Source organism: Pipistrellus hanaki (assembly GCF_964339955.1).
Source record: "Pipistrellus hanaki genome assembly, chromosome: 5".
Taxonomy (NCBI): Eukaryota; Metazoa; Chordata; class Mammalia; order Chiroptera; family Vespertilionidae; genus Pipistrellus; species Pipistrellus hanaki.
Window position 1 is genome coordinate 15,512,568 of NC_140507.1, and position 72,089 is coordinate 15,584,656.

The following is a 72,089-nucleotide window of genomic DNA, read 5'->3' on the forward strand; positions in this document are numbered from 1 at the left end:
AATAAATAGCTCCCAATGGATCCAGTTGGTCCATAAACCTATCCAGGACATTTTCCTAGTCCCTAACTGTATAAATGGCACAGGCATACTTGGTGGTTTGAAGAACCTCCACATTGGTTCCCTGTCCTGTCACAGTGGGAAAAGTCAAGTGGAAGCTTCTGAAACTGGCCAAAACTCTATCATGTGTTATACCAAAGATTGTACCAGATTTAAGACCTAAGTATGCAGAGATAGTGTACTGATTATTTATTTACCCCATTTAAGGCAGAAGTTCAAGTTTGGCCCCTACAAAAACCACATGATTCCTAGAGAATGATAGTGGATCAAATATATACTCCAAAAAACATTAGTCCCAGTAGCAACTGCTGTGCCCAACACGGCAACCTTGATAGTATAGATTAAGACAGGCTCAGATACATGCTACAGATCCAGTGGTCTGGTGGATGCATTCTGTCCCATTCCTATTAGGAAGGAGTATCAGCAGAATGTCATATTTAGGAAGGAAGGATAATAGTATAAATGTATGGTCTTGCTTCAGAGCTATGTTAAATTTTCTGCCCACTGTTGAATCTAAACCATTTGGAAATTTTGTAGACTATTTCATGGTCCACTACATGGATGACATCATATTAATTGGACAAGATAAGCAATAAGTGGTAAGTATATTTGGGAACTTGATAAGATATATACCTGACACAGGGTAGAATATTAAATCCTACAAAGATACAGGGTCCCACCACATCAGTGAAAAATTTAGGGGCCCAATTACTGGGGCATCCCAGGATATCCCTACAAAGTAAGGGAGCAATTCTTTACTCTTGAACCTTCTACTAATGAAGAGGAAACACAGATTCTGAAGGCATATCTAAACCAGGTATATCAGTTAGGGAACATTCGGGTAAGTTTAATATAAAGACTTAGTAACAGGAGATTGGCTAAAGAGAACTTGGAAGAATATAGGAATCACAGATACAGAAGCAGCCATTACTCAGCTAGAGCTGAGGCAAGTACCCAAGGCTTGGGAGAGGGCTCATCCAAGGCTGTGATTCTAAACTCATTGGAGAGTAAACCACTGGGTAGCAAAGAAATTAATCTGTGATCTGCTGCAGGCTGAGACTGGCCAATAAAATGGTCTAGGCCAGTGTTTCCCAAAGTGTGGTACACGTTACCCACAGGGGTATGGGAAGAGTTTAGTTGGGGTACGCATTGCACCAGAGTTTGGTGGGGATATGCACTGCACCGTGCTTAGCTGCACCTAATTCTACTACATTCTCATGAGTACGAGGGGTACTCAGCATTATGAAAATTATAGAAGGGGTACACATATGTCAAAAGTTTGGGAAACACTATTAGGCTATCAAGGAAACTTTCTGAGAAGCTGCCAGTAGGGGATACTGTTGAATTCACGAAGAAATCAGCTGGAACCTGGGGAATTCAGCAGAAATTTCTTAAGATTTGGCTGAAACTTGCTGGGCATGAACTCCACTAAGTGCCCAGAACACCAAAAGCAGTGACCTAGAAACTAGGAACAAGTACACCAGAAAGAAGCCCCTTTCCCTTGCAGTGACCTTCCAGTGCCCTCTACTGGCAACGTTTAACATCATACTCTTTGCTGGCAAAGGATCAATGGCTGCATCATCCAAGCAGGGCAAGGATGAGTAGATTCGGAGCTGAAAGGCAATAACTTGATATCAGGCACAGTCCACCCCTTTGAATATTCCATTTCTCTATGCATCTTCCTGAACATTTCTGAACTTCCATACAATGCACCAAATATGTTTTGCCTTCCAAGTTATAGCTATCTTTTGTACAAGTGAAGATCTTTCACCCTTCCCTAAGGGAAGAAACACAAAGTCCCACAATCTTTGTATCCATATGAGACTATATTAATTAGCCCTCAGGTTGTGAGGCCTGATGAACATCCTGCTACCTAAAGACTAAACTGTAAAGTTTACCCCAAAAACTTGGATGAACAATAGTAATGGGGGCGGGGGAGGGGGGAGAGAAGAAAAACAGTTAGCATATATACAAATAAACACATACATTTTTCTGTAAGTAGTCACGAGGCTAGATTTGACACCTGTGACTTCCTTATTCATTTGGTAATGCTCTGTCCCTCAGGTAGAACTGCAGCAGGTCTGAGTTTTACCTGATGGAGTGAATAAATCTTTATTCCTGAAGGATTTGAATCCTATATAATCCTGCCTTTGTTTGGTTCTCTAGTTTTTCATTAACCTTTGAGTTGGGCAGGGAAATATTAAGAGGCAGCCCTAGAAAATCCATACAAGGAGATTTTGTTGCCCCCACTTCACAGCAGCCCAAGTACTCCTTGGTGGTCAGAATCAAGCATGCCAGGTCATGGGGTAATCCCTTTTTCTGCCATTGGTTCAATAGTATAAGGAGCCCCAAAGGCCAGGTGGCAATCTCATCTTCCAATTCAATTTAGCTTCAAAAAGGAAGTACTTTTTGCAATACCCTACAGCATTGATGAATCCTTGGGGACATTGTGTTAAGTAAAGTAAGCCAGTCACAAAAAAGACAAATGTTTCCACTTATGTGAGGCACTTTCAGTAGTCAAAATTACAGAGACTTTCTAGTAGAGTGGTGGTGTCCATGGGCTCAGGGGAGGAGGGATTGAAACATTATTGTTTGATGCAGTGGTTCTCAACCTTTTTAATGCCGAGACCCTTTAATACAGTGCCTCATGTTGTGGTGACCCCCGACCATAAAATTATTTTTGTTGCTACTTCATAACTAATTTTGCTACTGTTAATGAATCATAATGTAAATATCTGTGTTTTCTAATGATCTTAGGCTCTACAGCAGCAGTTCTCAACCTGTGAGTTATGACCTACAGGTTGAGAACCATTAGCAGGGTCACCTAAGATCATCGAAAAACACATATTTACATTATGATTCCTAACAGTACCAAAATTATAGTTATGAAGTAGCAATGAAAATAATTTTATGGTTGGGGGTCACCACAACATGAGGCACTGTATTAAAGGGTCTTGGCATTAAAAAGGTTGAGAGCCACTAGTTTAATGGGTATGTTTTACAAGATGAAAAGAGCACTGGAGATGAATGGTGGTGATAACTGCACAGCATTGTGAAAGCATTTAATATCACTGAATAAGACACTTAAAATGGTTAACCTGGTAAATTTTTTTATGTATATTTGACCACAATAAAAAATAATCTGCAGGTGGGTTACTGGATATCATAATGATAGGAGCCACTCCCACTTCCACACCTTGATTCAGGAACCCATGTATTCTCGCTATGGGAAAGAACACACACATAATGAAATCTGATTTAAAGCATGTACTAATCCTCTAAGACAGAACCCCATTTTTCATGGTATTACCTCCTAACTATTGCCATAACTAAGTGTTTAGTGAGCTTACTTTTTATAAAGGCCAGTCCCTTCCAGATTATGAACCGTGTCGTGAGATTGATTAATTCCACGGGCATAAGCTCATTTATTCAATCTCTTTGCTGTAAATTTAGTTTCTTTATCACAATAATACTCTTTGCTATGCCATAATGATGGATAAGGCATTCTGTATGTCCATCGTGGTGATTATGGTGGAAACATGGATGAGGAAGGCAAATGGGCAAATTCATATCACAAATATGTATATATTCACTGAGCACAATTCTATGCCCTTTCCATATGGAAAAGACCCAATCATCAAGCTGCCACCTGGTGTCGGGATGATCACTCCAAAAAACAGTTTCATATCAGGATTTCAATGCTGATATCTACTGTTGTCAGGCACTCAGCAGTAGTGTTATTCAGGTCAGCCTGCTAAGAGGAAGTTCATGCAGCTGAGCCAATATGTAGCTTCATCTCTGCCTCTATGTTCATGGGTTCAATGAGCAATCACTTGAGTATCTGGGAAAAAAAGGCTGACTGACACCCAGAGAGAGCATGTTACTTTGTTTGTCTGTTATTCTGAGCCTTCTCTGCAGTGAATACGCTTTGTGTGGCATTCATAGGAAACACAAATATCTTCACTGTCCTTGTCCATTCTGAAAGGTTTATCTACATATTTCTTTCCCAGTCTACCTTGTGAACAATAGAATGCTGTTTCTTTTAAGACCTAACCACGCAGCCAAACTGTTCACAGCTCCCTACAAATCATTGTCAATCACCCCATACTTCTCATCCAACTCTCACTCCTAACAAAGTAGACAACTGAATGAACCTCTTGATGTTGCACCCAATAGGAGAATTTTCCTTCTTCACTGTCCTTCAGCACCAACCTTCTATGGGTCTGTATTGCTATAATAGCATATCACAATGGTGTTTTTTTTTTTTTTAATTCTTTGTCAACTGGTCATAAAGAACTTCCCAAAAGGCCATCGACATGGATTGTGGGAGAGGCAGCAATAATTATTGCAGGAGCAAGAGCCTTCCGTTCATTACTTAGTAGTATCTTGTTCACCTGCCTGAACTCAGTCTTTATAAGCCATTCTACCAATTATAGATTGATGGTGTGCATGCCCAATCTGATGGCTGAGTGTGTCAGGTACACCCAGTTTATGATGAGAAGCTCAGGCCACATAGTCACCTGAAGTACCATAATTGGCATGTCATCTCCATCAAGCCCAGCAGCAAACCAGCAGAGGAACTGTTTCTCAAAATGATAATAATTATCAGCACAAGAGATTTGCTTCAACATCCTACAAGTCTGTGCTGTGATCTATGGGTGAGTTTCAGAGGCTCAATACAGCATTCCTAGTAGCCATGGAGACGTCAAATATCATTGAATTTGCAGGATCATAAGGCCCAAGTGATGGAGCAGTTTGTAATGTAGTCTGGAATTGCTCCAGAGCCTTTTTTCTTCCTGTTCCCCAATTGAAATTGGCAACCTTACAAGATGACTTTGTAGATAGGTCAAAGCAGTACACTTAAATGGTATATATTGACTCCTAAGCCCAAAAAGCTTTACTGAGCACTGTGCCTCCTTTTTCATGATGTGTGGCACAGGGTTCAACAACTTGTACTGCACCTTGGAGGGGCTATCTGGACATGCTCCATAAGTGAACCCCTAGAAATATCACCAAAGTGGTGAGCCCCTAAAATTGTATGTGCTCTATTCCCCCACCCTCTAGTTCATATATTTTTCCAAGGCATCAAAATACTTGCTACTTTCTGCTCATCAGATAAAAATTGCATGGCATCATCAATGTAGTAGAATAGTGTGATATTTAGAAGAAGGTCAGATTGATCAAGATCACTGCAGACTATAATAGGGCAGAGAGTAGAACTGGTATAGCCCTGAGGCAAGATATAAAGGTGTACAGTTGTCTCTGCCAGATAGAAACATACCACTCCTGGTAGTCCTTTAACACTGCTATGGAGAAAACATTACCCAGGTATGCATTACCATATGTCAAGGGCCATGTCAATTTGCTGTAGAAAGTAAGCCTGTATCTGGTAGCTGATGCCTGGTTAAATGTATGATAATCCACAGTCTTCCTTCAAGATCCACTAGACTTTTACATAGGTCAAACTGTGGATTAAAAAGACATATTATATGTATCACATCCCCATACCTTTCAAATTTTTGATGGTGTCACAAATCTATGAAAATTCCCACAGGGATACACTATTGCTTCTGCCTAACTATCTTAGCAGTGAAGTTTCTGGTGCTTCTACTCAGCCTTTCCTATCATAACAGCCGTCACTCAATGTATGAAAGAGACATGTGGACATTCCACCTATTCTCCAGTGTGTCTTTTCAAATTATTCATTGAGGGATTGGAGCATTTAAACCATGGAATTAGTCTGGGGTGAACTGCACCTACTATGATTAAGACTTCATCTATTACTTGATTGCAGTAAGCCTCTTACTTTGAGTGTGTCCCCGGGAATTAGCTTCAATTCAAATCCACTGTCTAGTAATCTCTGAAAGGTCTATGTATTTCCTTTTCTTCCAATGGAGTCACTCCAGTATTGCTGCAGATTTATAGTTTGCATTTGAATTGATGTTACAGGGTCCTTCCTCAAGGGGACCCAGACTTCCATGACAGGGACCAGGGGACTGTGACTTGACATTGTTCCAAAAATGAGGCTGTAACTCACCACTATGCTGATGCAAGTCAGGCTGAAAATGGTGAGCAGAGACTCAGACTAGTCAAAATGGGTCTTAGTCACTCACTGGGTGAACACTTGAGCAGAAGATGTACTACCTGAGAGTGAAGGGCTTTGAGACCAGCTACAGAATCAGGGGCTGTAATCTACTATAATAATCTTATTCTTATAAGTTTGTCCAGGAAAAGGAGCAAAGAATCCTGCAGAAACTGGTGCCAAACTTGATGAAATTATCTGAAACCAAGTAGGTCTGAACAGTGAATGCAATGAACTGTAGTGGATACTGTGGTGTAACAATCATAATCATTCTTTAATATCAGGTCAGCCATTACCATCAGCCTCCAGGTATTGCCTTTGGATGTCTCTTCCCAGGTTGTATAACCTGGCTCAAGTTTCTGACCTCCAACTTGGGCACAGCCTGGTAGATGCAAGAGTGTGAGTTTATCCCAGTTTGGAATTATCTCTGAAGGGTTATCCTATTGTATGAGCTCCTTGCTCCTTTGTAGCAGATCTCTCTCTAATGTAAGTTATCCTACCATTTGTACTAAGGTGATAAAAAAATCAAAGAAGGTATACAAAAGTATGAAAACTGAAAAGAAAAAAACAACAACAAAATAATTGCTACTTGAAGATAACATTGTCTCTAGTGAAAACCCCAAATAATCTACAGATGAACTATTTTAATTAATTGGAGAGTAACATATTTTATTCAAATCTTATCATGGCAGGCCAACTCTCCAGTCCACCAGCTCAGAAAAGAAGCCTGGACACTAAGAATTCCATTTGGATAATTCACCCAAAGATGCCCACGTAGTGTTGATGGTTGGTAAGAGTCTCCTTACCCTTATCCATTCTGAAGGCAAATCATTCTAGGGTAGGAAGGAGTATTCTCAGAGCCCTGAAACTGTAACTTTGATTACAATGGAAATCTAACTCCATCGTTCATTAAAGTCATGAGGTGGGGCAAGGTGAAGCCAAGAACGCCAGGCTTCTGTAAGTGGGATGGAAGCTCGTGCATCTAAACTCAGGAATTTGTTCTTTCCCTCTTTGGTGCCCGTGGAGCTCCGTGTGCATGGTCTTTGTAGAGCAGAATATAGGAGAAAATGATTCCTTTGGAATAGCTATGATTTTAGGATTATGCAGGAGCCACGGAGGTCATAGAAAAATAAAACTGTGCTAAAATAATGTCAAGGTTCTGCTATAACCCTACTAAACTCAGAGATTTCCCAGTGCTTAACAGCTTTATGTGTAAATAACTATCCATTTAACTTGGTGTAAATTCTCCTGCAAAGAGAGTCTATAGTGTTTGCAGGCATCTGTGATTTATCATTTTCTCCCAGGGGTAAAAACAGACTATCTGCAACTTAAGAAAACAAGCTGAAAGGAGAAAAAAGAGACATAATTTAGCGTGTGTGTGTGTGTGTGTGTGTGTGTGTTGTATGTGTATGTATCCTTATGTCATTTATGTAATTTTAAAACAGCCTTTTAGTTAACACTCCTACAGAATCTTAGATCTTAAAAGATGAATGAATACTTAAGCAGTCCAACTTGGAACATTCAATCCAATCTCTCTCTTCTACAGGTGAGAAAACTGATCACATAGTGGATAACCTAAATGAGCAAATGGGCAGGTGAACTCCGTGGCAACCTGGAAGTCTCTGCCTCTACCAATGGAAGCAGTGGCAACCCAGCTACTGCAGATGGTTAGTAAGGAATTGTGGATCTGTGGCGCCACGTCTGATCTTTTCATTATAAGCCAGAAACCATATTTTTATATGAAACTAGAGGTCTGGTACACAAAATCCATGAATTGGGAATGGGGGGGGGGGGTGGTCCCTCAGCTCATCCTGCCCCTTCTCACAGTCTGGGAGCCCTCAGGGGATGTCCTACTAACAGCTTAGGCCCACTCCCTCTGCAGTCTGGCCTCCCTCTGCCAGAGGCAATTGACTGATCAGGGAAAGGCACTGCCCCCATCACCTCCTCGCTGCTGCTGCCTTTGACCTCTTTCTGCAGGAAGCAATCCGGTGATCAGGGAAAGGTGACACCCCCATCACACCTCTGCTGCTGCCACTGCCAGCTGCGAGGCTGCCTGAGCTTTGGCCTTCACAGCCACTGCAGCTTGCCTGAGCCTCACCTGGACCTCATTGCCTGAGGCTCAGGTCCTCGCAGCTGCAGCAGCCATCTTCAGCTTGCCTAAGCTCCGGGCTGGCCCTGGGCAAATGGCAGCCACCATCGAGTCCCCAATGCTGCAAGTCCCTGTCCATTCATGCCTGCTGCGCACAGAGCCTGCTGATGGGTTGTTATTATGATAGCATCCCAACCAATTTGCATATTACCCTCTACTTAGATAGATACTTTGATTTTTAAATGCTGACTGACTTTCCCTACCTCCACACATGAATACTGCACAGATTATAATGAGGACATCTGCCATTTATCTGTTAGACTTGGTGTATAACCTGCCATTTTATGGCTTTGAGATAAATGATGGGCCCAGTTAGGAGCAGGACTAAATAAAGAATCCAGTCTCTCCAATGGCCAACAGAATCATGAAAAGATAGCTCAGCATCACTAATCATCAGAGAAATGCAAATCAACATCATAACGAGATTACCTCCACACACTTGTTAGAATGGCTACTATAAAAAAGATAAGAAATAGCAAGTATTGGATGTGGAGAAAAGGGAACTTTGTGCACTGTTGGTGGGAATGTAAATTGGTGCTGTCTCTACGTTAAAATGGTATGGATGTTCCTCAAGCAATTAAAAATAGAACTACCATATGATGCAGCAATTCCACTTCTGGGTATTTATCAGAAGGAAACAAAACCATTAATTTGAAAAGTTATCTACACACCCTATATTCATTAAAGCATAATTGACAGTAGGCAAGACATGTACCAAGTGTTCATTGATGGATGAATGGCTAAAACAATTGAATATATATATGTATGTATGTATGTATGTATATGTAATGTTATTCAGCCATTTAAAGAAAGAAAAAAATCCTACCATTTGTGAGAATATGGATGGACCCTTAGGGCATTATGTTAAGAGAGATAAGTTAGAGAGAGAAAGACAAATACTGTATAATCTCATATTTATATGTAAAATCACAAAACAAAACAAAATCATAGATAGAAAAAATGTGGTGGTTGCCAGAGATAGGTGGTGACTGGGTGGCTGAAATGGGTGAAGATGGTCAAAAGAAACAAACTTCCAGTAATAAGATAAATCAGTCCTGGGGATGGAACGTACCGCATGGTGACTAAATACTGTATTGTATATTTGAAAGTTGCTAAGAGAGCAGATCTTAAAAGTTCTCATCACAAGAAAATAAAATTTCTAATGTGAGATGATAGAGTTTTACTAGGCTATGGAAGTAATTTCACAATATGCATACATATGTCAAGTTGTTATGTTGTACACCTAAAACTAATAAAATGTTGTATGTCAATCACATCTCAATTAAACACACACACACACACACAGTCTGCCAGATTCCAGGTTCTAGGCCAGGACTCTCTTTGCCCCAGATTGCTTCTGGAACACACCTTATTTTAAATTCATCATCAGTTAGTCTATGTCCTAAGTGAGATATGCCTTGCTGAACCACATATACATTAAAATAAAAAACCTATAGCTGGACAAGAAAGGGAAAAAATATTGAAGCAAAGGAAGGAAATAATACTGCATTGAATTACAATTATCAAAGAAGTGTCTGGCTTAATTTTCCATGCATTTAGAAATACAGAGCATACATTTCCAGAGAATGTTTTGTATTTACAGCATGTCTATTTAGTTATATGGCTGCAATATAATTGTTTTCCTGCTGAGAATTATGGCTGTGAAGTTACTCTGGGTCCTATTACAGCTAATTATAGTCTTGCTCCGGAATTTAAGAGCTCCCTTGCAAAGCTCCCTCCTCTCCAGTTACACACAATGGGCCTGGAGAGCATTCTGATTCTACATGTGATTGTCGTTCTCCGGTTCCCCCTAGAAATATGACATTTGGATGTTTGGGGGTGTGAATTACCAGAAATGAGCTCGAGCTGATTGGAATAATTCTGAGTCTAAATTACAGGAAAGTTGAACACCATTGTGCAAGAGGAAAATATGTCTCTCATATTCATATATATAAAGTTAAACTGGCTCCAGAGAACTTAGATAGACACACATTCTCCCTGCACTGAGCTCTAGAAAGAATGAAAAGGTTTGAGCTGGGTATTAAGGCTTCTATGGGCTCTTCATAATTTGAACTGAAGTATGGGGAAATTTACCACAACAAAAGGTGAAGATATCTCTTTTTAATGGATAAACTCTGGGCTCAGAGTCCAAAGACTGGGGCCCAGTCACCTGGTATGTTAACAAATCATTCCACTTAGTAAAGCTTCATTTTTTTTTCGTGTCTGTCAACTGGAGAGACTAATGCCCACCCTGCATTCATTCATTGCAAAATCGCTGTGAGGATCAGATGAGATAGGGAGATGTAATTAGGTGAAGGGAGCGTGCCTCTGTAGGCCACCGCTGCCATAGGAACTGGGAGGCCACTGAGCATTGTGAAGAGTAAGGGATGAGGAATTAGACACCACTAAGCCTTGCGAAATCCCGAAATGATGAAGGCTGCACCCACGTCTGGGGTTGTTGCAAGGGTTAAGTGAGAGGCTGCATGGAAAGTGCTTGGCTCAGTGTCTGCTGCACTGAAAACCTTAGCGGCCTTTCCCTTTTGCATTCATATTTCATTGGATTACCGAATCTTTCTTTATTGTGTTACCAGAGGATTATCTGCATACAAAGACATGTCTAAGGTCAGCACTTCCATTTTTATGGTTGTGATCATTGATTTTTACTAAAAACTGAAAGATTTTTGTTAAAATAAAATCAAGCAGTGCACAAAAGTTTTTGTGGGTTTTAGAAACAAAGAAAAGGAACCAAATTCAGAACTTTTGATCTTGAAAGTGTCTGTTTTACATTCAGAAGATGAATGAAAGGGACGAGGAAGTTGAAAAATTTTACCCCCCGCCCCCAAAATCCTTTGTGGCAGGAAGGGATATTTCTCTCCTCATAGGCTAATCCATCCCTTTTATAAAATGCATAGTTTTCATTCTTATCAAAGTAGTTTTCAAAATGGCTCAGAAAGTAAAGAATGCCACCAGGCTTACACAGGAATGAGCTGCCTCCTGCCCCACCCCTGCCCTCCTCCAATTCCAGCTCTCCACATGCAGCCACTTTCCAATCTCCTGGCTATTTCTTCTGTTATTTACCTTCCATATTTCTAAATAGCATGCTTAGTATGCCATTCTTAATTGATTTCCACTTCTACTATGATTTACTAATTTCCTTCTAGGGAAGATGGTGATTTCACTCTTCAAACCCTTTCTTTTCACACCAATTTCCCCTTATATCATCCTCCCAGTAATGCCATACAATACTTTTTTAGGCTAAGGAGCAATAGCATTCACATCATTATGCCTGGCTATTTCTGAATAGTATTTTAGCTATAATTCTGATACAAAATTTGTGTTTCTAGGAGTTAATAATTATTTGATTTTTTTGCTTAGCTTTTCTCACAAGTATTTACAACTTTACCCCCAAGTTTCTGATCTTCAATAGGGTCAAACACATCAGTAAATCTATCCAATTCCTCCACCTTTCCCCCCCTCCCCTCAGAGACATCCCTCTTGAAACCCTCCATCTCCCAGTTCTGGTTACTTTCCAATCCTGCTGCACAGATGTTGCCCTAAGATTTTTCTTCTTCATCATCTGGGAATTCCTCACCCCTCTGCTGGATTCCCTCTGCCAGTCCCCTCCTTTGTTTCTTTCTCTTGATTTACTCTCTCATTTGAGGGTGCATGCCCTCCTATAGCCTCCTGACAAAGAATGCTTGGGAGGTAAATTTTTTGAGACCTTGCTTCACTAAAAATAATTAGTTTACATTTTCACTTATAGTCTCATTGGGTATATAATTCTAGGTTGTCAACTATATATAATACTTCTGGTATTACATTTAAAAGTATGAACCCATTGTCATCTAACTTCCAATGATGTCAGTGGGTAGCTTTAAGTCTGTCAGTCTCAATTTCTTCTGGAAATTGTGAAATCTCTTTATCCCCATACTCTAAAGTTTTAACATAAGGTTGCATTGTTATGCTTGGCACCCAAGGGAACTTTCAATATAAAATGCCATACATGCTTCTTTTCTGGGACATCTTCCTATATGTCTTTTCTAGTTCCCCCTCCTCAATTTATCTGTCCTCCTATTCTGAGTATATTGATGTCATATGTTGATCCTCTTACACAAATTCTCCAATTTGGAAATCTTTTGTCATATTTTCTATCTATGTCTTTTTGTTCTATTTTAAGGAAAAATACTATAGCTTTATCTCCAAACCCTGTTCAGAAATAGTAATTTCTACTATTATATTCTAAATTTACCAGAGGTTTTCATCTTCCTTGAATGTTCTTTTTTAAAATTATTTCTCATGACTGCAATTCCTTATCTTATCTAAAAATTGTAGTAATGAGTAGATTTATCTAAGTTTTGTTTTGTTCTCTGTCACATCTCTGTTGTCTTATTACATTCTTTTTCTCTGCTTTTTTGTTTCATTTTATGCCTGGTTAACCTTGGTGGTTCAGCTGTACTTAAGAAACAGGTTTATTAAGTAAAGGGGACCAAATATATTGGGTAGTGAATGGAAACTATACTTTTGGTGGTGAGCATGACAATATATCAAGAAATCAAATTATAATGTTATACACTGAAAATTAATTTAAACAAATAAAATGTGTGGAGAACTATTATCACACAAAGAAGCTAAAAATACTCATGATTTTTTAATACATGAGACTGTCCATTTCAACAGCAACATGTATTACTGCAATCAGTAAAAAAATAACTCTACTGTCTCCTATTGGTACACACTACAGGAAACCAGGCATTTTAATGTTTATCTCAATTTTTATATGCTAAAACACAACTGTGTTTATTCTACCAACATATTGTCCTAGTTTTTAAAAAGTTATGAAGCATACAGCACCAGGTGTAAGTCAATTTATTATATAGAAGTTGCATGGTTATATAATTTTCTTTAAAATGCCAGCTAATGTTCAGTAGGAAAAGGAGGTGCTTGCTCTATGAAACTTTCAGAAGTTTTAAACTTCATTTCTGTGTCTCCTTCTGCCTCATCTCTGCCGACTTGGGAGAAATATCCCATCATTCTGTCAGCCTCTGCTAGGATGAAGCACATCTGTTACCAAGATGCTAGCTTCAACCCAGAGCAGGACAAACACAGTGTTGCTTGTGGTAGAGACTTATCTCAAACAGGAAAAATCACTGTCCACATTATGCCATACTTGATAGCAATATACATTACATACCCATTCATATGTAAAGAGCTTAAATTTTGGAATCACACTGCCTGGGTACAAAGTATAGTTCTTACTTGAACAAGAACTCAAGCTTCTCTGTGCCTCAGTTTCCTCCCCTGTAAAATGGGGCTGAAAACTTTATCTTCTTCATTGAGTTTTGAGGACAGCAAATGGAACAATCCACATAATGGGCTTAGTGCAGTGTCTGGCACACAGGTGCATTCGATTCACATTAGCTGTGACTGTTACTACTGATCTTGCTATTTAAGCCTCAAACCAGCCATGCACATATGGTGAGAACCCCTCTGCCCCCATTTTTCAAGAAAGAAAATAGACTCTGAATGGCTCAACAGCCTGCCCGTGGTTTCACCACCAGCATTTGGCAGAAATTATACTCAAGACCAGATCTTTTTGAGCTAGATTTGCCCTCTTCCCACTCAAAAGTGCCACTTCTTCACAAAGAAGCAAAGTGAAAAACGATAAAGATGAAAGGGAATCAAATTTGGGGCTACCAACCTGTTCCATCACCATTTCCTCCACTTAGTTACTTAATTTGGGCCTCAATTTGACTCAACAAATCCACTAGAAATGTGTTGTAAGTAGGACAAGTCAAGGTGTTGCACTCATGGGGCACAGGCCCCAATCATGGCAAATTCAGAGAGGGATCTGCGTTGTGGAGAATATGAATCAGTGAGCTCAGACTTAACCCTCAGGATAGAGAGGCAGCATGTTGTCAGAGCTGAGAGCATGGGCTTAGGAACCAGACTGTCTGGGTCCAGGTCCTGGCTTTTTTACTTACTAACTGTGTGACAGTGGGCAAGTGACTTGACTTTTCTGTGCCTGGGTTCCTCCAACGATTCTGAGGAGTAAATGAGTTAATATATGTAAAGGGCTTAGGACACACAGTAAGTGTCTGACACATGGTAAGTGCTCTATTAATGACTGCCAAATAAAAGGAGGCCAAATGGGAATATCTGGAGGGAGGGCAGTCTAGGTACAAGGAATAGCAAGTGCCAAGGCTGGTAGCTAGGCCAAGCTCGGGATATTTGAGAAAGAGCAGAAAGGCCAGTGTATTGAAGAGGAGTAAGCAATGAAGAGAGTGGTGGTTGATGAGGTCTATAAAACATCCATTAGAGAATGTTAATAGCAGCTCACTTATCTAAAGTTAAGGGCAAATCGTGACGTATAGTCCCTTTAGCTATAACATAGTTCAACTACCAAAGGAAGTATGAAGGCTCAGATTCAGCTGTCTCCAGTGAGCAAGGGTCAGCATGTACCAACCACCTTTCATACCTCCCCTGTGACCAATTTGGAATTGGCTAGAGGGGGCCAAGAGCTGAGTCTCTGATCCTGAGCACCACGCTCCTCGGGGTGTTAGAGGTTTAGCCTTGGGGGAATCATATGACTGACCTGGGCAACCTGCCCAGGATCTATTGTAATTAGCTCCTCCCCATGCACTAGTATATAACAGCAGGGTCCACACACAGCTGATTATGCAGGGAACTAACTCATGGATCCCCCTATCCTGGATACGGTCAGAACAGGATCTGGTGGGTCTAATCTAGGCTCGGCATGAACCAGCTAGATGATCACTGACCTACTATGTCAAATGAAGCTAAGTAACAGTATGTCTCTCAGAGGTCATGGTGAGGATTGCCCAATGCTAGTGATCATTATTAGAGAGATAAGCAAATCTTGCTCCAAGCAAAGCCTAATCCAGAAATAAAGATCAGAAAACTGATTCAGATTATTGATCATTGAGTGATAACATGTTCTCCTGTGCTTAGCATAAGGATGGAATCTGGGGAGTACTAGGCCCAATAGAATACAGTATTATAGTCAATACCTCATGCACCAGGGTGGGCCCTCAGGAAAGATGGACCAATGAGGGTAAGTATTGTTAAGGAAAGACCACGAGCTCTGGTTTTATTCACATAGAGATTCAAACCCAAGATTTTTCTAGTTATTTGTTTTTATCTACAACTTTTGGAATTAAAAATTGAATAAGCCATAGTAGCTGGTACATAGTGAGTAAGCAAGAAATGGTAACTCTTCTGGTTATGATTCTGTGGATCAGAAACTTGAGTAGGGCTCAACTGGGTGATTCTTATGCCCCATGTGGCATCTACTGGGTTACTCGGGGATATTCAGCTGGCAGCTGGACTGATGTAGATAAGAAGACCCATGAGAGCTTCAGTTACACACCCGACCACTTGGTGACCACTCTTCATGTAGTCACAGCATGTGTGCCCTTGGACTCTCTGGCAGCATAGTTGAAATTCTTATGTGGTGGGCCAGGACTCCTGGAGACCATGGCTGCTAATCCTCTCAAAGACTAGGCTTGCCTTAACATCCCTTCCATCCTACTCCATTAGTCAAAGTAGTCATAGGCCAGGCCAGGTTCAAGGGAAGGGAAAACAGGTTTCACTTGCTCAAGGAATTTGTGGCCATCTTTAGTCTGTCCCAGTGGCAAACACTAGGAATAATAAGAAATTTGAAATATATTTGATTGCACTGAAAAGCTGTTATCTCCAGGGAATGGCCATTCTCCAGCCTTTATTTCTTCTTCCCTCCATTGACAGCAAGCCCTCAATTAAGCTCACCCAATATGCAGGTGTAAGCCATCTTATAACTGACATGCAAAATAATAATACTTTGCACAGCACTTTGATTGCACCATTCATCCAAGAATATCCAAGTCCTCTGCAAGCAATAATTAAGCTTCTGCTCCCCCACAGCACTCCATTATCTTCTCTTTATTGATGGGGAAGCACTAAACCCAGGAAAGTGAATTTTCCAAGGTCACAGGAGTTGGTGACAGAGCTGAGAAGGAAATCACAGCATCAGCAGCTCAGTCAGCATCAACATTTTCCACTGCCAATGATGCCAGACCCAGGAATCCATGGGAAGCCCTGCCTGCCCATTTTCCTGATGGCTCATTCTCACCTTGCCCCTTCATATCACTCCTGTCCTTGCTGACAACAGTATCTCTGGATCCAAGACTCTCTGAAGACAGATGGAGATCATCAAGAGAGCTGGAGAATCTGCACATCCCTGGCTTCACAACCAATGTCTTCTCCAATTACTCAGGAAGTCATGCACGATTAAAGAGAGGCAGTGAGCAAAGCAAGGTACAGGAGTTGTGCTTTCATTCTTCACCAGGCACAGCTCATTTGTTTTGCTGTCAAAAGCAAGAAATGTCAGGAAAAAGGGGGAGGTAAAAAAAAATACTAGTGTGAGAAAGAGTGACTGTAAAAGATATGCCACATTCAGAATGTATCATGTAGCTTTGGGCAAACTCCTGCCTGATGGTTGTCAAGTCTTGTGCAGCAAGGACTATGCCAGCTGCTAAAGCTTGCTGGAGACATTGAACATGTTGGGTAAACTGAACAAAAACAGACATGTCATTTTTTTTTAATATATTTTATTGATTTTGTACAGAGAGGAAGGGAGAGAGATAGAGAGTTAGAAACATCGATGAGAGAGAGTCATTGATCAGCTGCCTCTTGCACACCCCCTACTGGGGATATGCCCACAACCAAGGTACATGCCTTTGACCAGAATCGAACCCGGGACCTTTCAGTCTCCAAGCCGACGCTCTATCCATTGAGCCAAACCGGTTTCGGCGACATGTCCTCTTTTATCACTGATCTCCTCCTTTATGCTGGCCCTGTCCCCTGGCCCTGATATCCCCCAAACTAAATCACTGGAATCATTTCTAAACTGATCTTTCTAGCTCCAACTCCAACCTTGGCCACTCTCTCCAACTAGTGCCAGTTTCCTATTAGAATGGCAAACTTTTACAAAATAGGACTTAGAAGGGATCTCAGAAGGTTAACACCTTCCTCGGACAGTAGGGAAACTGAGGCCTCACTACCACCTGGTGCTTTGAGTACTGTGTACACTTAGACCAAATTTTTAACTGCTCTGGGTCTTACCCTTCTCATCTACAAGACGTAGATAATAAAGAGTACTCCTCTCCTCTGGGGTTGCAGTTGAGACTACCTAGAATCATGCACATAAAAGCTTTGCAGCTGAGACCCATTTTACAGAAGAAAACATTTGCTCAAGGCCACCCAGAAAGTCAAGGACAGAAGTAAGCCTAACACTCAAGACTTTTAACTTCTACTTTATTGAGCCATTCAGTGAAGAAGTATTGTGAGACTACCATGTTCCAGGCACTGTTGCGGGCACAGAACACTGAATGATGAACAAGCCTGTCGTGGTCACTGCTCTTGCTGCTGTTTATGATGTAGGAGGAAATGGGCCATTGTGTTCTGAAGGAGAAGGGAGGGTGCTATGGAAGTAACTGGAAGAAAACAACCGGGGAAGGGCAGTAAGGGAACCTTGCCCCAAGGAAGAGACGTTTAAATTGCCTGGAGGGTGAGTGGGGTGGGGCCAGGAGGCGGGTAGAAGAGCAAGTGTGGGAATCCAAGGCTGGAAGAAGAGAGAGATATTCTTAGAACTGGGAAAAAGCCCTGTAGGTTGTTGGCCTTTGACTGTCTCCAGAATCTCCCCCTTCCCCCACAACTCCCTCCGGGCTCAGTATCTGCGCATGAGATCCAGTGATGCCGCTGAAGTCCTGTGTAATGGGGTGAGGAAGGCGAGAGCCACAGTTCTCTGCTTCTGTCTGGAGCTCTGAAAGCATCTCTCACATGAAGCAAGCTTCGCAACTAAACATCTCGACTTTGTTAAAATATAAATTAGGGGGCAGTGAAGTAATGAGTATTTGCTGCATAAATATGTTAACCTCTGTTTGGCTTGTTTTACTGCTCTGATCTCTAGAGTGCAAGTTGGAAAATCAGCAAATTACTTAGGAGGAGAGATGGGAGAGAAGAGACACATATTCAGCCAAGAGCCCACTGAACTCGTACACGTAGACTGTTTTTAAAAGGTGGGGGAAGTACAAAATTGTACCCTCTAGCCCAACAGCTCTCGCTCTATGTTCAGCCGTTTATCAGTTCTCTTCCCTGCTTCCTCCGCCCATGCCTCACACAGTCCTGCTTCTTATCAGGCTCAGCCTGTGCTTAACTTTATATTCTGACCATTTCGCTTTCTCTTTCTTATCTGAACACAGAAAAGAGCTCCGCAGTAGCTCAGGTGCAGCCCTGGTGATGGATTTGTCCTGGACCGAGAATCCGAGTGGGGTCAGCTGGCAGAGCTGGCCCCTGGACCTAAGTGAGCAGTCTGTTTCCTCAAAGGGAGTGGCCCTTGCCCTGGGCCCCCGGTTTTGGAGCCCAATGTTTGGAAAGGCGCTGAAGACTTACTCTTCTTTACCTTCACCAAGAAAATTCTGGTAAACTATTCTCATTCATCTGGCCCTGGACATGCAAGGTGGTAGGAGGTGTATAACTATAAGATACTACATCACTGGCCTCAAGGGTCATGCAAACCAGTTAAGGAAAATAAGTAATGGTGATCGTGATAACATCTAATATTTATTATGCCCTACACCAGGCACTGTGCTAAGGGATTTACACGCGCTAACTCATTTAATCCTCTCAACATTGTACATTTCCTCTTCCGCAGATAAGGAAAAGTCCATCGGAAAAGTTAAATGATGTACCTAAGATCACACAGGGTGATAGGACTGAGAATGAAATCCATGCTGTGTAATTCCAAAACTTGTGCACGGATTCATGTCAGAATAAATTTAATGATAAAGACGATATAGAAGGACCACACAATTCAGAGAGAGAATCCTGTAGGGAGGGGGAGGAGCCTAGGAAAGCCTCACAGAAGACTCTGAAGGACAGGAGGAGGAGGCATCTCTTGGCCTTGGCACTGCTAACATGTAGGGGCAAATAACCCTTCACTGTGGGGGCTGAACTGTGCCCTGCAGGATGGTTAGCAGGCTTTCTGGCCAATAACACTCCCCAGTTATGAGATCCAGAGAAGTCTGGGGACATCACCAAATACACGTGGGGGACAAAATTACTCACGGTGGAGAACCACTGCCTGGGAGCAGCGATGGTCAAAGGATGTGCCGCAAGAAATTTTCACACATTTCATCAGGTGCACTGACCTCTTTTCCCTTAGGATGTCAAATAAGAGAATGACAATGGCCAATACAATTTAGATACCCAGACATTAATAGATATAGGGTTATAGTACAGAACATCTTGAGATTTCACATGAATATCCTCATGCCTATCAAATTAAAAATAGTCATTGGTGTGAATAAATCAAAATTATACCTACTTTTTTTTTTTATCAGATCGGCAATATAACATTTCTTGGTGTGCTGCAGAATTTTAGTAATTCATTTATGTGTGCCACGAGATGAAAAAGACTGAAAATCACAGGGAGCTGGAGAGCAGGGGAGGCCTGAATGTAGGGAGGCCATGCAAAGCCAGGGAGGTCTTCTGTGTGAGAGAGAATGATTGAGACACAACTGAAGTGGAGATTGAAAGGAGACGAATGCCAAGTTAAGGAAGAATTTTATTTTTTCTAGAAGGATGCATGTACCCCTTACTAATCATGCATCAGCCTCCTGGCCTGCATGCTGTTCTCCGAATATGCCAACCACACTCTGGCCTCAGAACTCCTGCTTTTGTTATTCCCTATCCTCAAAATGATGTTCCCTCGGTTATCTGCAGAGCCTCTCTCACTTCCTCTGCGTCTCTGATCAAATACAACTTTAGGGGAAGCCGGTCCCACCTGTAATTCCCTATCCCCTCACTCTGCTCAATTTCATGCCTGCCTTTCCTGATATCAGACCCACTGCATCCTTTACTGGTGTGCTTATCACTCTACCATCCATCCCCTCCATTAAAATGCCAGCTTCTAGGTGGCAGGTGTGTGCTCTGCTGCACCTCCCCCTCCCCCCGCACCGGGAACACTTCTTGGCACATAGCATGTGCTCAATAAATACTTGCTAAAATAATGGACTCATTTCCAAGGGAGTGTTTTAGGAAGTGGTTCCCTAGAACAGTATTTTTCAACCTTTTTTGGGCAAAGGCACACTTGTTTCATGAAAAAAATCACGAGGCACACCACCATTAGAAAATGTTAAAAAATTTAACTCTGTGCCTATATTGACTATATATAAAGTAATTCTCTTGAATAGGAATCAAATAAACACAAAGAAAGTATTTTATAATTACTTTATTATGAAATATTAAGTAAACAAAATAGTGAAAAATTATAAAATTCTTGTCTTGTCTGCACCTACGGTACACCAGGCAACATCTCGCGGCACACTAGTGTGCCGTGGAACAGCGGTTGAAAAACGCTGCCCTAGAAGTTAGTCAACCCCATGTCCAATCTGTAAAGAGAAGGTCCTAGAAAAGATGCGATGTTCTCAAAAGATGATCTGAGTTCTCCCAGAGTCAGAATTAGCTGAGCCATGAAGTCTGTTAAAGCACAGACTCCGATTGCCCAATCTAGAGCCACAGCACCTGGAAACGCCTACCGAGTCCAAAGATACAAAGCACGTGGCAACTCTAATTGTGAGACAACTATGCCATGGCTCTTTCTCTTTAATTTCACTTCTTTAGAAGCCAATATTTAGATACCCAGACATTAATAAACATAGGGTTATAATACAGAACATCTTGAGATTTCACATGAATATCCTCTTGCCTATCAAATTATAAATGTTTACACTATGTTGATATAGAGCTTACATTCTCCCAGCCCTTCACATTATACACAGCATTTCACATTCCCAACTTTTTTTGATCCTTAAAACCACCTTTAAGAAAGATAGAAGAGCCAAAATTTCCTCCATTTTGTCAACTGAAATAATTGAGACTCAAAGAGCTACAGTGGCTTGCCTGCAACCTACACCATTTATTAAAGGCAGAGAGAGAGCACGGAAGCATCCACCCCTGAGTTATTTCTTCTCAACCTAATATAACAACTGGGTGCATTTTAACAACACAGTGTAGTTTAGTAAAAATCTCTGTAAAACCTTATGACATACATGGAGTTAGGTAGCATTATCTATATTTTCAGATGAGCAATTTAAAAGATATGCATAGTGCTGTGGTTAAATTCTAAGTCTCTGGACTGGATGTCTTGGTTCTACCACTTGCTCCATGATCTGGAATAAGCTAGATAACCTATGTGAGCCTCTGTTTCCCTATCTGCAAAATAAAGATAACAATAATACTCTTAGGAGTGTCACGAGGATTATCACAATTTATGTAAACTGCATATGGTCTGACACACAGATCAAACTCAAGAAATGCCAACTATTAGCAGTAGTAATTAAGGTTTTCAGGCTAGTAAACACAGGAAAAATGTCTCATTGTAATCCTGGTGCTTACTCCAAAGTATGGCATAGCAGAAATTCTATATATATTTGCTCAACCAAATAATAAAGAAATGAATGACAGAGATTAAAACGACCTCCCTAGGATCATATCATTGGTAAATAACATAGCAACACCTAACCTCCTGTCTTCCAACAAGACATCCTGTGTCCTTATACAATATTACACTGGTTCCCAGACTTCCTACTGAGCAGTAAGGCGAGGGCAAGGAGTTAGTTCACCGTTGTACAAGCACTTTCTAATCAGGTCTCCATTCATGGATGTGAAATTGTAAACCATCGGCTCTGAGGGAAATGCATTAGACCTGGTTGGCTAAGGTGGGCTATGTCCTTATCATTCTGTCTCCCTTCTTGATGCCCTGGTGCCAGGAACCCTACACACAGGTATTTTTATTCTCCTAAAACAACAGCAAGGCCACTCAGTTGCTCTCTTCTGATTTAAAGATGTTGTCTGTGTCTGCACGTCCCTCTGGTTCAGTAGTGGATTTGGAAAGTGAAGAGTCGGCATGTTCCGGTCAAAGCAGGAAGGGAGAAAAGTTGTGTAAATGTGACCATGCTGTCACGTGAGGTTAGTAAATCCCCATCCTTCTCTTCTATCCCTTCAATCAGCACCACTCCCTCCACCACCACCCCCTCGCCTATCTGCCAATAGAGAATACACACACTTGCACTAATCTAATGCCTTTTCAAACACTTCTGATATGAAAGATGCAGTTCTCCAGGCTTTTCAGTTCATGCTTTTCATACTTGTGTCAAATCTGCACTAAACATTAACCACTAATCAATGTTAATTTATCGATAGCTTGAGACTAATTTTTTTGTATCCAAGCTAAATCATGCAACAATAGTGCTTCTAACTCAATTTAAATGGGATCATTATTTTGAGAGGAATAAAAAACCCATGAGGAATACAGCATCAATGTGTGCTTTAGAATGCAAGGAACTTTTTTTTAGGCAACAGCAAAACCCTGTTTGTGAACTAGAATCCTGAAATATTAAAATTGATAAAAACCTTAGACATCATGTGATCCAACCCTCTTGGTTCACAGCTGAGGTGAGCCCAGAGAAAGAGGAGAACCAGGGCAATGTTCTCTGCAGCTAGCATGCATCTTCCCAGCCCTGCCCTCCAAAGATGTGTTTCTAAACAAATCCTAACACACACACCAGGAAGTTCCATTTAATACAGTTCTCAAGTGGCAAGCATGGAGTGCGTTTAGAGTAGATTAGAAGACAAGAAGATAGGTCAGGAGTTGCCCCTCCACTGCCTCCAGGAGACATGCTTTAGCCCAGGAAATTGCAGGTGGAAGGGAATTTGCCAGCTGGGATGGGCAGGTGGGGGGTGGAAGTGGAGGGGTGTGGGTGGGGGTGTAAAGGTTGGGGAAGGGGAAGAGACAGGGCTGCAAGTAAGATGGCAAAGATTAGAGACATATGATAGAGCTTCTCTATTAATTTATGAGATTAGATATGCTCAATCAGGCATCCCAGCTCTATCAGTTATAGATTATCAATGACATCAGGCACTTACATATGAGGCTGTCCTGGGCTCCCAATGCCACTTGCTGCAAGATAAGATTTGGAATTCCAAATGCTTTAAACTCAGCCTTCTGCATCTGTGAGATACTAGCAGAGGAGTCTGGAAGACTGCCATGCTTACACAGACACACACACACACACACACACACACACAATCAATCAATCAATCAATCAATCAATCAATGGAATTCATACTAGTTTCTGGAAACCATCCTGAGTAAAGATGAATAGGATATCACAAAAGGCTATTCTTAATCTGTTATGTTGAAGCTTTTTCCAAGGTTAACCAACAAGGGAACGGTAGGATCAGAGATTCTCGATGGAGCTAGAGCAGGACATGGGTGGGGGAGGGGGATAAGGCTTGTACACAGTGGCATGTTTGCTGAGAGTACAGATGAGCATTCTATGCCTGCCCCCACCCTGGGATGCCACTTCAGGATAAAGTATCTCAGAGCTGCCTCCATGTTGCTACTTTTCTACATGTCCAGATACTAATATTTTAATGGTTAAAAATACAAGACTAACTTTTTTCACTGGCATTGTTCCCTTCCATAGGATAGTAGTAGAGTTCATAGAAACAGTAGAAAGTTCAGCTGAATTTTTTTAAGCCCTAACCTTGCAACAAACACTGTGCTCGGTGCCTTGCAGGAACTGTCTCATTGAATTTCCCCTCCCATGTGGACAGGTACTACTATTCTTCCCACTTTACAGATGGGAAAACTGAGGTTAAGCAGTAATCCCCAACTCGTCCACTTTAGGGGTAGCAGAGCCAGATTAAATACCAGGTGACTCTGCCTGCAGTGGTCTTGGGAGTCAAGAAAGCTGTTTAATTTTTGCATTTTGATTTTAAAATCAACATATCATAAAACTGATACTTTTGGAGAGTGACTGCAAATGGGTGTTAGGTTTCTTTTTGGGTGATGAAAATCTTCAAAAATTAGATTAGAGTAATGGTTGCAGTACTCCGTAAGCATTCTATTGATTTTTTACAGAGAGGAAGAGAGAGAGATAGAGAGCTAGAAATGTCGATGAGAGAGAAACATCAACCAGCTGCCTCCGGCACACCCCCCATTGGGGATGTGCCCGCAACCAATGTACATGCCCTTGACCGGAATGGAACCTGGGACCTTTCAGTCCGCAGACCGACACTCTACCACTGAGCCAAACCGGTTTCGGCTTGGTAAGCATTCTAAAAACCATTGAATTATACACTTTCAATGAGTGGGTACTATAACATGTAAATTTTATCTCAGTAAACCTGTTAATGAAAGAAAATCAATTAGTCATAATGGCATGGGTCTACTTGTGATTCTATTCTGTTCCATTAAACCAGTGGTTCTCAACTTTTCTAATGCTGCAACCCTTTAATACAGTTCCTCATGTTGTGGTGACCCCCAACCATAAAATTATTTTCATTGCTACTTCATAACTGTAATTTTGCTACTGTTATGAATCATAAGGTAAATATCTGTGTTTTCCAATGGTCTTAGGGTCTACAGCTGCAGTTCTCAACCTGTGGGTTATAACTGATCATATGTCGTGACCCACAGGTTGAGTACCACTGCTGTAGAGCTAAGACCATTGGAAAACACAGATATTTACATTATGATCCGTTAACAGTAGCAAAATTAGTTATGAAGTAGCAATGAAAATAATTTTATGGTTGGGGATCACCACAACTTGAGGAACTGTATTAAATGGTCGTCGAGGCATTAGAAAGGTTGAGAACCACTGCATTAAATGATGTAAATCCTTTCTCCAATACCACACTGTCTTCATTACTAAGCTTTATAAGAAATCTTAAATCAGGTGGTGTGAGTCCTCAAACTTTATTTTTCTTTTTCAAAATTCTTTTAGCTTTTCTAGTTCATTGTTTACCATGTAACTTTTTAGCTTGTCTATATATTTTTTAAAAACTTGTTGGGAGCCGAAGCCAGTTTGGCTCAGTGGTAGAGCGTCGGTCTGCGGACTGAAAGGTCCCAGGTTTGATTCCGGTCAAGGGCATGTACCTTGGTTGCGGGCACATCCCCGGTAGGGGGTGTGCAAGAGGCAGCTGGTCGATGTTTCTCTCTCATCGATGTTTCTAGCTCTCTATCTCTCTCCCTTCCTCCTCTCTGTGAAATATCAATAAAATATATTTAAAAAAAACCCACAGAAAACTTGTTGGGATTTTTATTAAAATTACATTAAATCTACATATGATGACAAACCTGTCATCTTTATTCTGCGAGTCCTCCCAAACACAAACATGGTATGCCTCCATTTATTTAGAACTTTATCCACATTTTCGTGGTAGTTTTCAACCTAGAGATTCTATACATGTTTTCTTATATTTAGAAATATGTATTCCTATCTCCATATAATTGTAATTGCATTATTTTAAAATTCTTATTTCAAATTGTACGCGGTTAGTATATAAAATACAAATGTTTTTTATGCATTCACCTCATATTCTATGATCTTGTTAAACTCACTTATTAGCCCTAAGAGTTATTTTTATAAATTCCTTAAGGATTTCTACAAAGATAATGCTATTGTCTTGCAAACAGAAACAGTTTTTTTTATTTTTTAAATTTAACTTCCTTCTATTCTGACCCCTAGGACTTTCTGTGTATTATTTTCTCCTTCAGGTAAACTATCTGAAATCAATTCTAGATAAAGGTGAGCATGAGAGAAAATGAGATGTTGGATACAATTATAATTACACTCAGCTTTATACCTTCTAGAGATATGAGACATCTTTAGTGCCATCACCTGCTGGTGTAGATCAATTCACTGCACATTTATTTGGTTCTTATTGTGTGTAGACATTCTAAGTTTAGGAAATAAAAAGGAGCAGAGTCCATCATCAGAAGTTTACAGTGCAGTGGGGAAGTCAGACAGCTACAGATCATTGTGATGTGAGGTAGTAAATATTAATGACATAGTTTTACACATGGAACTAAGTAGAAGAAAGATTTACTGTGGCCTGGCCTAGCCTGGCAGTAATGGATGCGGTGACCAGATTACCCTGGTTCAAGGCACCACCATCTCCCACTGAGACAATAGTAACATCCTCCTCCTTTAGGTACATAGCTCTAATCTTACCCTGCTGACACCCTATTCTTCTTTTACAATCAATTTCATTGAGATGTAATTCACATATCACAAAATCCATCCATTTAAAGAACACAATACAATGGCTTTATTATATTCACAGAGTGGTACTCCATCACCACAATCAATTTTAGAACATTTTCATTATGCCAAGAAGAAACCACACTCTCCTTTAATCATAAACCCCCAAACTCCTATTCTCCTCACCCCTAGGCAACCACTAAGCCTACCTCTGTCTACAGATTTGCCTGTTATGGATAGTTCACATATGTAGATTCACACAATATGGGCCCTTTGTGACTGATTGCTTTTACTGGATACTTTCAAAGTTCATACATGTTTTAGCATGTGTCAGAACTACATTTATTTTTTTTTTACTACCAAATCACATTTCATTGGATACATATATCACATTTTATGTATGTGTTCATCAGATGATGAACATTTGAGTATTATAAAAAATGCTGTATAAATATTTGTGTAGACATATGTTTTGATTTCTCTTGGGTACATACCCTGTTTCCCCGAAAATAAAACAGTGCCTTATATTAATTTTTTCTCCCAAAGTTGCACTAGGTCTTATTTTCAGGGGATGTCTTATCTTTCCAGTCACTAATTACAGGTCTTATTTTCGAAGAATGTCTTATTTTCAGAGAAACACGGTACTTAGAAATGGGATTGCTGAAACTCAGGGTAACTCTATGTTAAACATTTGAGGAACTGCAGATGTTTTCCGAAGGGGCTGCACCATTTACAATCTCACCAGCTGTGTTCATGGGTTTCAATTGCTCCAGACTTCAGACAACACCTGCCATTATCTACCTGTTTTATTACAACCATTTTCATGGTGTGAAGTTGGATCTCATTGTGGTTTTGAGTTGCCTTTCCCTGATGGTTAGTGATGATGAGTATCTTTTCATGTCCTTATTGGCCATTTGCATATATCCTGAGGAGAAATGTCTATTCAAGTTGCACAAAGCTCCAACATGATCTGGCCCCCACCAATGTCTACAATCTCATTTTCCTCTCTTTCCTGCTCTTTTGGATTTTGCATAAAGACCTCCTTTATTTTCTTCAGGACCCTTGAACCAACCTTTGGCTAAGGTAGGCTTTGTCCTTATCATTCTGTCTGCCTCTCTTGATACCAGACCCACTGGGACAATAGCAACAGCCTCCTCATTTAGGCCATCACTCAGCTATAACCACAGCCATCCCTTCCCAACATTGAGGCTTCAGAGAGGCACCACAATGTAGCCTAACTCTTCATAGAAATGATCACTATCTGGAACAATTACATTTACTTGCTTGGTGGTCTACTTGTTTATTTATAATGCGAATCCTATACAAGCAAGGACCTGCTCAAGCTTTCATCAGCATCTTTTATATAGTAGCTATTCAAAAGTATGCATTAAATTGTAAAAATACATAAATGAATGAGTAGATGAATAAATCAAAGAAGTCATCCTGAAAGAGATGGCACTAGAGATGAGTCCAAAGGAAACCTAACTGTTATACCTTTATTAATTACACCCTGAATTGGGACCATTTTACAAATCCTGCCAGGATAAGGCCTATAGTTGGTCAAAAACAACAACAATAGAGAAATTAATGTATACTTTATTTAATAACATGTTTAAAAGAATACATTACTAAATTGGAAATGTTTAGCTGGCGCCGCCCCTCTAATTACAGAAAAAAATAATATAGTGCCAAGTTTTCCTTTGCTTGTTTTCAGTGCCTATGCTGAGCCCATTATCCCTCTGGTTATAGTTTCTCAGCGGCATATTTGTGAATCAAATCAAGTGGTTTCTAGGCTGAATCGTGGTGCCAACTTTGAGGCATTCCTTGCTACTAAGACCAGCTGTCACACAGGAAAATGCAGCCAAATTCCAACTGGCACACAACACCATTTAAGAGCCGGACGGGTAATTCTCCCACCTTGGCAGCTGGACACCGGTGGAGTGTTACAATTCTTTTATTTAAAAAAAAATTTTTTTTACCTCAGTTGTCCCATCCTTATTGGGAAACAACATGGTACTTGCCCTTCTGCCTTCGTTCCTCTCAGAAATTCTATCACCATTAATAGGAAGACAATAACACCAATGGCATGAAAAGCATGTACTATGGAGTCACATGAACATGGATACAAATCACAACTCTGCTACTTACTGACTGTGAACCTGAGCAAAAGACTTAAAGCCTCCCTAGCTCAGATTTCTTATTTGTGTCATGTCCAATATACCACCTACCTAAGTGAGCTGTTGGGAGAAATTGTTCATACATATTTCCAACTAACACTTATAGAGTGCCTGTTATAAAAGTAATAGTTGCCATGTACTAAGAGTATACCATGGGCTAAGCATTGTTCTTTTATCTTCAAGCCACAATATGATGTAGGGGCTATTGTTATTATATCCACTTGACAGATAAGGAAACAGAGTCTCAGAGATATGAAATAACTACCCAAAGTCACATGATTAAGTCATTTGGGCAGAGATAGAATTTAAACCTGAATCCAGTCTTCATTCTTAAAGATGACTTTCCATGAGAGCCAAGATTTTTGTGTGTTTTGTGCACAATGAATTTCCTGGTACTAGCGTCTATTAGCATTCATTGTCTATTGGTCAGGTTGCCCTAGCACAAACAAGATGCTCCATAAAGCTACGCTGAAGCACTTCACAGACATTCTCTGTTGTTGACCACTAGGCTAGACCCAGAGAACAGCGCAACCCCGGTGACTGCTTGGTTGGTCTCTGCCTATATGTACTACATAGTCTAGTGGGAATTAAATGAGATCATGCCTATAAAGCACCCAGCACATAATGAATTTATTTCAAAACACACTATTACTATAATTTTTATGACATTGTTCTCTTTTGTTCAATTCAAATTCATATACCTGTATTCTCAAAGTACAATGAAAGAATAGTTTTTAATAATTCACAATATTAGAGCATTTACCTTTGGGAGTTCTTATAATTTATTCTCACTCATTCTATTCAAAAGTATTTACTGAACATATACTCCAGATTTTTTTTTTACAAAATGCCAGTTTTATAAAATTCACAGAAATCTGCCAGAGAAGTTGGCCTTATCCAACTGGCCTTTTGCTTTCATAGATTCCACTAGCCCAGCTGAAGGACAATAAGGAAAGGTACCATTCAGTATCCAGTGTGTAGCACATTCTGAAAAACTATTTTTTTTCTTACACTAGAAGGTGATATAGCAACAAGGAGGTGGGTAGAAATGAAAACAAGTGTGGGAATGGTTGGCAGTGAGCACACATTGCCTACATAGAAAGAGAGCAGTAGGCTGGGACCAAAGCAGACAAAGTATGTTCTCAGCATTTCTCCATCCCCTTTTTCAGGCTGGCAAGCATCAGAGGGATGACTTGGGATAGCAGACTTGAACTTGACACTGGGGATCCAAAGACCAGAAGCAAGAGCATTCACAGACAAGCAAAGCTCTCTGATAATGGGAAATAAATGCAGATGAGGCAGTGAGCCACCTGACCATCACAGGGGGTGGCAGTACCTGTGAGATATCTTTTAGGGATTCTAGTACCTGGATTAAGGATATTTCTAGAAGTGAGATTCTATTATTCTTTCTACATAAAAACGTTTTTTTCTCCCAGAAGCTGATGCTTTCACAACTTTTTTCATCTTGTGCCTATGTTGGTAGTTCACCCAGGTTTCAGCTTTTACATCCCACATCTAACGTTCCCATCTGTGTATCTTTCTCTGTGTCCCATTACAGAACTTTCCAAACAATATAAGCCAAGGCTAACTATCCTGCACATTTTCTCTTTTCAGATGATATCTGCATTTTAACAAGGATTTCCCACTACGGGGAAACACAGAACATTTGCCTTGACAGAGATGGAAGTAGAGCATCAAAAAAGGAGTTTGTAGTGCCAGAGGGGTGCTCAGTGACTGCATTTTTTGCTGTGGGCCAGCACTGCAAAGGGGTAAGAAATAAAAAGTCTCCTAGTCATTGACTGGAAAAGGAAAAAAAATGAGAAAAATCTAAAGCTTTTTTATTTTTATTTTTTTAAATTTTTTGGTTGGTCAAACTATTTTCTGCCTAACTTGTTTTTGTGGGCTTTTTAACTTTGCTTTGTATTTTTTGATACTGATACTGAAAACCAGAATTCATGCCAAGTCAAGCCATAAAACATTTAAATTTGCAAAAAATAAAAATGGACAACTATCCTTTGATATAATTACTACTAATATTATTTTTTATCTTAAAGATATAATAACTGAAGCTCAGAGAGGTTAAGTTGCCCAAAGCCACTTGATCAATCAGGTAAAAAATTCAATACCAAGGAGTCTGTCCCCACAGCTTGACCAGCTAAAACATGACTGTGGTCAGCAGAATTCTAAGGTGGCCTCCTAGATTCCCAGCTCCAGGCATTCACACATCTTCTCCCAGTTATTCAACTGAACACTAACCTCAGTACTTCCAAGGAGGGATTTTACCTATGTAACTCAATTCCTAAATCAGTTGACCTTGAGATAAGGAAATTGTCAAGGTTGGCCTCACCTAATCAGATGAACTCTTTAAAAATAAAGTGTTGCCCGGCTGGTGTGGCTCAATAGTTGACCATCTACTTATGAACCAGAAGGTCACAGATGGATTCCTGGTCAGGGCATATGCCCAGGATGAAGGCTCAATCCCCAGTGGCAGGGCATGCAGGAGGCAACTGATCAATGATTCTCTCTCATCATTGCTGTTTCTCTCTCTCCCTCTCCCTTCCTCTCAGAAATCAATAAAAATATATTTTAAAATAAAGAAATAAAAGCAAAGTGTGTTTCCAGCTGATCACAAAAGAATAGAGTCATGCACTCTGGCTCATCTAGAAAAAAAATAAATGCCCACCCTGTGAACTGACTACAGGGCCACGTGGAAAAGTACTGTGAGTGACCTGTAGGACTAAGAGTGGTCCCTGCTTGACAACCAGCAAGAAAACAGGGACCTCACTCCTACAATCGCAGGAACTGAATTCTGCCAACAACCTAAGCGAGCTTGAAAGAGAACCCTGTCTTTTAGGTGAGAACTCATCAGCTGGCCCTTTGTTTTCAGCCTTGTGAGACTAAGCAGAGAATCCAGCTCAGCCAAGCTCAAACTTCTACCTGCAGAAACAGAGAGGTAATACATGGTATTGTCTAATTTGTTGTGCAGAAATGAAAAATGAATTCAATGGTCATTGTAGAGTCTTAGGATATACCAAAGAGTCAAATAAAGAAAATAAATATCACCCATAATCTTACCACTCAGAGAAAACCATGTTAACATTTTTTTTTCTGGTGTATTTGTTTTTGTATTTACAAATATATGTGCAAATTCATAACAAATTGTTAAAAAATTTTGTTATTCTCTACTTTGTTCATTAGTATTCTGACAAGAGTATTTTTATGTTATCAAATATTCTTTAAAAATTTAACTTTCAGCAATTACTATATACTATACTTATATAAAAATGTACTTTGTGAGGTGTTTAAATTGTGTTTATATTACTTTTATAATAAACCTTATTTTACCTAATAATAGACAAACATGTAAATTGACTGTACCTCTGCTACACCCACAGCCAATCAGAGTTAGTGTGCAAATTAACACAATAAAGATGGCAGTTAATTTGTATATGCAAGTGCAGAGCAGCCAGGAGGGGTGAGACGCCTGCTATGAGGAGGAAGGGGGGAGGGAGGCAGAGGGAGCTACAAAAGCAGTGCTCTACAGAAGCAAGGACCAGAAGCCAGGTGGCTGGGAGTGAAGATAGGGGAAGAAAGGCCTATTATTGCATGAATATCGTGCAGTGGGCTTCTAGTTTTTATAATTATTCTGTACACAAATCTTTGAGTTTATCTATTTTTCATTAGGACAGATTCCTAGAAGTGCTATTGATGAATCAAGAAGATTTTGAATTCTTTTACCATCTTGACACAGGTTGTCAATTTGCCTTCGGAAGTGTTACAGAATACCATCCTGACCAGCAGCGTGCAAAGCTACTCTCCTTACCGTGCTTTTACTGCACTGCACAGGCTTGCTCTCAGGAAATGCAAAAACAGAGCATCTCTTTTCTTATTCATAGCTCTATTAGCCATCTGTATTTTTATTGAGTTACTTGTTCACGCTCTTTACCTCCTAGTGCTTTTACCATTGTTGATAGGTAATACTTGCTCACATGTTTAGAAGTTAACTAAGAATTTCTTGCAAATATTTCCTCAGATTGTCATTTCCTTTTTTATTGAGATTATTTATGACCCACAGTTGCTTCTGTTCACCCATATACAAGCCATCATCTCTCACCTTTGTGAACTTTTTGAGAGAAATGCTTGCTCAGCACAGTATTAAATAGTGGCATATGCTTTCTTCTTTATTTAAGCTGTTTTCCTTTTTATTGATAATGTAACTGTAATCCATCTAATGACCTAATGCAAAGTGAGGCTTCTCTTCCTGTGATGAGGCACCTGACTAGCGACCGGATGGACAATGACCATCGTGGGGGCATGCACTGCACCTTGCTGAGGTCTCCTCCATGGTCCCAGCACAGACAGATCCACACTAACACGCAGCTGAGTGAAGTGGATTAGACTGATTCAAATGGAATCGCAGGAGCACGAAGGAGGCATGGACAGATGATCCCAGGATCCTATTGGTAAATATTCTTGGTTCTCACCTTGTGTCCACAGCCAGCTCACAGGACAGCAACGGGAGGGAACAGTTTTAATAAAAGCATTTATTTCAGCTCTCCCAAAGTAGTGGCAGATGTGTCTGGTTCCAGGACTCTTTCCACCTGCCAAGTTTGTCAGATGAAGCTACAGACGTGAGGGTCTGCTGCCATTTCAGGATCAAAAGGTACACGTCCACCTGCTGTCCCATGTCTGATCCTAAGCAGGCACCAGGTGATTGGATGTGACAGACATCACATCTAAGATAGAAATCATTTCCAATCACCTGAGAGCTATTCCCTCCCTTTCACCTCATGTTCAATAAGACAGAATCCAGAGCTTAACTCGGGCAGAGTCTCTGCTATATCAGGTCACATCTATTTCTGACCAAGTATAGGTAGATTTCTAATAATAAAGTCCAAGAAAATACCTTCAAAATGAAAAAGCTATTGAAAACTTATCAGCCAGTGGCCTCAAGTTGTTCTTTTGTAATTCATTAGTCTAGTTCAGATCGCTTAACTTCCTGAGAGCCAATGATCTTAGATGATATCAATCAAGGCTGGTTCTCTTGTGGGAGAAAGGATGTGTACAGAATACACACTCTTTTCAGGTAAAGTGCATCATCTCTGCATGGTAGAAAATAATTGAGCTGCACCCCTTCCCCTGAGGAGGTAACTCATACTCCTATTTTAAACTACCTTGCAAATGTTCATGGTGCTTTCTCCATAAAAATGTTATCTTAGATCAATGTTCTGTTACAACCCAAAAACTCAGGGCCATAAAAGAACCATCTTATTATGTTCATGAATTCTGTGGGCTTGGAATTCAGTCTGGACACAGTGGGAATAGCTTATCTCTGCTCCATGATGCCTGGGAATTCAGCTGAAATGACTGGAATGTCTGGGGGCGACTCAAATATTGGGACTCGAAATCATCTGGAGGCTTCTTCACTCACATGACTCACATCTGGACTGGAATGCCATAAAAGGGCTGGGGGCTCACTGGGCATCTCACTACATGAAAACAGAGTCTTAGGACTCTCCAGGTGGTCTCTCAACGTGGCATCTCCAACACAGCAGCCTCAAGGCAGCTGGACTCCTTACACAGTAACTCAGAGGCCCAGTAGCAAAGGTTCCAGTGAACGAGATAGAATCTGCATGGCCGTTTATGACTCAGGCTCAAAAGTCACTCCAGCACATTCTTAGGTCAAACTCAACCAGATTCAGTGGGTAGGGATCTAGATTCCATCTCGTGTGGGAGGCATGTCAGTGTATGGCCATGTTTGAAATCTGCCACAGAGGCAGGCCCTGAGCCAAGGGTTCAAGTGCAAGTAGTTCATCTGGGAGCACCAGTAGACTAAAGAAGTGAGGGAGCAAGAGAACAAAGGTAAATCAGGGTGACTTAACCAGGAAGTTAGTGCGATGGGCAATTAGGGCTCAAGCGCAATGGCAGTTATGTGATGGAATGTAGAATATGCTCATTGTTACTACAACTAAGAGGCCAGGTGGCTAAGCTACTTATCTACCAACTAGTCACAGGTTGAGAGCTACTTGGATAGGAGGTGTTGATAACACTTTCTGGGGGTAACCATTGCCAGAGAAAGCCCTCAGGAAGAGGTAGGTGCTTGAATTTAGAAGTAGTTTAACATGTAAAGTAAAATATTTACACTAAAGATTAGAATTATTCTTATTCATATATTTTATTTCATACAGCACAAATAATACAATAATATTATTATAGTATATTGTTTTAGTTTTAATTTTCCATTGGCTCTTATATTATCTACTTATCTGCTGATATTTTCTATCTTTTCATTTATGAACCTATTTTCCTTTTCCTCACTAATAATATTTATAATAGCTGCTTTAAAATCCTTGTCTGCTAATTCTGACATCTGAGATATCTTGGGGTTGGCCACTGTTGATTGTCGTTTCTCTTGAGAATGAGTCACATTTTCCTATTATTTTTTTTGTTTTTACGTCAAGTAATTTTGAATTGTATTCTGGGCATTGTAATGTAACACTGTAGAGACTAAATTGTGTTACATTCCTTTAAAGATTGTTGACATTGTTGGTTTGTTTATTTTAGGAGACAACTCGGTTGGAATCCAACTTCATATTATGCCTGTTGGGCTTCATCTCAAATCTGTTTAGCTCTTCTACTCCTTGGCTGAGCAGCTTGCAGTCTTATAGGCACATGTGTGGTTCAGGGACCAGCCAGAGATCTAGAAGAGTATACACAGGATGTGCCCTCCTTCTCCCTCTGCTTCTCTCCTTTCCAGCATCCCACCTCGCTTTCTAATGTTACAGTTGCCATGAGCTCTATGCTCTGGCTCTTCAGGCCAGGAAGTCTGTAGGTTTTCTATCAAAGGTTTAGATACCACACTTGATGCTCAGGCTACAGTTCATATTGACAGGAAATTTATCCTATGCTAGTGCCTTTTTCTCAGTTTCCATTACTCTGTAATATGTGAGCTTTTGTTTATTCTCAGATCCATCAAGTAGTTCTTTTTATACTTTGTCCAGAGTTTATAGTTACCTGCAACAGGATAAATAATGTAGGAGCTCACTTCATCATACTTGAACTTAATTGATTTTTTTTTATTACTGGGTTATGTGTTTTTGAATATGAAACCACATGTGAGGTGGTCCTCACCGACTGAGCTTCTTTTATCTCACAGGTGCCCAGATACATATTTCCATTCACTGTGGATAAGAATGTAAACCCAGATTACAACTGAGATCCACAAATGTATCATAAAATAAATTAGATTTTATAATTCATAATGGAAATATAAACAAAGTTCTAATTAATGAATGTATGGGTGGAGTTTATTGAGAAAAGACCCATAATATTATTTGAGCTCCAACCACATATCAGAGACTCTATCTGACCCCTAGCAGAGCAGTTTACTATACCATTATGCTCAGACACAATAGCTCACCTTGTCTTCGCAGACCTACCCTGCAACCTACCTCTATGCTTAATGCTTCCTAATAGAACAACTCTTGCATTTTAATACTCAAACTCATAGAATTTGAATCTCTCTTGATAAAATGGTTTTCACTACTGTTTATGTATGAAAAATTTATATTGAAGTCTTAAATGCTCAATGCATTTTAAAAATACACTGTGTGGAGAAAACTCTCAAGTCACACTCCTATTACAAATAGTGGAACATCAGAATCCCATTTTTGAAAGCATGCTGATTATCATCAAAGGGAATGTTGCTACTGCAAAGAGGCACTTTTGGAGGATTATGTTCTGTATATAAACTGGCTGCTAATAATCATATTGATAATTTGGTTTTCAGGAAGCAATGTGTAGAGCATTTTGCATCCTAAATTATGACAATTTGTTATGTGTGTGTGAATATGTTTTTAAGAAATTGTAGATTTGGGGTTAATGAATAATGCATTATAATGTTTCCCATTTTAAATAATAGGAGATATGTTCTTGGTTAGTGTTTTTAGTGTAGAACATCAGATTTTTTAAGAACAGATTACTGATCTGACACTAAGCAGAAGATGCTTGTAATTACATTTTTACATGGATATACCCATAAGGGAACTAAATTTGAAAGAAAAACATTTTCCATTTTCCAAACGTGTTCCATAAAACTTGTGCAAGATGTTAATAGGTATACCTACACATTCCCTTTTCCAAACATTTCCTACCTATTATTGTTCTTGAAGAAAGCCTAAAATGAGATATTAATACAAATACACAGGTTTCTGACCAGGAGGCTAAGTGTTCTGTTTAATAACACAAGCTGTTTTCTTGATAAAGCTGATGTCAAGGCATATATATATATATATATATATATATATATATATATATATATGGTTGAATAATATAGGACACAGGCACTGTGCCTGTATGACCATATCTGCATGTACCTATGCTGTCTATGGACTGCATTTACCTTACAGACATGTTCTATGAGGCACAGTGGTTTAAAAATGTCCTTCCCATCTCCTCTGTTTTAAACTGGCTGCCTGCCTTGTGCTGTCTGCCTGGACCATGGAGAAATTTGAGTTTGGGACCATAGATGTAGGACTTGGAAGCAGAGAGGTGGGGCTGAGAACACTATCCAGATTGGCGTTGGAGGAACCTCATCTTCTCTTTTGCCCTCCATTATCGATCGTATTCTCCTGGTAATGTTTCAGAAACTTCCCTTCTCCAAACATTTTTTACCTATTATAAAGACAGTCTCCTCTTTTACTATTTGATGAAGCATTTTCCAAACAGAACAAATATAAAATATAAAGATGAAGTTGTGTATCCAAAGTGCAAGTGAACAGGATTTTTAAATTAAAGCTAAGCTACAACTAAAAAAGCAACCAGTTCTTTCTTCCTTCCCATCCTTTGCTGGCCTGTCAAATAAAAACAAACTTTCACAAAGTCTCCCATTTAGAAATATTATGTGTGTGTGTGTGTGTGTGTGTGTGTGTGTGTGTGTGTGTGTGTGAGAGAGAGAGAGAGAGAGAGAGAGAGAGAGAGAGAGAGAGAGAGAGAGAGAGAGAGACTGAACTCAGGTTTCTCTAAAGGCATTAATCAAACTATAGGATCATTGATTTCAATAACATCTTCCCCTGAAACTGTTGATGAGACCCTTAAAAGTATGCTCCTGGGACATTTGCCCAAAGATGATCCCTCCTACCCCCCACCCCACCTGCCATCCAGCTGGTATTGATGGCAGCATAACCTCTAATGAAAAGGAAGGAACCATGGTGTCTTCTCAGAGGATTTAGACACAGGACATAGCAAGAACAGTGATGCCACGGCAAACCTTGGATAAGTATCATTTACAATCATAAACTGCAGGATTGTGTGGGGCAGACTGGTTAGAGGGTTAGATCTCAGTAACTGTGAGGTGGCCAATTCATTCGTAAAGTCAGAGCTAGAATGAATTGAACCTAAAGCTAGAGTGATCTGCATTCATTATGATAATGCACATGTAAGTACAGTTAAGTGCTTTTATCCATTATCCCATTTAAATGACCTACTGAGTTTCCTAATTGTTACAAAGCGTCTTTCCAATCTACAAACAGCTATAAACCCGCACAAAGATGTTCCTCACAGTGCTCTTCATACAAGAAAACAACCCAATCATTCAACGTTAGGTTAATGGGTGTTATGATACATACTTATAACAGAAGGAAGTTATGACAGTGATGTTTCAGTTTGTTCTTTTAGTGGAATGATGAAGTTCTTAGAAAATGGTGCTCTGAACAATATAAAAATGCATCAAAGGGTAATAAAAACCCACAAATGTTCAGAACTCTGTGCGCAAGAAAGAGTTTCAAATGTTCAGAACGCTGTAAACAAGAAAGAGCTTGGGTTTTTTTCTTCTAAGTGTGACTAGGAACCATTGGAGTGTTTTAATTTAAGCAGCAGAGTGACATGACTGGATTTGCATTTTAGAACAATGACTTTATTTTCTCTGTAGTATTTTGTTCCTTCCAAATTTTCTACAATGAAGATAGACTACTTTTAAACCAGGATGAGAAATAAATGTCTAGTCCTTGCTTTGCAGTCTATGTGACAACTCCCCCAAACAAACCCAAACCAGGGAACAAACATTAGGGGTAGGCTTCCATCCCACTAGGAAGACATAACAGGGGGAATCAGAGCAAGTGCCCTTCCACACAGAAGGTAAAGTTATTTTTATGGTACAGACAAATGAGCCAACCGAAATAGCTCTTGCATGCTTGTTAGTTGCTGCTTAGGAACATGCTAAATAAACTATAAAAGCGCTGTTCTGATGAGGAGATGGGAAGAGACAGCTGACTATATCCATTCAGTTTCCTTTTCTGGAGCAACTGATATCATGCAGCGACCCTTGTCCTCCTAGGAGACAACGTCCTGGAGTCTGCCACATCCATTCAAAATCGAAAGCTCTGAGATAGGACAGATGGTAATGAGTCTTTGGCAACTCCCTGGGACTACCCAATTCTGTGTATGGAGTAGGCTAGGGTTGCCTCTCTGGGGAGGCCATGTACTCCCAAGTCCCCTTGACCTTCCTGGGACTGCACCACACTTTGTCCTAATGAAGTAGGTGTGCTTTTCTGTGCAACTGCTTCCAAATGTGAATGTCCTCCATAGATGGATCCTGAGATAGCAGCTCTTAGGTGGGGACCATTTTTAACATACTACCTTACCCACAGAGGGCAAGCCTAATTCAGAATCTTTCAGAACACAAGGGGCCAAGAGACAGGGAAGAGAAAGCAAAGTTGCAAGAAATCAATGAAATTTGACAACTTTGGGCCCAGTGGCAAGAAGTATTGCAATAGTGAAGAAACTTCATCTCTTGAATATCACCTTTTCTCCTTTTTTTCTTCTGATTTAAATTGGCCTCACCTAGCACCCTGCCTCACCTGCCTCCTTTATCCTGCAGGATCACTCCCTTGATCATTAAGCCTCTAGGACAATGAGGTTAAGATCAGCATCAAATCATCTTAAGAACAAAGCCACAGAGACAGAGTTTCAGTCGAACTAGCAAAGCCATCTAGGCCTCGGTGTATTTCAGCTGCAGGCCCAGAAAAATGGGGAAACCAGATGAAGCGAATTTATGACTGCTGTTAGGATCAGATGCACTGATCAATGACCCTCTACCCTAGCACCAACCAATCAGTAGAGATCATGACCCTGACTATGACCCAAACTCCTTATGATTTATGATTTTTTCCCCCTATCTCAGTGATTGGCAAATTCATTAGTCAACAGAGCCAAATATCAACAGTACAACGATTGAAATTTCTTTTGAGAGCTGAAAACCAACTTCTGTGTATGGGCCACGAAGTTGCAATTGCACTGTACATGGGCACCCGCATGTGTTATTTTGTGGAAGAGCCACACTCAAGGGGCCAAAGAGCCACATGTGGCTCGCGAGCCACAGTTTGCCGAACAATGCCCTATCTCCTTTAGTCACCACAATTAATGATTTCCCCCCCCCATATAACCCATCCCCTGGGAGCCATTAGGGAGCCAGGTCTTTGAGTATTAGCTCACCTGTGACTCCAGCATGGGCCATAGGTGATAAATCCTTACTTTCTTTGCTACAAATTCCTGTTCAATTCTCATTGGGCTTTGATGCACACAGGAAAAGGAACCCCCTTAGTTCAGTAACAGTAGGTAGGTAAAAAGCATGGGTACTGAATTTGCTGTTGGCTTTGTTTCCTATTCACTCCATAACCTTGGTTGGGAAGGAAACTGAGCCTCTCCAGCCTTTGTTTATACATAATAATAACTTCCTCCTAGGATTGGTGTGATAATTTGGAAATGCAACTGTAAAAACATTTCACACTGTGTGTGGTATATAAGAGGCTGGGGACTCTATACAATGCAGTCCCAAACCATACATGCAGTCCCATTTCCTCTGTTTATGATAAGAAAATCGAGGGCTTGAGTCCTTGCTCACTCAATAGAACTCCCACAATTTTGCCACTGCTGTTATAGCCTTAAATAAGGACATGCATTTTCCAAACGACCTTTAAATCTTCAGATCCTGAATAATGAGAACACAATTATGTTTGCTAGAATTATTAAGCCAGAGAAACATAGTCATACATTTTAGAAAATTTTTTCCCAACTAAAAGCTGAAGAGGGAGATTCTATTTAAATCCTCAATCAGAAAAGTAAAATAACTACAATGCTATTCTTAGAGTCCTTTGGTTGACTGAAAGTGCACTATATTTAGCAATTAAATATGATAAACTGTCAATGCATGAGACTGCAAAAACTATACTACATTGATACTCTTTATCTTTACTTAGGGAATGGAGGGAAGAAAGGGTTACCTCAAGTATGAAAGAATGAGCTAATCAAATTTTTCAACTGATAACATACATATTTCTAAATGACATATGATCCTTTCCTTGTTTTTTTCCTCCTAGATTTGCTAATTATGGTTTTTCTAATCTTTTCAATAAAATATGGTTTTTTGAAACCACACCCTCATCCACCAGATCAAATACACATACACACACATAAACATGCATGCACTCTTCACAAGACCAAAGACACATATAAACATGCACATGCTTTCCACAAGAGCACCAAACTCTCAGTCGGCATTTGGGTTGTGTTTTTAAAGTAAGGATAGAGAGATTACACTAAAAGCTTAAATTTAAAGAGGCACAAAACCACAAGGGTAGTGGAATTTGAATTAAATGTGCTTAAGCTACATATTTCAAGTAGAGCCTACATTTAAATGAAGGATGATTTAGGAGTCTCTTTCTATGGCTGGATGCCAGGTACTAAAAAGGAAGGCCCCAAGGTCTCTGTGAATCCTCATTGGAAATCTCATGTCTGTTGATTTGTCAGATGTCCTGAATTTCATGTTTGCTGACTATGGAAAGGAAGTTTAGGAAACAGAAGCAGGCTCGTGTGACTGCTTTCTCCATATTGTACCAGCCATCTGTTACTATCAGAGAGGTTCTGATTAAGGAGGGAAGCCAAAGAAAACTTCCCAGGTGTGACTCTGGAAAGTCTACTGGCCAGCCCACCTTACGGCACTGTTGGCTTGTGTCCTCATGGAGCAATAAGCATTTCTGGTTTGCATCAGTCCATTCCATTTATTTGAGGTCCATGCTACAGCGGTGTATGGAAGACAGATGGCACTCATTTTCCTAGAGTATCGAGTTTACCTGGATACTGAGGGGGCTTAAGAAAGGGTTGGCAACCCAGCCAGTGTTGCTCAGTGGTGGAATGTTGACTTATGAATCACTGATCCAATTCCTAGTCAGGGTACATATCTGGGATGTGAGCTTGATCCCCAACAACTTTATGTCCAAAAATTGTGAACAATCTGAATATCCCATTACTGGTGAATGGATAACTGGTAAATGGACCCAAATTGATATAAATGCATATACTATGACTCTGACATAAAAAAGGAACGAACCACCGATTCACACTACAAAATGAGTAAAACTCAAAGGCACCCTATTGAGTGAAAGAGATCAGACATCAAAGACAAAAAAATTATATCATTCTATCTATGAAATTCTAGAAGAGAATTGCAAAGGGTCAGGACAAAATTTTTGAGAATGAAGGAAATGTTCTATACTTTCATCATACCAATAGTTAAAGTACTATATCCATTTGTTGAAACTCATCAAAATGTACATTGAAAATTGGTAAATTTTACCATATTTAAATTAAACTTCTATAAAGATGATTTTTAAGTCTGGTTGGTGTGATTCAGTTGAGTGTCAACCTATGAACCAGGAGGTCACGGTTTAATTCCCACTCAGGGCTCATGCCCAGGTTGCAGGCTTGATCCCCAGTAGAGAGCATGCAGAGGCAGCCAAACAATGATTCTCTGTCATCATCAATGTTCCTATCTCTCTCCCCCTCTCTCTTCCTCTCTGAAATCAATAAAAATATATTTTAGCCGAAACCGGTTTGGCTCAGTGGATAGATAGAGCGTCGGCCTGTGGACTGAAAGGTTCCAGGTTCAATTCCGGTCAAGGGCACGTACCTTGGTTGGGGGCACATCCCCACTAGGGGGTGTGCAAGAGGCAGCTGATCAATGATTCTCTCTCATCGATGTTTCTAACTTTCTATCCTTCTCTCTTCCTCTCTGTAAAAAATCAATAAAATATATAAATATATATATATATATATTTTATACTTATACAATATATATATGTATATATATGTATATATATATATATTTTTTAACAAAAGATGTTTAAAAAGAGTATTAGATTGTAGAACTTATCTCCCTTCAGTCCCTGAAGTATGATTCTTAGGGAACACAAATCATTTAGAATGGGCCTGACTTTTTGCTCTCAAGGAAGGCGTCATCTTTGTTGTACTAGTAAACAAACTGTCCTCTGCTCCCAACAAGGACACAGTGTCCACCTTTCAAGGCTCTTTGCTCTACAAAGGCCCTTGAAAAGATGGTCTGGAACAAAGGCAACCAGTTCTTCTGTTTGCAAGACATCAAACAATTTGAAAGACCAGATGGAGAATTCTTTCAACACCAATCACATACATGTCCTCTGAATTTCTATGGTTAAGAATTTGGAGTCAAAAGATCTAAACTTAAAACCAGACTAAGCCACTGCTATGCTGGACAAAAATATTTTACGAGGCCTCCACTTCCTTGTCTATTAGATTAGGATCATAATCTTTGTCTTAAAGTAATTGGGTGAGTCAAGTAAGATAATGTATTTTAAATTGCTTTTCAAGCTCCAAGGAACTAGATAAATAATTACTCCTCTACGTACTTGTAATGCTTTTTTATTCTTTTAGATTGTCAGGTTTGTTGCTAGCTTCACAGTCTTTCACTGCACTTAACACAAAACTGAGCAGATAGTAGGTGTTTAATTAACCTTTAATGGTTGCCGGATACTTTGAATAACTAAGTGCAATTGAACTTTCTCTCAAGCTCCCATTAACAATTCTATAGATTCTCTCATTTTTTTTTTTCTCTTCTGACCACCCCTTTCTCAATCACTGTTTTAAAAGACCTAGTCTATTTTCTTGAGAAAAAAAAAAAAAAAAAGCACTTCGAATTCTATTCTAGCACCGAAGAGGTGGTTACTTCTATCTGTGACAGGCCCTTGGGAAACAAAGAGCTATGTGGCCTGATGCACTCAGCATGCTCACCAGGCAAGAAAAGAGTTCCCTATAAATGGTCAGCACTTAGCATGTGCTCATGTAAAATGGAGAATAAAAAATGGGATGTGGGAAGTTAGAAGTAAAAAAATCATCCTTCATATAATTATCTATCTTCTTTTTAATGTTCCAATGGACCAATCCAAGTTTCTTCAGTCACTTTTCCAGTAGAGATGTGGATGGGCCACCTGATGTGGGTACAGTAATGTAATAACAATGGTGGAGGTTACTGCGATGATGATGATGATGATGATGATGGTTGGGAATGATGAAATACACTGCAGATAAGATTGGCACTCAGGGGGTAGGTTCTCAATTCAGCATAAAAAGATAAGGATATTCAAGGTCAAGAATGTCCTGAAAACATCTCAGGAAGGTGTCACATTGGGTACCAAATTTTATCTTAATAAGACTTATTACAGGTATCTAATAGCTTGTGTAACATCCGGACTTCCCCAACTGAGCCTTCAATGATTTACTTGACTTGCAACTATGGATCATGTTTTTTTTAAAAAATGTATACAATTTTAAACACCATCTTAATAATAAAGAGCTACTGTGTTTCCCCGAAAATAAGACATTCTCCAAAAATAAGACCTAGCCATTAAAAGATAAGACATCCCCTGAAAATAAGACCTAGTGCAACTTTGGGAGAAAAAAATAATATAAGACACTGTCTTATTTTCAGGGAAACAGGGTAGTATGCTCATTAGACCAAACAGCCAAACGACCTTCTGCATGTTCTTCCTGACGACCTTTGGATGAAGCTGGGGCTGGGAGGGGCTGCGAGGGCCGGCAAGGCTGCAAGGAGCTGTGAGGGCCAAGCCTTTTGCATGAATTTCATGCATAGGGCCTCTAGTATTTTTATAAGATGCTCACATTGGGAGCACATTGGCACGTATTCAAACTGAACAAAAGCAAATTCCCATCTCCCATCACTTCTTCCTCATTGAGGTTAAAAAGATAGGCTGGATTCTCTCCCTTCCTCTTTCTCTCTCTCCTTCCCACAAAGACTAAACTTACCTAAGTTAAATTGAAATGGGATGACACTTCTCTCTCTTTGGAAGGTTTTAGTTTCCTTTCTCAACTTTCCATTTCCATTTCTTGTTTGATTTACCTAAACTCTCATGGAAAAATCCTGGACACACCTGCAGACAGCTTTTTCACATACAGGATATATCTAAAATTGGTACAAAAAGAAGGTCATAATAAGTCTTTCCCTGGTTACATGATTAATGCACTCTGAGCCTTAGGAAGAGGCCAGTAATTGGGAAGGTTTAAGAGAACGCTGAGCGAATTCATCGCTGTCAGGGACAATTCACCATCTCACTGATGGAGCCAGCAGCCGCCTTTCTGAGAACAGAACTAGCCATAAATCTAAATAGGAAAATACCCAAGTTTTGCTACTGTGTCACATAAAATATTTCTTCTCGGAGCTGGAGGTATTTTTCAAAACCAAGTTAGAGCTACGGCTGTGAATAAAACCGGGCTTCTTCAAGAATGAGTAATAGAGACAACATTTTACCAGACTTCAATTTTGACCTTTCTTGGAAATTCTAATATCCAGCAAGAACTTTTCCTTTCAGCTCATAAAGATAATTTGTTTGATTTTCTTCCAAATTTCCACTAAGCTAAGATTGCAGGTAGAGAAAGAAAAGTAGAGCATAATGAACTGGAGGGAACGCAGTTCTTCTTGAACACAGGGTGCAACCAGAGGCCGGTGGACTGTCTGATTTGTCCCACACATTGGTGTCCTAAGATAAGCTCATAAAATATTTTACTTTGCTGCTAATATTTAAAAAAAAATGGACGTTTTACATAGAAAAACAAATCCAATATTCAGCTCCTCTTTGAAGAAATGACATGCTCTGGCAATACTGGGTTAATATCATTTCCAGGCAGCAATCAGCTGCACACTTATCACAACAGGCCATTTTGAGTTTGCCACAGTCTCCACCACTCCTTGTTGTGCCCCAGAGATGAAAACCAAGTACCAATGATTTTTTTTATCTAATAGCAGGAAATCAGAAGTTTTGTACCTACATGCCTACCAGATGTGTGTGTATGGAGGGTCGCATGGCGGGGGACAGAGTGAGCCCTAATTCACACATTTGGATTACCTGGTTGGCTGCTGGGGACATTTGGAATTGCTACCTTAAGTATTCACCTCTTTCAGAAGAGCTGTCTTATTCAGCTGAGCTGGCTAGAACATTTGAAATGCTCTCCACCAGAAGGTTCCTGTGGGTACCAATGCAACTGAGATTTCAGATGCAACATTTTAATGATCTGTGCACCAACAACCCCATCTATATATATAAAACCCCAATATGCAAATAGACCAAAGAATCAGTCGCTATGATATGTGCTGACCACCAGGGGGTGCATGGGGAACATGGTGGGTGTCGGGGGCAGGCAGGCGGCAGAGTGCGGAACATGGCAGGTACTGGCTGTGTCAGGATGGTGGTGCAGGTGAGCGAGGCACCAGATCAAGGCGGGGCGCGAGTCACTGTCATTGGGGTGAGCTTCTAGTGGTTACTGAAAATTCTTTCTCCCGTCCCACCCGCGCTCACACCTGCTGCCAGCACTGGCCCTGCTAGCACCAGCCCTGATCGCTCCTCCAACTCTCCCTGCTCCTGAGGGGCGATAGGGCCAGCAGCAACCTCTTGCATCCACTGCTGGCTATGGCCCCACTCACACCAGCTGCTGGTATTGCTGTTTGCATTGCTGCCAATGCTGGCCCTGATAGCTCAACATCGTCAGCAAGTGCAAGTGGCAGCTGCCAACCCTGATCACCCCTAAGGCAGTGTTTTTCAACCTTTTTTGGGCAAAGGCACACTTGTTTCATGAAAAAAATCACGAGGCACACCACCATTAGAAAATGTTAAAAAATTTAACTCTGTGCCTATATTGACTATATATAAAGTAATTCTCTTGAATAGGAATCAAATAAACACAAAGAAAGTATTTTATAATTACTTTATTATGAAATATTAAGTAAACAAAATAGTGAAAAATTATAAAATTCTTGTCTTGTCTGCACCTACGGCACACCAGGCAACATCTCGCGGCACACTAGTGTGCCGCAGAACAGCGGTTGAAAAACGCTTCCCTAAGGGTTTCTCCACCTCCCCCTGCTCCTGAAGGGTGATTGGGAAAGTAGCTGCTGCTTGCACCCACAGCTGGCACTGGCCCTAATTGCTCCATGCTGTCAGTGAGTGTGAGCTGGGCCAGCGCTGTCAGTGCCTGGGAGTGGCAGCAGTGGGAGCAGGAGTGGGGCTTCTGTCAAACAAGGGATGGGGGATAATTTGAGCTTTCAGAAGAATATGACCTTATTTTGTCATCACAGGTTGGTGAGGTCTGGGGAGGGGTCCCAGGTGGAAGGGTGGGGGTGGGGAAGATGGGCCAAGACCTGCCCTTGTGCCCCCTGCAGCCTCTCGGCCAGCCCACAGTTCCTTTCACGGTGTATGAATTTGTGCACTGGATCCCAGTAATAAATAAGTTTAAACAAAAATCACTTCCACTGTCTCAGGTTAGCATGTGAGCCCTCTCACTTAAAAAGCACCCCAATAATTCACCTCGAATGTTGACATTCTTCTCAGAGTTCTACCTGCTTTTCATTTAAGAACTTGGGAGAAGGAAACAGGCATCATCACAACCTATATAATGTAACCCTCTGAGTGAAGACAGCTTTGCCTACAATGAAGTAATTATGTAATTGTTACAAGAAAATATCATTTACCTCACCACCCCATCGGAAGATGTAATTTTTTCCTATTGAAAAAAAAAATCTGACTTTTAAAAAGATTAAAGGTGGTTATTGCACTATTTCTGAGGCAGGAGAATAGAAATTGGAGAATGGGCATTGCTTTTAGCACAGGCACGGAGCTAAAATGATCTGATTGTTGCAAGGACATTGTTCAGAATATCAGATGACTCAAGCAGCAACAGACTTTCCATATTTAATATGAGTCTTTGGATGAAATTAAATTTTAGAACATTATAAGGTCACACAGTCAATATGCCAACCCTTTTTACATTTATTTTAATCTCATCTAGCAGCGTTGCCACCAGATCCTTGCCTTCTCTCCATCTGCGTACGTAAGATGTGTTGACTCTTGAACCTGTGCTCAGTCTCTTGGCTTCAATCACCTTTCACCATAACGCATTCCCTTCATCTCTCTTTAAAGGAGCCCATCAGACACCTCACTTTTCCCTCTCCCTGTTCTGTTCTTTCTACTGCTCCCTAAGAATCCTTCCATTTACTCTTTCTTTCTTCCTTCCTTGCTTCCTCCCTCTCTCCTTCCCTCTCCCCCCTTTTCAGTTATTTTATTTTTTCTCTCTCAAGCTAGAGAGTGTCCAACTCTTTTAAACTTTCCAAATCCCTTAGCATGACCCAACTGGTGCCTCTCTTTCCTTCATTGTATCCCAGCCACGGTGGCTTCTTTCTATTTCTGGAAGAAAGAACATTTTCCTTCCCAGGACCTTTGCATTGGCTACTCTCAGGCCCTGTCTCAGGTCCTGCCCACTCCGCATGACTTCCTCCACGGCCAGTTCTGAATCTGACTGCACGCCCCATCCCCTCTCCTATGTCACGTATGATCACCTCTCTGTTTCTTCCCTTCCTTGTGCTGTCACACTGTTGCTGTCTTGTTCTTTTTTATTTCCTTATTTCTTGTCTGTCTCCTCCCAAGTAGAAGGCAAGCTCAGGGAGGCCAGGACCTGTGTCTGTCCTGTTCCCTGCCGAAGCCCCTTTCCTGGTACAGTGCTTAGCTCTTCAGATACTCAGTACACATTTGCTGATGCGAAAACAAGTGAATGTGAATCGTCAAGCAGACCTTTCACTGCAGAGTTAAAAACCAGTGTCACCAGGCCTCTGTTGGGAGAAGAATGTACTTATCATTGTAATTCTGAGTGGTGGCAGGGGTCTAAGGCTGTGGCTGTCAAATGTTTCATGTGCATAATGAACACCTGATGCACTGAATGTCGACTCCAGCACCGTCCTTCAGAGACTCTGTTCTGGGCTCCAACTGAGAACTCTTAAACAAGAGCCTGAGGATTCTGAGATGTAGTTCATGGAGCCCCTTGTGAAAAGTACCTTCCCATGGTTCAGATGGTGGAATAGAGTCCATTAGGTGGTGCCCTTCCCCAGGGATTTATGGGCACAAACTTTACAAAGGAACCAAGGAGACTTCTTGGAGGAAGGGGTGAAGTATGCCCTTCGAGACTGAATGTCTGATAGAGAGCAGGTTGGTTATGACTGAGGCCAGGGGGGCAGCCAGAGGATTGCCACAGTCCCAAAGACGAAACTCTGCCAACAGAAGAATGGATCCCAGACCTGGCACCCAGGGCTACTTCAGGAGACACTGAAAGAGCTCTTCCTGTTCCCATATCAAGTGTCTAAAGCAGAGCTTTGGTTTATTGTTCATTTTCATTGTGGGAAAGACTTAACTGAATGCAAAGTAAAGTCTTTCTCCAAAGCCTGGGGAGGAATGGGATGACTGGGTGTGGCCCAGCTCTGCATGCTCTTGTGAGGTGCATCTTCCCCCCTCTCCCCCCACCCAGGGGCAGGATGATTCTCAGAGAGAGCATCTGGGCAAGATTTCTGGATAGAAAAGCTTGGACCAGACTCCTCATTCATCTAACTCAGAGTCAGCATAATTTGAGCTTTCAGAAGAATATGACCTTATTTTGTCGTCACAGGTTGGTGAGGTCTGGGGAGATTGGTCACACTTAGAATCATAGAAGATTGACACTAGAAAGCTTCAAAATGAATAATTATTCTTGCCCATTTGGGAGACAGGAAAATTGAGGATCGGAGAAAGGATGAGACTGGCCAACATCACATAGACATCCAAAATTCACTTATTCAATCCACTAAATATTTTTCCAGCATCTACCACAGAGCTAGCTGTTATAGATAAACATATGAATTCAGTTCAATAAACATTTATAAATGTCCTAATATGTGCCTGGCACTATGACGGGTGAGGAATATGGAATTAAGACACAGACTTTTCCATGAGGTGCTGACTGTCTAGCAGGGAAGAGGCAGTTTTTCATGGAAATGATCACAGTACAATGTGATTAATGCCACTCGCGATGGATGTACACAGTGGGATCACACCACACACGTGTCAGAAGCCATTCCATGATCTTATTCAGATAACAAACAAATCTAATAACACGTACCGGCGTAATTAAAGAAGTTTATTATTAAAAATGACTGGAATAAACCCTGCAAACAAGCAGGAGCATTTTGTAATCTACATCCCTAGTATTTGAAAACTGTGAAATAAATCCACAATGAGCTATGACTACTCATCTGTCAGAATGTCTGAATATTAAAAGACTGACTATATCGCCGAAACTGGTTTGGTTCAGTGGATAGAGCGTCAGCCTGCAGACTGAAAGGTCCTAGGTTCAATTCCGGTCAAGGGCATGTACTCTGGTTGTGGACATATCCCAAATAGGGGGTGTGCAAGAGGCAGCTAATCAATGTTTCTCTCTCATAGATGTTTCTAACTCTCTATCTCTCTCTCTTCCTCTCTGTAAAAAATCAATAAAATGTATATATATTAAAAAAAAAAAAAAAGACTGACTATATCAAGCATTAGAAATGATGTAGAGGAATTGGAACTCTCACACCCTGCTGATAGGATAGTCACTAGTAAAAACCCTTTGGAAAACAGGTATACTCCATTCAGTTTTAAAAGTTAGGCCCTTATTCTATGATCCAGCTACTCAACCCCTAGCCATTGATCCTGGAGAAAAGGAAATCAAGGTTCATACGAAGACACATGGATGCTCCCAGCAGCTTTCTTTGTAATCACGAAAACTGAAAGCCACCCCAAACACATTCACAGGCGACTGGAGCGCCAAATGGAGACACATCCACACAATGGGATGCTGCTCAGCAATGAGGAGGAATGAACCACTGACACACGGAACAACACGGATGGATCCCACAATGATTACGCTGAGTGACAGAAGCCAGAAAATCAGTGCACGTATTGTGTGGTTTCGTTTTCTTACACTTCTAGAAAATACAGAAAAATCAACAGTGATAAATTGCAGGTTGCTGGGTGCCCGTGAGAGGAGGGGGTTGAGAGGGGCAACTTGGGGGTGATGATTTCAGAGGTTTATTTATATGTCAAAACTTATAAAGGATTCACTCCAGGTTCAGCTGATCAATAAAGCTGCTAAAAAGCAAAGAAGCAAAGCAATAATAACCAATCGTAAGGAAACATAGGGAAAAAATCAAGGGGGTGGAGCCACTGGACGTGACCGAGTGCAAGTCCCGCTTCCCACCACATGCAGGGCCGTGTGTTCATCTCCAGGCTTTTCTGCAGCTGTTTTCTCATCTACAAACAGGAGTGATAACTCCTGTCCTACTGATTTCAGGGGATTGAAATGAGGAGCTAGGAGAGGGACAACTGCCAGGGGCTTCCTGTGATGTCAAAACATGTGGGAGGGGTGGTCGCTCTCACTGGCAGACTGAGAAGTCACAGCAGCAGGAACTCTGAGGGCTGCTCAGAGGAAAGATGCCTGGAAGGCAAGGGGACAGACACACGTGTGAGGAGCCCTGAAGCCCAGGCAGAGAGCTGCCTTTGCTGACAGATGGAAGGATGGGAAGAAGGCACTGGAGAGAGAGAAGCAGCAAGGAGACTTTGGCGGGCAGGAGAGCAAGGAAGGAATCCAGTAGGTGAGGAAGGAGAGCTGAGAGAAGAGAGCAGAACCTGGACCAAAGACAGGACAGCAGACCTGGTGGGAATATGGGCTTTCCTCACTGCAGCCACCTGAAGATAAATCCTGAGCATGGTCACACTTGTAGCCTTCCCAGCCCACCTCTCCAGGCTCCCTATCCCCATCCCCCCACCACTTTCCCAGCTCTCTGCACCCTGCCCTCTCTCTGCAGGCACCATGGAGACTTGGACATGCTATCTCCTCAGCTTAGATGCTATTGCTCATCACAAAAGCTCAGGTCAGCTGTGGCTTCTGCAGGGAAGCCCGCCCTGGCCTCCCAAACTCAATCATGTGCCACTCCAATGCCCACTCTCAGCCCCTGAAAACCTCCTCTGAGGCCTGTATCTCAGCTACACTCCACATTGCTTAGTGAGATGACTGGATTGGAGCCCGTCTGTCTCTCCCATCGAGTTCAACCTCCACAGAGAAGGGAAGCGCATCTAGTTTTGTCCTCTGTCCCAATCTGCACACTGATCACAGGCACCAAAAAGATGATGAACGAAAGGAAAGAATCAGTCTTGTGAGAAAAAAGACTTTCTTTGAAACCTTAAGAATGAGAGAAGCAATGGGATGTGTGTGAGACTAATATACAAGGCCTGGTCTTTAACGTGGGCATTTTCATTATTTCCATTTTATACAGGTGGGCATCAGGGTTCAGAGAGGTAAAGCAACTTGCCTAATATCCCACTGCTCCTGAGCGGCAGAATGAGGGGGTGACCTGACTCCAAGGCCTGACCTCCTAGGCTGCCCTATCCCTCCACGTTTAAAAGGAAAGTTGATCCCTCAGGCCCCATCTGGCTCTAACTTTTCCCAATCCTATCACCTCTAAGAGATTAGTTGCGGGGTCCCCCAACCAGGCAGCCCCACCAGCAGCCTGTTAACCTTCTAGACCTCGGAGGCGCCTGCCAACTAGTTCCTCCAGGAGCCGCACGCTCCTCCACTCCTGGGCTAAGCACTGAGAAGAATTACAATCCAATTGACTCCGTGGGCTAAACGGAGTGCCTGTTTAGCTTACATCAGCAGTGCTGACGCTAATATTTTGACATCAATCTTCATCTGCTGTGCAGTCGCTCAGAGCCATGTCTTCCTGGGTGAGCCTGGGGCAGCTGGCTCCCCAGAGAAGGAAGGGTCAGAGGAGGCCCGACCTCCGGAAGTCTAATGAATTGCTCTGCCAGGTGGGAGACCACTGCTCAAAGAGAGCTTCTCCTCTCAAGTGCACAGGCCAGATGCCCATGTCTCCAGTGGGGGTGGGAAAAGTGAACTTTTCCCCATATCAGAAGTGTCTGGGCATTCATTGGTCAATTATTAGGACAATGTTAATAATTTATGGGAGTCTACCAGCCCCCCAACATGTATGCCAGTTGATCTGCCTCCTGTCAAGGCCAAAGGCAGACTTGGCATTAATCTGCTTTGCTATGTGTAGGGTGGGGCATGGCCAATGAAAGTTATTGAAGGCCTGCTGTGTATCAGGTACCCCTGTCACATTGAATTCTCACAATAATCTGTCCAGGTCAATATCACCCCCATTTCATTGAGGATAAAACTGAAGCTAAGAGAACTTGTTACTCTAGATCATACAGGTATAACAGGTGGGATTAGACTTAAATATGTTCATTTAATTTAGATTGTCTGACTATAGGTCTGCCTAATGTCAATGGGTTTAATAACTAATATTTGGAACAAAGGGTATGACAAATTTTACAGAGAAATAAAAATTCAATTATATCTAGACATACATTTAAGGAATCCCGTTATTGAAAAGGATGCGATTAGACCTGTGTTACTCGAAGCATAAGCCATAGTTTGACACCAGTCCATGAACTGTGGGTTACCAGCCTACCAGTGCAAGTACAAAAATTAAGAGAAAGCATTTGGAGACTTTAATAACAAATTGACATGGGGTAACATCCAAGCAAGCAATCATGTAATTCACTGCTATTTGTAATTACAAGAGTATTCATCCATAATAGATAAGAATTAAAAATTGTAAATGGTACTTCTCTATGGATGGTTCTTGATTAGAACTGAACTAGAAGAAATTGGGTCTAGGGTGTGGTATCATTTGAGGGATTTTCTCATCAGTGTTGTGTCAAACTCAAGGGTAAGGGCTCTTGGAGGCTCATTGCTGTCAAACAAATTCCTGTTCCTGCCTATTACCTATGTGACTTTGGGCAAATGACTCAACCTTTCCTATAAAGAGAGACAATGATGGTGCTGACTGCCTAGAATGATTGTGAGAATCGAGTGGAATTATCTATGCACAGCATTAGCACAATGCTCGGCACAAAGTAAGCACTCAAAAAATACCAGCTATTGCATTTACATCATGTACCTGGCACCAGAAAGAGCTATAGAGTATCTGCTACAATTCTTAATATCATTGGTAGTAATCGTAGGAAGAGAACATTCCAATCCTGGGCAGCTCTCTTGGAAATCCCTGATACTAAGACACCCCAGTGGAGGATAGTAAGATGACACAGCACAACCCAATGTCACTGCTGAAAAACCAGCCGGTGACAGGTCAGCAAACCCAGGTCTGCCCCAAAATATCAAGACTCTCAAAAAATAAAAATCCATTTTCCTAAAGCATTCTCCTTCTAATTAATCCCTAAGATCCCTTGGGGATTATGGCCGAAAACTTTGGGAGGCAAAGATACTCATTTAGCAAGTGCAGTAATGGTTACCTGGGTCTGCCTGGCTGCACTAGGCTCCTGCCTCTTCTTCCCAGCTCTGGGGATGCTCTGCAGCCACGTACGGGAACCAGAATGACCCCAATACCATTGCCCTACAAAGACACATTACAGATTCTGTTAAGAAACAATCAAGGCTTCCGGTGACCTATAGAACAAAGCCTTATTCTAGAAGAATCACTGAGGCCCAACTCTACGTGGCAAATTGCAAGCATGGTGAATGAATAATAAAGCACCCAGTCTGGTCCAACCTTTTACTTTACAGATAACCAAAGTCAAAGCCACCAGAGGAAAGTGATTTATCTAAAATTTAACTGGGAATAAAAGATAACTTTTAATGAAACAAAGTATGATTTTATTTTAATTAGAAACTATGTTTAAAAACTAAAGGGTTAAAATGCCAATGCAGAACTTTCAGATATCAAGCAGATGGAAAAGAAGATATTTTGGATTGGCGTACGAAAGAAGGGAGCCTTACTACTGCCTCTCACTCCATGCTACACGGACAATATTCTGTCTACTTTGTAAAGTGGGCTTCAACCTGGAAAATGCAAAGCTGTCTTTACCCCCGTTTAGTCAAGATCATAACACCCCAACCCAGTGCCTTGGTGACCTCTGCTGGTATCCCCTGGGTAACACACAATTGGTGCAGGTGGTTCATAAACCTCCTGGGAGTATATTTTGAACCAATTATATGTCTTGGGCACTTATAGCCCAGATCTTGCTTTTTCTATCTACCATTCTCCAATATAAGGAAGTAGCACTCCTTGGAAAAATGGCGCATTCCAGGGCTGGGCAGGGAAAACACAAAGAGCAAAAGGTTGTGGACATGTCAAAGGGAAAGAACTCTCAATGGAAAAAGCTCATTGGAGGCAAAAATAGTGTAGTATTGGGTTATAACCCAAAGAATAAAATAAATATACAGAGTCCATACTGATTTATACTAATATAAATAAATGATCAAGTCACTGAATGAATGAATGAATCCATCCATCAATTAATTAAAAAAAAAAAAATGAGAGGTGGCTAAACTGGCTCTTAAAAGGTGAAGCTTAACCTCCCCTCCCTTCTTGGATCGTGGACTGAACTTAGTGACTTGACTGCCAAGAAAGGATCTAGAAAGGGGCATGGTAGTAACTTCACTGCAGAGAAACCTGGTTGGCATTGCCTTAACCACAAGATCAAAATTGTTTTTTTTTTAATAAATTTTTATTGTTCATATTATTACAAATGTTCCTTCCCCCCCCTTCTCACCCCACCCTCTGTCCTTTCCCCACCCCCCATTGTCCTCATCCATAGGTGCACAATTTATGTTCAGTCTCTTCCCACATCTCCCTCTCCCCTTTTCCCCAAGAATCATCAGTTCACTCCCCTTCCATACCTCTGATTCTATTATATTCAACAGTTAATATTGTTCCTCAGATTTTTTTTTAGTTTCCTTGGTTTTTAGATTCACTTGTTGATAGTTATGTATTTGTTGTTCATAATTTTTATCTTTATTTACTTTCTCTTCTGAAAGAACCCCCTTCAGCAATTCATATAATTCTGGTTTGGTGGTGATGAACTCCTTTAGCTTTTTTTTTATTAGTGAAGCTCTTTATCTGACCTTCGAATCTGAGTGATAGCTTTGCTGGATAGATTATCTTTGGCTGTAGGTTCTTACTATTCATCACCTTGAATATTTCTTGCCATTCCTGTCTGGCATGCATGGTTTCTGTTGAGAAATCAGCTGACAATCGTATAGGTGTTCCTTTATAGGTAACTACCTGCTTAGCTCTTGCTGCTTTTAATATTCTCTCTTTGTCTTTTGCTCTTGGAATCTTAATTATGATTTTTCTTGGTGTGGTCCTCTTTGGATTCCTTTTATTTGGAGTTCTGTGTGCTTCCTGGACTTGTAAGTCCAATTCTTTCACCAGGTGGGGGAAGTTTTCTGTCACTATTTCTTTCAGTATGTTTTCGATATCTTGCTCTCTTTCATCTTCTGGGACCCCCATAATTCTGATGTTGGATCGTTTGAAGTTGTCCCAGAGGTTTCTTACATCATCTTCAATTTTCTGGATTCTCTTGCCTTCTAGCTTCTGCAGAGGAGTGTCTTCTGACTCTTTATGTTCCAAATCTTTGACTTGATTCTTGCGATCTTCTATTCTGTTTTTAGGACTCTGTAAAATATTTTTTATTTCAGACAATGTATTCTTTATTTCTTGTTGATCCCTTTTCATATCCTCATAGGTCTCATTTATTTTATCGGCCTTTTCTAGGAGACTCTTGAAAAACCTTATAAGTGTGGTTTTGAACTCTATATCCAGTCGCTTTTTGTCCTCCATTTCTTTCCTTTGTGATCTATTTGGTTTAGGCATTTTTGCAGGCAGCTTTCCTGATGGGGCGGGGTTTCAGGGTGGAGCCTACAGCCTTGGCTTTCGTCAGCCCCGCCCTATGCAACTCCTGAGACTCAGGGTCCTTCAGTACTTGTTGCAAGCGCCTCTGAGAGAAAGGTGCCCTCGATTTTCGCCTGCTGCCAAACTGTCTATGCTCTCCCCCAATGAGTCCGGTATTGGGGTTCAGTTCAGTTGGAAGTGGAGTTGGAGGTGGCGTTCAGAGCAGTCTGGAGCCCCTGTCTCCTTCCCGTCAGGGCAATCCCGCCGCACAGCCGGCCGGCCCTTCTCTGCGCGCACTGTGTGCGCCTCTGGGACCTCCTCTTGCCGTTCCCTGGAGTTCCGCCTTACAGCCCAGCTCCCTATGGGTGACCCTGGGTCCCCGGGGTCTGGCCTAGAATTGGGGTTCAGAGCAGTTGGAGTTGGGCCCAGCACAGTCGGAGTGTTTATCTCCTTCCCGCTAGGGAACGCCAGCCAGGCACTCGGCCTCCCTCCTCTCCGGCTCCGTCCTCTCCGCGTGCTGCGTGTCTCCGTACCTTAGGCTTTTACAGCTCCTCCGCGCTTCCTTCTGGTTTTCTCCTTGCTTCTTGTTGTAGGATTTCCAGTCAGTCAACTTTCCTGTAGTTCTGGGTAATGTCCATTTTATATTTTAGTTGTATTTTATTAAAATTGTTGTGTGCGGCTGCGGCTAGTTGCCTACCCGAGCAGCCATCTTGGATTCTCCACAAGATCAAAATTAACATCACCAAATGGAGGTTGTGTTAATATCATCTGCATGTATCCCAAATATGATGAGAAGGGCACTTCATCTCTGTGGCATTCTGCTCCCCAAAAGGCTGTAACCCCACTCTAATCATCAGGTGATCATCAGATAGGCACACCCAAGGGCCATTTCACAAAACTTAAAACTGACTAGTACCCTTTGATAGTGTTAAGGTCCAGTAAAACAAGAATGACCAAGAAGCTGACACAGACCAGAGGAGACTGGGGACACAGGACAAGTAAATGTTGTGTGGTGTCCTGGCTTCTCTCCCTAAGCAAAGAAAGAACATCAGTGGACAAATCTGGTGGAATCCAAATCCAGTCTTAACCAATAAGGTATATAACGATATTGGTTTTGACAAATATACCATGGTAATAAAAAATGCTAACAGAAGGGAGAACTGGGTAAAGTGTACAGGAGAACGCTCTCTACTACCTTTACATTTTTTTTCTGTAAATATATTATTCCAAAATTTAATATATATATATATATATATATATATATATATATATATATATATATATATATATATATATTTTAAAGTCTTTGAGGAGGCTTACACCAAGAGAGTTGAGCATGGAGAGATTTCTGAATGGACTACAGATAACTCATCGGGAGCTTGTCTGTGTCGGTAGATGAGGGGCCCAATGGTGGACCAGCAGCATTACAACAGGGCGGCCATGAGTTCACTCCCAGCCCATGAGGCGTGCAATGAGGACCAGGAAGCTCCTATGCCATTAGGTGGACTCAACCCACAATCCTTCCAGTAGAAAAATAAGAGAGCTTATCAGTTATATTTTTGCACAAAGAGGTAAGGAGACATATACATACAAATAACTCCTAGTCTTGGCTCAAATTACAGGGTCAACAGATAATCCATAGGACACTCAGTGAAATCTGAATTTCAGGCTAACAGTGACATAGGACACGTGGTATTTAGGACATGCAATATTCAGGGCATTTAATTTTGGGACATGCTTATACTAATACTTATTTGTTCATCTATGTATTTAAATTTAACTGGGCATCTGGTATTTTTATTTGCTAAATCTGTCAATTCTCAAATGTTGTCATGTCAAGGAAGCCCACCTGGACGTTCCTCCTTAAAATTGCAACCGACCCCTGCTGCACACCCTGCTCTCCTTTTCTCCTTTAAAACCCATCAAATATTAGATGATTGATCAGCTTATCATTCATGCCCTTTGTCTTCTGCCTCCCTATGCCATAATGAAAACTTCCTGAAGGAAGGCATCATTCATTGATTCCCTGGTATACTGCTTGCACATACTATTCCAAAATGTAAATAATATTACATATTTTTAAAAAGTCTTTGAGGAGACTTACAGCAAGAGAGTTGAGCCCCATGAGCACGATGGGAGGTGTTCAATGAATATTTGTTGAATAAATGAATATCTTTAAAAATATATATTTATATTGGTTTCCATGACTTTCTAGTTCATAGGTTGATGCTCGACCACTGAACCACACCAGCCAAGCTAAATGAATATCTTAAGGGAGTAAGATTATTGAGCTTCTAGGGCACAGGCACGCATTGGAGTGGGTGTTGGGCTACTCATTATAACCTTGTGCAGTAAGTGTTCTCTCTCTTTTCCACAGACAAGGCTCAGAGAGGTTTTGGTCATGTGTGCAAGATCACACAGCTAGTAAGCTGCAGTTTTAGCTCTGCCAGGTCTGCCAACTAGGTAGCTCATCTCTTTCTGCTATTCCAGGTGCCAGGCAGCTCTTGCCAAGAAGAATATTTTTGTATTTTTTAAATAATTTTTTTATTTCATAGAGGAAGGGAAAGAGAGAGATAGAAACATCAATGATGAGAGAGAATCGTTGGCTGCTGCCTGTATGCTTCCCACTGAAGATCTAGCCTACAACCCAGGCATGTGCCCTTGACTGGAATCAAACCCAGGATCCTTGATTCTGCAGGCCTATGCTCTATCCACTGAGCCAGAAGGAATTTTTTTTTTTACATATTTGTTTTCAGTGAGAATTTATGGAAGCATTCCATTGGGTATGGGAAGCATATTCAACTCAGGAAAATGAACCTCAGGTGACATCTTAGTTTGCACTAAATGGCATTTGCAGATGCATAAGACAGAATACAGGTGACTGCCCCCCACAGCTCTGTGGGCCCGTCCTATATCAAAGCCACCTCTGTTCACTTGCCTCCTCCTGTGTTCCAAGCACACATCTGTGAAATTGTTTCAAGATGTCTCCAAGGTGCAATTTTGTTTGATAGTCACTGTCGACCCAAACCATTTCATGTTAATTTTCTGCAACCTACTCCACTGTCAGCTCTCCTCATCATAGATATTTATTTCCCAGCTAAACGTGCATTTATTTATTGACATTTTTATTAAATTGGACTGTAATAAATTTGACTGTGCTTAAATCTATTTTCCCTTTGTGCTCAAGAACTCAAAGTAAGTCAATGTGTTTATCAACTGCGTGACCAGTTGCCGAGAGCAGAGATGAAGGGTAGGGCTATGTCATTAAACCAGGGGAGGCAGAGCCCCAAAGCCCCTTTATGGCTGGTGTTGCAGCACATGTTGAGGTCTGGGATTGGTTCTGATGCCTGCAGAGTTTGGACAGACACCTCTGAGAGGGAGACAAAGAAGACATGTTTTTTTCTGTCCCATTAAACACTGAGAACTTGGAAAGCGGGATGGAGCGCCAAGAGGAACCTTGGTGGGTGAAGAAGGAGCCTGGGAATAATCTCAATCTCCTAGTGCCTCATCAGCAAGTGTAATCAAATGATTAAGAGCACAGGCTTGGGCGTCAGACAGAAAAGAGCTTGTATCCCAGCTCGCCGGCTTGCTGCCTGTCTAACTCTGGGCAAATTACTTAACCTCGCTAAGCCAGAAATGTCTCGTTTATAAAATGGGGTAATTATGATACCAACTGCATGGAGTAATTATAAAAATGAAATGAGATGATGCACATAGATGCCTAACATTGTAACTGCTCCAAAAATACCGCATGAGTACCGTTATCATCTCCTTGCCGGGCTCCAGTGTCTCAGACTTAGTTCTGTCTGTTTCTGGTGTTAATTCTCCAGAATGTTGGCCAATCCTGAGTTATCTGTGTGGGAGCCATGATTCAGAATTGTGTCTGGGCCAAGTCCACCTGGAATGCTTCTTTCAAACTCAGGCCATGGCATTCCCAGTGGACCTGTGAACCCTAGGGCTGAGCAGCACAGGGCATATGAGCAATCCCAAACTTTGAAGCCAGAGGATCTCTCAGAGACCTCAGTGAGTTTGCCAGAGTTGTGCCAGCTTGGGTAAGCTGGTTAATCTCCCAGACACTCAGTATGCTAGTCCATAAAATGGGGTCAATATCTGACCAGCTGCTGCCCCCCATTGTAATTGCTTAGGAAGCTGAGAAGGGCTGGACAGATGTTCCTGAATATCTTTTTTAGTAATCTAGGCTTTATGGGAAGTGAGGGAAGAGAAACTTCTACAGAATCTAAATTTGGGAAAGAAATGAAGAAGATGACAATATTTGGTAGTCACTAAGATGATTTTTGCTGTGTTCTTGGGGATATCAGAATGAATTGAGAGTTCCTGTCATGGGGAACTTATAGACTTGTGTCACCTTATTAGGACATCTGACTTATGATGAAAAATACAGTTTTATATGAATGGCTTCTAGGATTATGGCTTTGTTATAATTTCCTACTAACTAAACAAAATAATACACAATCATAAGTTATACAGAATTAATGCAGCTTAAAAAAAGCATGTTATTGTTTATCAAATGTCCCACATTATCCTACTTCATACCATCAACAATGAGAATATTATTGATATAATAAAGGATTAGCTTCCTTAGATATAATTGAGATTTGAATCATTGACCAGCAAATAACCTTCTTATCCACACAAGTGCCAGCATTATGTCCTAAAATCTAAACTGTATATAAGATTTCTATAAGGTAAGTGTGAATGAAAAGGAAACTAGAATCAAAAACCTTGAGAAACTCCATAACACATCAGTAAAAACACTGGCATGCAACTAAATGCCTCTCTGGCCCTGGAATAATAACCATAACCACCATTTATTGAGCATCTACTATTTGCCTGGCTCTTTATACACAATATTTATTTTATTTAATTGGCCCCTCTTATAGAGTGATTCTCAAGGTTTATAAACAACAAGCAATTATGTCTCATTGTTCTGGAGGCTGAGAAGTCCAACATCTAATGCTCACAGATTCCATGTCCATGAGGACCCTGCTCCTCATTGAGGGCTGTGCAGTCACTGTGTCCTCACCTGGCAGAAGGGGACAAAGTTGCTCCCTGGGGTCTCTTTTATAAGGGCTCTAATCTCATTCCAAGATCTCTGCTCTCATGACCTAATCACCTCCCCACAGCCCCATCCTCTATGCCACTGCCCTAGAAATTCAGATTCAACATATGAATGTGGGTGGGGCGAGGGAGGGGAGAATAGCATTTTGTCCATTGTATTACCCTTCCTTACATTTGTTTTTCCAACACACCACACGTGTTCCTGCCTCAGGGCCTTTACACGGGATGGCATTTTCCTGGGCCTGCAGCACCCTCCCCGAGATGTTCACTAGCCTGCTTCCTTCTCACCATGCAGCCTCTGCTCAGTCCCCACCTCCTTGGAGGACCGCCCCCCCCCTTCCGAGTTCTCTCCATCTACATTAGCACCAGAACGCACCTCTCTGCACTACCTCATCCACTGCAGTCTCTTCTCGCCCCTCTACCTGATCCAAAGCAGTGGCTCGCAGTCAGGGCAATATTCCCACCTGAGGAGGTATTTGGAAATGTGTGAGGACAGTTTTGATTGACATGATGGAGAGAGGTCACTACTGGCTTTTGTAGATGGGGCTAAATTAGGTTAATTGCCCCACAATGTCTGAGAGAGTTTTAACAATGAGGACCACCCCCCCCCCCCCGCCCCGCCATCTTATTCTGTGTTGCTCCCACTTGAAATGTAATAGTTTCCCATTGTAGCTGTAAGAAATGACCACAAACTTAGTGGCTTAAAGCAACAAAAATGTGTCCTCTGATAGTTCTGGAAGTCTGAAGTCTAAAATCAGGGCATCGACTAGGCTGCGTTCCTTCTGGTAACTTCAAAGACTAATCTGTTTCCTGGCCTTTTGGCTTTTAGAAGCCACAGGCATTCCTTGACTGCTGGCCCCTTCCTGCCACCATTTTCATTCTATTGTTTCCACGGTCACATCTACTAATGATGGTTATTCCTGCTTCCTTCTTACAAGCACCCTTGTAATTGCATCTACTGCATAATGCAGCATAATCTTGGCTCAAGATCCTTAACGCAATCACACTGCAAAAGTAGACAAAAGGTTCACTTTACCTTTTGCTGGGTAAAGTCAAGTACATGAATTACAGGATTAGGACACATCTTAGGGCCCCATTATTCATCTCACCACAGCTCCAAATGAGCAGGGATCTTGTCTGCTTTGTTCAATGTTATAGGCCTAGAACCTAGCACAGACCCTGGTGCATGGCAGGTACATACTCGGGAATATCAGATGCTGGATGAATGAGGGTCAAGTCTGTTGCTTACTGCAGTCCAAGAAACATGTCTGGGGGGTGGGGGTGGGGGTGGAGGGGCTCTCATTGAATAATGCCATAGGAAATAAAGCTGCTTTTCAGAACAATGCAATTGCCCTCTTGGAATATAAATGTATTCATGTTGAAAACTCCTTTACAACCCAGCCAAGTTCTTACTCAAAATCAGTTTTATAACTTTGTCAGCATCTGCCCCAACCCTGAACTTGCAAAGTAAATCCTCCCCTGAGATAGCCTCAGTCATAAATCTTTCCACTGGCTGTGTTCGCAAGGAATTGGATCTAAGTGTGGAAAGGGACTTAATCCTAAACGCTCACAGTTATAACTAAATAACACCTCATTTCAAAATCACAAAAATGATATTAGTTCATCAGGCCATGGATGTTGTATAGGTTTCCCCCTGCAAGAATATAACAATATAATGCAGATTATTCAGAAAGGCTAGTATGGAACCTAAACTGCAAACCAAAATATTTGCAACTCTTATCCTTTGAAAACTGCTCTTGGCTCAAATCAAGAATAGTATGACATGCTATAAATTTCCCAACCCAGGCTGACACGCACAGACTGACCCGGTCTTCACATCTACAGGGCTTTCATGCTCGCCTCTTATGTCTTCTGTGCTCAAAGGGGTGGAGTCTCCACCTCACAGAAGAAGATCAGAGGCTCAGAGAGTGAGAAGGATGAGGCAGTGGAGGCGGTGACAGGATTGGGAATCACAACCCCTGGCTTTCTCACCAAGGCTTCCTTTTCATTTCAGGGCAGTCTATTCATGCTCCCTACAGAATAGGGGTCTCTGAGCGCCCCCAAAAAATCATAGAAGTGCTCCTTGTTGACAGGGAGTCTACGAAACTCAACTGCAGGACTCAATGATGGGGAACATTTCTGAGTGTCAGGATTCCCAGACCCAACACAGAAAGGGGTACTAGAACCTTCCTACATTATTCTAATCCAAATCTATCAGGGCTGCTTCAGTACTAGTTAGATGAATGTGAGGTGGGAGGAGGAGAACGATATAGAAAGAGACATGGGGAGACTCTAAGTGAATTACTGTCTTTATCAACTACCACATGCTTCAGAGGGAAATTCTCATTTATAGAGAAGATTACATTTGCTGCTAACTTCAGGCAGGGCTTCTGACAAGGCGAGGAAGGAATTACTCTTTTTATGGAAATCCAATCTAGTTTGATGCTGGGAGGCAAGGCTCCATCTAAAATGACAAGTGACAGACTCAGCAATGCATCAGGTACCTGCTCAGGCAAATACAGTGGCACACACGCCCATCCCCACGTGAACGCTCCATGGTCAACCCTCTTGCTGTCACCATGGAAGCAGCAGGAAAACGTTAATGCTTTCACAGACACTTCAGGGTAGAGGCCAGGAAACAGCCTCTTCAAAGTGTGTGCTGCAGACCCTTCATGGGTAAATCAGACCAGCGCACTCGGCTGATGGATGGTGCAGAGCGGGAGGGGGGGGGAGGGGGGGAGGGGGGGAGGGGGGGGAGACGACGGGACGGGAAGGTTCTCTCCTAAGCATGGCCTTTGGGAACACAGCACTCTACTCTTTTCCAGGCAGCTGGGACACAGAAGAGAGAGGATGCATAGAGTCAGGGTGCCCAGTTTTGTGTCCTCACTGTGACACCCCTGTGGCTCTAAGCTTCCGAAAACAGATCTCCCCTCCAGAATGCATTGCCTCACCTGTCAAATGAGAGACATGGTGAGCTGGGAGGGCTATTGTTGTTTTGTCTTCCCACAATGTGCATCTACTTCCTTTGTTTTTGTAATGTTCTCCCTTTTCTTTCTTTTCTTTTTTTTTTTTTTTTTAACAGAGAGGAAGAGAGAGGGATAGAGAGTTAGAAACATTGATGAGAGAGAATCCTCAATCAGCTGCCTCTTGCACACCCCCTACTGGGCATGTGCTCGCAACCTAGGTACATGCCCTTGACTGGAATCAAACCTGGGACCTTTCAGTCCGCAGGCCAACGCTCAAACAGGTTTCAGCTCTTTTGGAGAATTCTATCCCTTCTCCGTGGACCCTAGTGGTCCTCTGCACACATTCGCCCTGGGCCTGAGGAGGCACATGAGGCAAAGGCTGGGAAATCATGGTGCCCCAGTGCCTGGGCAGCGAGGAATTCAGGAAACATGAACCTAATGGAGCCCATGAGCCTCTTTGTGCTAAATTGGCTCTGCCTCCCGCCAGCAGTATGAAGTTGGTCAGCTTACATAACCTCTCCAAGTCTCAGTTTTCTTAGAACAGATAATAATAGTGGCCGCCGCACAGAATTGTGTAACAACGCAAGGCTGAGTATAAGGCCAGGAGCACAAAATAAATACCCAATCAATGTTCACTATGCAACCCGCCACTGTTATTTCCTGGTATTGTTATGCAGTTAGAAAGAGAAAACTCTTGTATCTTCTGCACTTGCAAAACTGGTCATATGTGTTTGAAGGTTGCAGGACCATGTTACCTGGAAGTGTGGAAAAGCCACCCACATCAGACGAGAACAAAAGGAGGTAATCAAAAGAAAAGCTGAGTGGGGGTAATAAGGACAGATCCCTGGTACCTCTGTTTGAATAGCTCTATCCAGCTAAACCTGAATCCCAGCCCCTGAAAATGCCAGTTGCGTGAGCTGATTGATGAGTGGTCCTTTTGTCCTAAAGTCAGTTTGAACTGGGTTTCTTTCACTTCCAAATTAACACAAGGGGATTTGATTAAATAATTGTTAAAGGCTCTCGGATTTCTGAAAATTTTTGGCCCCATCATTTTATGCTACTTAGTCATTATACATTTAGGGCAATCTAAAATGCAAAGGAGATACTTCTTGACAAAGAAGATAGTATTGGGATGTCATCATTGAAAAAGAACAACTCATAGATGCTTAGAGTAGAGAATGTTTAGGGCAGTGGTCAGCAAACTCATTAGTCAACAGAGCCGCAGTTTGCTGACCACTGGTTTAAGGGAATGATTTGCATTAGTGAAGGGAAAAGGCTAATATGAAGAAATGGTCCTAACCACATAGCATCAAAAACTTGAAAGCAGCCCAAAGGCCCACTAACAGAACAGATAAAGACAGGGAGGTGTACTCACTCAACAGAACACTACATGGCAGTCAATATGAGCAACAGTACTATTACAACTAGATTAAATAAAAAAGCAAGGAAAGAAAAACTATTCAAGTATTATACCATTTTTATAAGTAAAATAAATAATAATTAAACAATACACATTTTAAGAAAACAGAGATATGAGATAAAGAGGAAGGAAGAAAGGAGAAAGTGAAAGAGAGAGAGAACTTAAAGAAAAAGATCAAGATTTTGATAGATTTTTCTTTGGATGGAGAGAAGCAGGAGATGAGAATAGTGGAGAATCTCGTGAGTATATGTTAAGTTATTGTCATATTCTAATTTCCAAGCCAGTACCAATGGAAAGAGTATTTCATGAGCCAAGGATTAGGATTAATCTGTGCCCCTAGGTTTTAAGAAAAAGGAAATGTCAAGAAGAGCATCACAGTCAGAGTAAAGGGATTTTTTGAAAGCCTTTTGAGCTCCAGTCTCTTCCCAATCCCCACCCCCACTGCCCTTGGATGAAAATTGTGTGTGTGTGTGTGTGTACACATATGCATTTTTTGACAAGGAGTGGAAGTCAGAGTCGTAGTGTGTAAGGTCTGAAAAGTCATGAAGGACATATGATTTAGGACATTTTAAACCAGAGGACTTAACTTTTGTCCTAAATATCACAGGAGCCAAAGAAGGCATTTTAGCAGCAGAACATGACCATATTTAAATTATAAAATGTCACCTTGGCTGAAGAATGAAGAACGGATTGGGGGTTGGGGAATGTAGTAGGAATGGTAGCAGAGAAAGGAGTTGAGAGCTTCTGCACTCTACCCAGGTAGGGAGATCCTGAAACCTAGGATCAGAGGGCAGCAGTTGGTGATGGAGGAGAAAGGATGAATCTAAGAGAATGTCTGGAGTTAGAATCTATATCTTTCTAAATTTCCCACTTTTCTGTTCTAAGAGACAAACAAACAAAACAACCCCAAAGAGGCCATAATAAAAGCCTAAGCGACCATTACTGTAGAACCACCAGATGACCGGTCACTATGATGCGCATTGACTACCAGGAGGCAGACACTCAATGCAGGAGCTTCCTCCTTGTGGTCAGTGCACTGCCACAGGGGAAGTGCCGCTTAGCCAGAAGCTGGGCTTACGGCTGACAAGCTCAGGAGCAGTGACAGGAACCTCTCCCAACTCCGCAGTAGCACTAAGGAGCAGTGAGCAGGCAGGCGGTAAGGACCGAGGGGTCCCAGACTGTGAGAGGGCGCAGGCTGGGCTTAGGGACACCCCCCTCACACCCAGTGCATGAATTTTGTGCACCAGGCCTCTAGTTCATCCATAATATTCTAAGTGACAAATTTACACTCTCACCATTAGACATTCAAGCAGGTCCATTTGATTAGGGCCCCCAAAAAAAGAAGTCTGAAAACTCAGTCTAGATATGCGAGGGTGGTATCCAACATGCTACCACTGTGCTCATTAGAAAGGAAAGTGAGTGGGCTCCCCACAACCCTATCCTCAAGTTTATAACTTGGAAACCTAGACCAAGGAAGTGTCAAAAAATGTATCCAAAAATGATCAACAATATTGATCACCCTCACCTGAGCAAGAAGGCAAGCCTCATTAGCCCTGCCTTCAGCACAAAGCCTGGGACACCTCATAGTTTTAATTTTCTCTTCAGGTTTTATTGTGACAATTAAATAAGACTTGATGAATTTGGAGGAAAAACACCCAGCACAGTGATTATGAGTACTAATTAGAAAGCAAAATAGTGGCTTTGATGAATCTGTGCTTGGTTTGTCCCTTAATTAATTGACTGGCTGCTATTATAGTTGGTGATGGATTGGTTGAAATATTCCATTAAAATCTGATTCATTCAGCGTCCTTTATTCAGAAAAGCCTTCCAAGGATGAGGAGCGAGTGGGAGGGAAATGGGGTGTGAAAGGCATACATTTATTTATTTATACATTTATTGTTAGATGCAAAAGGCATTCTTTGAGCAAGGTTCTGAGCATGTCTTCCTCCAAATATAAGGTAATCTGTATCACCCTGAGAGATTTTTTTGGAGCTGGGGGACCCTTTGTTCGCTTTGCTAAATGAAAGGGGGTCCATGACAGTCTTCCCAGCCTGTTTTGAACACTCACTGTGTCCACATGATCGTACATGAGCATGACGTTGCCATTCGAAACACCCTGAATCTGGCTGGCACATCCTGCCTGGCTTGATGTCAGAGTGTCCATCTAAAACCTTAACGAGAAAACATCTCTGCAAAAGACAGAACTCAAGGTGTATTTTCTTCCTGGAATTCCTCTAATGTTTTGGTAACCCTAACACCTTTCCCCCGTCACATCGTGGGACGTTGACCAAGACAGTGGATGGCAGCAGCCAAGCTCAGGCTCTTCCCTGCTGCTCAGAAGCACAGCTGCCTTCTTGGTGCTGGAGAGGCGGTTGCATAACACGCTTAGACGGATCAGAGAGTCATTTTCCAGGGATCACTCTGAAGAAACTGTAAATCTGACTCAAACCAAGAAACCATTAGTCACCCATGTCAGGGATCCTACATCAGCATGTCAGCTCATCACCAGAGTTCAGCCTCTGAATTCTCTTTTGACACCTGGCATCCGATTCTTGGTGATAGGAAGGAAGGAGAGACAGGCTATAAACCAAGTTATTGCCCATTCATGCTGATGCCGAGGAAATTTCTGCTATAATAATTATATGTGTATTAAAGAACAATAAATGCCTGCATGTCTGAATGCTGATGGAATTAAGATTACCTTTGTTTTTCATCTAACCCACATTGATGACACCGATGGTTATAGGTAGAAAAACCTAAATCAAATTTCTGATTCCTTAATTCTATAAAGGGATTGCCACACAAAATCCACAATTACTTTGACTTTTGACATAGGAAAGGTGAATTATTATGACAGTTTATTCAGGGGCAAAGTGCAGGAAACTGCAGGTAACCTTATCCAGTCTGAAAATGTTCTAATCTACTGACTAGAGATGGGCTTGCTAGATGGGAGAACAATGATGTCTGCTTAAAGGCATAGTGTTTCCCTATGAAAATTTTTGTCCTGAGGTACATTTGTAGATTTATACTTAGGAATAAAGACAAAAAGAAAACTTGTTTGGTTTTTGCCTTTGAAATGGCTTGTTATTGCCTTAGCTTGTGAAGCATTGGAGCCTCTGTTTCCTACGCCACATCCTGCCTGGTCTGCTCCTCCAGGCTCCTGGTTTGAGTCAGCACAGTGTACAATGTCACTACGACCCTGGCAAGCGGGCTGAAGGACTGATGACATTGTATAATCTTGGTTTCTTTAAGACCACTTCTAGGTAGAAATCTGTCTGAAGAACCACCCCTACCATTGGAGACAACTCAGATGTCCTTCTCTCAGATGTAATCGCTCCTCCCATTGAAGATTCAGACCTCATTCCTTTGCAACATCAGATGACAGACACTAAATTTGTCTCCATGTCACAACTTTTTGCATTCTTACCTTATTCTTCTCTACTAGAAAACTGATACCCAAAAGGCCACAACCATCTTTAATTCATCTATTGATCCAAATCCAGTTTGAGCAAGGTAGTAAGAAGCTAGGAAAATCCATTGGTAAGGACTTTGGAAATATCTCTATATATACAAGGTTAATATGCAAATTGTCCACTCAGGAGTTTGACCTGGAGAGTGGGAGTTTGATCCCTCACTATGATGTGCGCTAACCACCAGGGGGCAGCACAGGATATGGTGGGTGACCAGTGGCGGGGCTGAGGGAGCCAGGGAAGGAGGAGGTGGGGAGGTGTGAAGCCAGGCCTAGGGACCCTACCCTGCACAGAATTTCGTGCACCAGGCCTCTAGTTAATATAATAATGCACAAGTTATTTAGCACAGTCTCTGACACAAAATAAGTGTTCACTATATGGGAGTTGTTAAAATTACTTAATAAATTCAGTCCAAATATACTTCCTGCCTGCCTTTCCCATTGGGAGCTCCTTCCAGCCACAGGTAAGATTTATTCCTATTTATAACCCTAGCATCTAGCTTTGTGTCTGGTCTACAGTTGGTGCTCAGTAAGAGTCTCTGGGGAAAATGCATATTTTAGATGTCTGGCTTACAACCTTACGTCCTTCTGTTGCATGTATGGCTGGAGAATCCTTGATTGCATCACTAACAGCAGAATGAGGAAGCTAAGTGGGTAGAATCAGTAGCTTTCCTCAGTAAGAACTAGAAAATACCTCCTTCCATTCAATGCATGAGATTACTGTTTAAGACTTCTATTTTCTGCACCTCCCTCACCCTTTTTTGTTTTTTTAAAAAAATAGAAGTGAAGTAGGAGAGGAAAAAAAAATAAGTATTATATTGAAATTATGCCTCATTTCATTAAATGAATTGTAAAGGCTGAGATAGTAATCAGCATCCTCAAAGAAGAATTTTTAAAAATATCTTAACCTCAATATTACATTTCAGACAACTTTTCATCTTTCTTCTTTAACAAACAAAAAACATTAACTATGTTAAATTGTCCCTATTAAGCCTGACTTTTAGAGTCTCCAAGTTTTGGGTAGATATATATATATATTCAGGGGTGAGGATAAAGTACAGATGCACCCAGAAATCTCTTAAAATCAGTTCTGCTTGCCTTTCCTGGCTGCCTTCATTGCCTGAAGCAGCTCACTGAAGCCGAGATGTGGTTATTTCAGGAAGTAACAAATAAACACACCTTTGCAGGTCAAGTCCATTACAAAGTTGGTAGGGCACCTGCAAGCTTTTCTCAGAGACTTTAGCCCTAAAGCTTCCATATTTATTAGGAGCAAATCTCAATCTAAAAGAGTATCCATTTTAATTCTCCAGAGAAGACAGCCACTGACCCAAATCCCATCTTTTATAATGAGCTTGGTGTAGAGTTCCTGAAGGTGTTTGAGGCCAAGTTTGTTTTTACGGTACCTATGGGTTTGTACTTGAACTTGGGGAATTCAGATTCAAAGTTATTTTTAATTACAATGAAGTAAAAACACTTTAACCTAGAATGACAGAGTTGGGAGCAGGGAAGAGAACAAGTACTTCCAGAAGTCAGGGGGAGAATTAAAGAAAGCAGGTGATTCACAAGAACTGGAAGAGACTAGGACAGTTAGGAAAACTGAGTCTTCGGTTAAGTTATTTGACCAAGCTCAGCTTGTGTGGCTCAGTGGTTCAGCATCGACCTATGAACCAGAAGGTCATTGTTTAATTCCCAGTCAGGGCATACGCCTGGATTGTGGACTCAATCCCCAATAGAGGGTGTGCAGGAGGCAGCCGATTTATGATTCTCTCTCATCATTGATGTTTCTCTCTCTTTCTCTTCTCCTTCTTCTCTGAAATCAATAAAAATATATTTAAAAGAAAAAGATTTGACCAAAGTTATATACGGTTATGGTTTTGTTTGTTTGTTTGTTTTGTTTTTTAATGTCAGATCAAGTATACTAGCCCAGGACTGTCTGACTCAGAAGACTATTCTCTTAACTACCGGCTTATAGTGTGCCTTCAATATACCTTGGAAAAGTCAACTGAAGCCTAATACCTCAACAGCTTTGACACACAGCTTGATGCCCCAAAGAAGCCAGGGCATCCACACTCTGCCATTTCTACGCTCCAAATGATGCAAGCACCTCTTTCTAGCCAAATATCACATGTTGCTCATTTCCAACGTAAAGCTCATTATATGTGCATCCTCCATGCCCAATTTAGTTGAGGCACCCATTGAGTATCCTTAGTTTTATCTAAATATGCCACATCCCAGGTGAAAAATGGGCTGCCAGCAATGTGATTATGTATTCTGAAAGATGTGTATGTCGGCAGGGGACTTATAAATCAATAGCTTAATGGGCAATACATTGCCCAACTTTGCCATTTTCATATTTGAGAAAATTAAAACTTATCAACAGGTTGTACATTAATAATGGGTTTGAGGCTTAGACAAGAATGTAAAATAAATTGGAGTTGAGACCTCCACAGCTTTCTTATCTGTCTGCTCCCTGCAAGACCTAAGCAAAAGTGAACACTACTCAAGACCATCACAATGAGGTAAGGCCTGTGTCATTTGTTTTCCAGAATAGACATTTATTCCCCATTCAATGCACAGTCAATGCCTTGCTACACCAGGCCCTAGAGATAGAGCAGTAAATGAAACAGGGCCCTGCTATCTGGGTGACAGCCTGTGAGTGAAAAG